The 70,227-nt window shown below is 41.5% G+C and overlaps 1 protein-coding gene across 1 annotated transcript; it reads left to right on the top strand.

Moving 5' to 3' along the window:
- The first annotated feature begins 13,880 nt into the window (after positions 1 to 13,880).
- On the top strand, positions 13,881 to 46,839 carry FHDC1 (FH2 domain containing 1). The gene is made up of 11 exons (XM_056855811.1): positions 13,881 to 14,425; positions 23,279 to 23,340; positions 24,196 to 24,298; positions 31,827 to 31,912; positions 31,999 to 32,099; positions 34,596 to 34,666; positions 34,786 to 34,893; positions 35,701 to 35,771; positions 36,751 to 36,868; positions 41,382 to 41,546; positions 44,565 to 46,839. Exons 1-11 carry the CDS (start codon positions 13,967 to 13,969, stop codon positions 46,536 to 46,538), a joined length of 3,318 nt encoding a protein of 1,105 aa, XP_056711789.1. The 5' UTR covers positions 13,881 to 13,966; the 3' UTR covers positions 46,539 to 46,839.
- Positions 46,840 to 70,227: the final 23,388 nt, after the last annotated feature.

A 70,227-nucleotide genomic window follows, 5' to 3' on the forward strand; every position in this document is an offset into this window, starting at 1 on the left:
CCAAATCTCTTTTCCAGGGAACCAAAATCGGGAACGCGCAGAGCTAGACTTACCTTTTGAATGAGCAACTTGTAGCAGCAGTGTTAATACTACCCTCTCTTGGGTGGTCTGCGAGAGACAAGACAGGGCTATTCCTGTGTGTATTCACATGGTTCCCCCCCCCCTTCCACGCCTTGCTTATTTAAACGTGAAGGACAAATCTTTTGGCTTTGGGAAGAGGGTACTGGCGGTAAACGAAGAACGTTTAAAGTCATTTCCTTGATATTTAGGGAAAGTGATTTCTGGGGCTAAGCAGGTCTGCTCAGGGGTAAGTCTTTTTTATCCAATGGAACCTACTCGTGAGAATGTATTGTTAGAAGTACAGCCTTAATTCTGCTTTAAAAAAGAACTTTTCAGAACTCAGATAACTCCGAATTGCTTGATAGCTATCGCTCACGGGACACTTATACTAATAGTCCGAGCTAGTAAATTAAGGTTTGTCTGTTTGGTCTGGTATTTTGTTAAAAAAAAAGTTTCTTCCCATGAGAATTTGTTTTTCCAGCTGCTTAAGGCCAATTCCAGATGATAGAATCCAGTTTTTCTCAGTGCCTTGCTGGGTCCAGGCTCTTCCATCACCCAGGGCACTGTAGCCCTGTTCTTCCATAAAGGAAGGGGGCAGAGTAACCTTGTAGCTGGGAGAATGAATGGCTTCTGTTAACAATACTGCAGGTGGCATGTACTCGAACACTGCAAATTTGGTTTTGGTGACATGGCAGGGCAGCAGAACTTCCTGAACGGTACAATTAGGGAGGAGGGTGTGTGTGGACAGGGTTGCGTCGTTTTTGCTATGAGGTCATGGATACCTGAAATGCTATTGCAAATAACATCCACATTTCACCTTGCTTGTAATAGTTGCGCTAGTAGGAGGAGATATTTCATTTGGCCAACAGCTCAGCACTGTGATTTCAGTGCTGTGAAAATGCAATTTTCCCAGTGGATTCATTATTACAGGTGGGGGTGGGGGAACATGATATAGATTGTGCACAAACAAAGCAATTAGCCACTTCTGTGCTTCCAAGGAAACAAAACACTGCCTTTTCTGTCAAAAATCATTTGGATTTGAGCCCAACCTAGATCGGGGAGGGACAGAATATAAAGAAAAATAAATAAATAAATGTCATTTCTACACATGCAAGATTGAGCTGATGTGTTCTAAACCTCCATTTAGGAGGGCAACCCCTCATTTTGTCACTTGTGTTCTTGTTGTACATATGGCTGCAGTTGCATCTGGGCTTAGCAAGTTGTACTGCATTTTGTAAGGGTACTATTGAGGTCCAGATGCTGAGTGTCAGTGTGGTGTTGTAGTTACCATGCTGGACCAGAATCTAGGAGACCCATGTCAATCTCTATTCTGCCATCAAGCTCCCTGGCTGTACAGACCTCAGCAGAGAGTCAGTGCATTTAGAAGGCAAACCATCCTGTAAACACAGTCTGCCTAGGAAACGTCGTGATGTGACATCACCCCATGGGTCAGGAATGACCCGGTGCTTGCACAGGGGACCTTTACCCTTTTTAACTCAGTTTAGGATTGCATTGTGAGTTACCTTGGGTCAGCCACTCTATATTTAGATATGTATACAATTTTTTTTCTCCCCAGTGAGGACCCAAAGCAGCTTAAAGTATTGGTCACCCACCTCCTATTTTCCTCTTAAGAGCCCTGGGAGATAGGTTGAGAGAGAGATTGGCCCACGGTCACCCAGTGATCTTCAGTGACAGAGCGAGGATTCAAGCCTGAGTCTCCCACATCCTAGTCAGACATTCTAACACTACAGCATGCTGTCTGTCAGCCTGGCCAACCTCACAAGGTTGTTCTGAGGCTGAAAGGAGAACCGTGGACACCAAGCGACTTGGAGGAAAGGCAGAATAAAATGTACTAGCTGGATGGAGACTAAACCTAAAGTGTATGAAACATCCTTAGGCAATTCTAGTACAGGCAATTCTAGTACAGACACATCTATTGCAACATGAACTCCACCTTGCTGTGTGCTTTGCATTTGCCAGTGTTAGGGTCTCTGTGTCTTGTGCTCTTACGTTTGTTTTATAATCTTGGATAAACTTGCTTATTACTCTCCTATGACTGTTACATAAAGTTTAAATGAGTAAAATATTAATGTGCTGTACAGTGTTTTCTTCAGGTACAAAACAGAGGCAAAGATTGAACCGTATTGTTGCAGACTGATATGCTTTTTCTTTTGTTCCATCTCTGAAATGCAGCTTCACGTGTAAACATGAAGCAGTAGCCTGTTCTTCTTGCATGTTGCCTTTCCTGTGCTCTGTGTTGAGGGGTGACTTGGGCATCTTCCCAAGCCAGCGTGGTGTAGTGGTTAAGAGCGGTGGGCTGTGATTTGGAGAACCGGGTTTTATTCCCCACTCCTCCACAGGAGCGGAGGCTAATCTGGTGAACTGGATTAGTTTTCCCACTCCTCCACATGAAGCCAGCTGGGTGACCTTGGGCTAGTCACAGGTCTATTAGAGCTCTCTCAGCCCCACCTACCTCACAGGGTGTCTGTTGTGGGGAGGAGAAGGGAAGGTGATTATAAGCTGGTTTGATTCTGCCTTAAGTGGTAGAGAAAGTCAGCATATAAAAACCAACTCTTCTTCTGTAAGGTGCTAGAATGTCCCACTAGTGACTAGTGTGTTATACTGGAAGCAGTGGTGCATCTACCTTTGCATGAAAAGTGGCTTTAAACACCAGTTTGTAATTAGGGGCATGGCCTGGTTGTGTAGGTTTTATGCATACTGGGGCTGTGGGAGCAAGACTTAGGCATGCGGATTCTTCCACACACATGTACACCCTTGATTGTGGATTGGGGCCTCTATGAGCCTTGCTTCCATGTATAACTTGCACACCTGGGTTGTGTGGGAATCAGCCGTAACACCTCTTAAAACTGAAACTCCTTTTCAGACTGGTTGTTCAGGGTGTTTATTCCACTTCCAGCACAGTGTGTGGCAACCGCCTGCAGTTTTATTGTTGCACTTTGTTATAGGAGACAGTTGTTGAAGAAAATTGAGCAATAATTTTTCAGGATCCTGTGTATTTTGATACGTCTCATCCACTTTAATGACTGGGACTGTATGGTGAACTTGCCCCAAGCTGGTAGGAGAAGAGCATCAAAATGAAGCTATGTAATTCCTTTCCTACTAGTATAGTTTCCTAGTAGTGTAATTCCTTTCCTAGTAGGCTTGCTGCGCCAAGATAAGCTATAGTTTTGTCTAACGCAAATAGTCACACAGTGATGGGCTGCCCCCGCCCTGAAATAAGTCATTGCTTTTTGTAAAAATGGGGCTTCTCTTAGAATGAATGTCAGGAAGGCCAAGAAATTTGCACGTAACCAATATAAATGGTTAGATTTTAATTCTGAATATCAGTTTGTCTGGTTTTAATGTAACTCTGCTGAATGCTTGTTTAAATGCAATGCTTAAATCAGAATCAGCTACACAAATAGAAATTTTGGTTTCAGAAACTGGCAGCAAATAACTGGAATTAAAATGCAAACATTTTAAGTGTCTAGATTCCAGTGTTATAAGAAGTCAAGGGCTGAGCTTTGTAAATGTCAGCTTCTAAAAATTAATCTTTTTTTCTTTTAACAGTCACCTTTGAGATTATACTACCCCCTGAGATAGCCTCCTGTAGGGAAACATGCCTATCACAAATGTGCCTGATTATCATTGTCCATCTGTGACTGGGGTTTTTATTTCAGCATGTCAAGTAGAGTTAAATCTCTTATCTTACTGGGTTGTGGGAGTTGGGGAGAAAATATTCAGACAACTTCCAAAGGAAAAGAAAGCCACCTGAGTAATATTGTCACATTTCTGAGCACTTCCGGATAAAGGTCAGCATGACAAATTAGTGTCTTGTGACATTTGACACTGACAAACTTGTGAACTGGGGAAGTGCTGTTTGCCATACTTGTCTGACCTTTGTGGGAGGGATAGGATCGGCTAACTGTGGGCATCTGCATGTGTGATTTTTTCTGCTTGGCTCATTTACCATTTTGGAAGTCTTGTAGCTCTACAGTGAAAGTGATGTGATGACGCAAGGATCTTGTCCCCAATTGTGTACTATCCCCCAACAACCAGCACAATCTCATGAGACACCGGTGGAGTCTTCTTTCTTCACCACCTTCTTGTCTCTTTGAAGAGGAAAAAATATCCTGGTTTTTGGATCCTTCTACTTTGTTTTGATTTTTTCTGATGTGACTTACTTAAGGCAACGAACAATGCAGTTCCATTTATATAGTATCCTTTCGCTGTCCTCTTGTACATTTATAAGGAGGATATTTTTCATGGAAGTCAGTGAAATTGCTTTGAAGTGAAGTTTAGGATGGAAGTATTAAACATCCTAGTGCTGCCAGTCCTGCTTTGCCCCACCACACCCCACTCCTTGATAATGATACATCTCCAAAGGATTGTTCCTGATTTGTGAAAAAGAGCCCTTTATTACAGAGGAATCTCCTTTGTCATTTAATTAGATCAATCCATTCCATGATGTCGTGTGACTTAAGTATATATTAATCACTTCCTTTTAGGTCACTTGTCACCTGCTCTCAGAATTGATGGCTACGACAGACAATAACTGTAGCATTCATGCTTAAACTTGGATATAGAATGTAATTTGGGATTACTTGGTTTTTGTGAATGCTATGGATGAGTGTGATAAGGCTGGATTTATCACTGGTTGGTGCACGTTTTCAACATTTTAAAAACTGGTTGATCCAGTAGATTCTTTTATTTATACTTTATTATATTTATTCTTCCCAATGGGGGATTGAAAGTGCTTTACAACATGGTTCTCCCCTTCTTCTGTGAGGAAGGTATGTAGCTGGCCCAAGGTCACCCATCAAGCTTTGATGGCAGAGTGGAAATTTGAACCTGAATCCCCTAATCTGACACTCAGACTACTAAACCTATTAATTAAACCTATTCAGCTATTCATTGTTTCCCCTTGTAACAAATATTCTTCTGTTAAATGTCTTATTCTTAATTATTAAGTCTGTGGTCTTCTTCCTACACAACATTTCACTAAGCATGCCTTTCTTCAGCCTGCTGCTTTCATTAAAATATTTCTGAGTCCTCCACTAATTGTAGATCCGAGAAGCTAATCCTGTATAATGGCAATAATCTTTAGCCTTAAAATCCCAGCTAGATTCTTAAAATCCCATTTGGCTGCTGGCAGTTTTCCAGTTAAATGCCAACATCCTTTCCCCATTGTTCCTCATCCAGCAGAATAGGTCTCACTGCAGTGCCTGGGACCTCCAAATGAGGCTGGTGGGACTTGCGCTGGGAAATGTTCTGATGGATTGTGCCCTTGTGGAGAGTAACTGCAACAAGAGTGTTTTGTTCACATATTATCTGTTGACCTTGGATGTTTGAACAGTTCCTAGAGCTGTCATCTTGTTTCTCAAACTAGCAACATCTTGATTTCTCATTTTATTACCATATAAGCCAAATAATTGAACTCTTGCTTAATATCCTGCCAGCTCTCACTAAACTTTACTCTGAAGTAGTATGTATTTAAACTTCAATCCAATGTCTCCCCCACTCAGAAAGCTTAGCAGTTATTCAGGAAGGACTACATTGTGGTAATGCAAATTGGTAACTGTGTTCTTACCAATACATGCTTTTTCTTCGGAAAGCCTTGCTCATTATCTTAATTACTTTCTCCATTCTGAACAGTTTAGTAAAGTTTCTGCTTATATGCGCTACTACTCTTCGCCGAGCACAAACCGATGAATATATGCCTGAAACTGATACTTAGTCATATTTTATATTTCATCATGTTGTGGGATCACATTTTTAACTGTAGAAAATATAAGATCAAAATTCTAAATATTCTCTTGAGTAGATACGTTTGTTAATGTCATTTTCAGTTTGGGGTCTTGGCTCTGTGCATCTCTGTCAATTGAAAACAAGCTTGCTTTTTGCATCCTTATCAGCATTTCAGCCTGTTACTTGTATCAGTACAGCAAAATAAATATTAACAGTGATTGTGTTTTGAAACTATCAAAGAGAAGATAAACATGCTGACTGGCTTGTTATCTCTTTTCCCAAGAACAAATTTGAATTTACTTGATTAACTGTGCCCTCCTAATTAGAGTTACATCATTTTAAGCCCATTGACTTCAGTGAACTCTGCAATGTGTAAGGTTATGATCCTGTGCAGACTTACCTGAGATTGAGCCCCATTGAACACAGTGGCATTTTCTTGTGAGTAGATATGCTCAGAACTGTGCTGTAAGAGACCACTGCACAGAATATAATTTGCAGTGCTCTTTCAACACTAGGTGCAAACTAGCATGCAGTGAAAAAGTATTTTGATTTCCTTCTGAAGGCAAATGTAAATTACCTTTCCTTTGCCTGAATAGCTGCCAATGATACATTTAGAGGGCAGTAAACAGCTTTCCTTAAGAAAAAGGAACATTTGAAACCTGACCACATATACATCAGAGTTTGCGGTGGTAAATGCAATAAAGTGTGAAAAAGAGCAGCTTGTTTAGAAAACCCCCAGGAGACATGCGTGTGGAAGATCTGGTGGCCACAACACACCCTGATATGTGTCTTTGTATGTTGTTACTGTATTTACCACGGTAGCACAAAAACCTGCTTGATTAAGCTTGAATATACACTTATTCATTTCACTTAATGTCTCAACAGCAAATGAGATAGCTGATCAGGTTCTCTACTTTATGGAATAGAGAAATGAGGCTCTTACATGACTTGCTGTAAGGCTACATTTAAAACCTGTGGTTTAGTTCAAATGATCTAGACTGGAGGATCAGGAATAAGGCAAGGGCTTGGTTGTTCTCACTCTGAGGTGGTGGGCATCTTGGAGACAGATGGGTGATTCCTTTCTGGTTCTAAGGTAGGCAGGAACTAGTAAAACTTTCCCCACTTCCTGTTTCCTGTCTGGAATTGTCTTCTGCCTTCAGCCCTCCTCTTTCTCCCCTTAGGTGACTTTCATTTACTGTATTTACTACTTCTATGTCACACTTTTCAAGGAACTTAAAGTGGCATGTGTTGGGTTCCCAGCAGGTCTCCGTGCTAGAGAAATAAATTTTCTTCAGGGAAAATAAAAACAAATTTTGACACAAGATTGAAATATATTCAGTATTTATTTCAGCTGTAAACTTTACTGTTTCCACAGCATAAAATGCATAATTTGTAACTTGGCATATAAATTGTTTATTTAGTTTATTTATACCCAGCATTTCTTCCCAAAATGCCTTACATTGTTCTCTTCATCTCCGTTTGTTCTCTTAATCTCCGTTTTATCTTCACAACAACCCTGTGAGGTAGGTTAGGCTAAGTTTGTAACTGGTTGAAAGTCACCCAGCAAACTTCTGTAGCAGCGTGGGGATGTGAACCTGGGTCTCCCAGGTCCTAGCTTGACACTCTAACCACCGTACCAAACTGGCTTTCTCTTATGCCTGTTGGTACATATATAAGTATGAATGCCTTCATGTTCTATAAACAAAATTATAAATACACCCAATACTAAAGAGAGCTTCAAACTGCTAAGTGCTACTAAACTGCACCTTAGTTTCTGCCATTGGAGGAAAAAACATCAGTTGAAAAAAGAAAACACAAATTTTGTAATAAAGAAAAAGCGTGTTATTTAGGCAGAAACTGTTTCCTACTGTCCCAGTAGGACTGACAGCATATTTTGATATCATGTTGAACATAACCTTACACTGAAGACAATAACCTCTTCAGTAGTGTATAATTGTCATACACATTATTGCAGGGGTGTCAAACATATGTCCCAAGGGCCGGATTCGGCCCCTTCACAACTCTTATCCGGCTCGCCGAGCCAGCTAAGGCAGCCCCCCCACACACACACTCGATCTGGGCTGGTGAGGCATGGCCCAACCAAGTGACATTTATGTCATATCCGGCCCTTGTAACAGATGAGTTACCCCTGCATTATAGTATATGAATTGTAGACAAAATTCATACCGTGCAAACATATCCCTGAAAATATTGTGCATACTATTTGTTTTTTGCTGTCAGGTCACATCTGATTTATGGTGGGGTTTTCAAGGCAAGAGCTGTTCAAAGGTAGTTTGCCATTGCCTGCCTCTGCATCACGACCCTGGCATTCCTTGGAAATCTCCCATCCAAATACTTGTAAGGCTCAACCCTGTTTAGCTTCTGAGATCTGATGAGATTAGGCTAGCCTGGGCTATCCAGGTCAGGGATCTACTGTATACACAAGAATAATTATTTCATGCAAGAGACCCTTACATGCAAATCTGAATGAGCGAAACAGTGTCTTAAACTCATTTTACTCATCTCAAAAGAGAAATCCCTTCCCCCAGGATTTCTTTCCCCCTAAAATTTCTTATGTTTCTGTTGGAAAAAAATGAAAAGTCTTTGGCTGATAACCCCCGCCCCCCAGCTTTCACATTTTCAGGCTATACCGGTATTGAACATACCAGTAGCAGTTTAGCTCCAGCCAACCATGTGCCTTCCAGTCAGTCCCAAAGACCCTCGTTTACAGTTGAGTGGTGCTGTAATTGGTAGCAGCATCCAAGTTGGAAGACTCTGGTTAGAGCTTTCCCTCCAAGCCAAAATTGGATGTTGTCGAAAACTGCGGTTATCATTCAAGTGAACACAAAGCCACATGTGAGGGGAGATAAGGACATGTGTGAGCCTGTGGATCAGTTTAAATTCGAATCTATTCGTACAGTCTTAAGCAGAGTTACAACCTTTTAAATCCATTGAAAGTGTGCTTAGAAGGGCGTACCTCTGCTTAGGATGGCACTGTTAATCTCCTTGGTTCAAACCCACTCCTGTAGCCATTTCCATGTTAGTTTATTTTTCTATAAGTACACTGGGGGAGTGGCAGAAAGTTGTCAGTCATGTATGTTTTAACGTGAACAGATAAATGAAATCAACCTGGCAAGGCTCCCTTTGGCTGCCCCACCTTAATGTGTCTGACTTCTCTAACGTAAAGACACAAATCTAAGCTGGTTATCCACATGTACTTTGAAAAGAGATTCAGACTCTTCAGGTACATTATTAATACTAGCAGTTGTGCCTTGACTATTGTGTTAATCTTGATTTTATTCTTGATATGTCAATGTCAAGTTTACTAATACAGTCGACTGACCAATCACGTGCCAACACATCAAAATTTCCAGACACAATAGTTTTGCACCGCTGAATCATAGACTGCCCATACATATAAAGGTGTAAGGTCAATAAAAGCAACCCCTGGTTAAAATTATCACATTAAAATTGATAAAATTGTAAAATATTCTAGCAATCATTCTCTAATAAAGCTCTGCGTATTTTAATAGCAGCAGCTCAGAACTTGGCAGTTTCGAGCGTAAGCTGAGGGTCTTCTCCTGATAGAAGCTTCTTTGCCAAAAACTCAACTGACTCATCAGGGAATTTACCAAGTAGGGGGGAAATAAGCTTTGATCTAACTTCATGGTAGAATGGGCAACATATCAGTGCATGTTTGATGGTTTCAACGTCCCCTGTTCCACACGGACATAACCTCTCTGATCTAGGGGTCTTCTTATATTTCCCTTCTAAAACAGCCGATGGTAGGGCCTGGCATAAAGGCCTTCCTATAATTAATAGACTCAAGATGATAAAAATAAGCTGCAGGTGAGACCAAGTATCTAGATTTATCAGGTACTAGGAAAAATTGTGATTTTCCAAGGTCTGTCCGGCGTTCAATGCCTTCCACCCTTTGCTTCAAGAAACGTGATGCTTGATCTACGCCAATAGCTAACAGGGTGGGTGGAGAAAGGCCCAGGCAGGCCATTTTATTAAGGACCATCTTTAGCCATGTTGACTTGTTCTTGATGTGTGTTTCTATAGCTTCTCTTGCATTTGGCTTCCTGTTTGCATGCCTGTTCCCTCTCTTTCTGCACAACATTTTCCAATGCCATGGTGCTACATATTGTGGTTATATTGAGACCCAAATTAAGCTCTGTTTTCTTATAGGATCATATTTGCTTAGTGATTTGAATTAGATGAGGTTTCACCACAAACACCTGTAAAGGTAGTCTAATCAATGTGAATGAATTCCCAGATGTACCTTGTGGTTTGAAAGCTGAATTTCAAAACAACCGAACTTTAAATTCATGCTGCTAATGCTTTACTTGCTGGAGGACAACAGTACAATTATAAAGTGGTTATTCTTGCTTTTAAAATACTTATTAAACTAGTATGAGATAATCTGGACGTACAGGTTTCCCTATGCACTACTTAACTTTGCACATATATAGCATTTTAAGTTGTGCCATTTTCTTTCTGTGCTTGGTCATTTATCAAGGTTACAGTAGCAGTCCAGTGATTTAAATGCTTCACAGAATAGGTTTGATTGTTTTTTCTTCATCCCACCCTGAATTAGCTACCAGCAGTGTCAGTATAGATAGATATTGTGAGAGTTCATTGAATTATATCAGGAATGGAGGGTGTCCTCAGTTAATGCTGATTGTGGAATTTGACATTTTACACTAGCAAGACCAGTCAGAAATCAACGTTTGACACTCACAAGATCAGTTTACAAAAGAAACTTTTATTTATTTTTCTTCATTTGTACCACACTTTTCTTTCCAATAGAGTCTTAAAATGACTTTAAAAATTCCTTCCTTTTCCATTTTATCCTCACAATAACCCCATGAGGTGTAGGTTTGATTGACAGTGTGTGATTGGCCCAAGGTCACCCAACAAGTTTCCATGGCAGAGTGTGACAAAGGTCCTGCCCCTTTCTGAAATACACCAATCCCTTTTAGTCTTGTTTGGTGTGTGAGCAGAGCACCTAGCCGCCAATGAAGATCCCTAGGATGGTTGGAGGAGCCACATGGGAGGAGGAGCGAGAGAGAAAACCCATTACACTGTCAGCTCAGGCAGATAGGGTCTTAACCTTCAGAGGAAGAGAAACTGGAGGGATCCTGTCTCAGAGTTGGTCTTGTGAATGTATGGAGATACGGTTTGTGTCTCCAGAGTGCTATTTGAGAGAGAACCTGTCTCAGGAGACTTCAGAAGTCTCAGAACATGTACTAACTCGAAGAAGAGACTGTAGCTGCCTCAAAGTCCCCATTTCTGTGAAACATTTGTGGTTTCTGAGAGGAGCTCACATTGACAGTGTGAGAATCCCAAGGATGAAGGAAGGCCACTATTCACCTCAAGAATACAAAATTGCTCTCTGTTCTCCCAAATGATCAGCTATGTTACATCTGTACATAGTTTCTATCCTGTTTTCTGAGTCTCTTTATTCCTCTATCCCTGGATGTAAATAAAAGTTAGTGTTTTTTTCTGTTTCCTTCATGGGTGCTAAACTTATTTTATTCTGAAGCCACTTAGGTTAAGTCTATCAGGTGGAGGGTTGGGGTAGAGACCATGTTGGTTGAGCTTTACATCATGCTACCTTTGTTGAAATGTTATTTTTAAGACCCCAACCTTCAGAATCACCTAGCAAGCTTCTGTAGCAGAGAGGGGATTTGAACCTGGCTCTTCCAGATTGTAGTCTGGCACGCTTAACAAGTATACCATATTGGCTCAGAAGAGCAGTTTTCAGAAGCAAGTTAATACTCTTCTGGTATTTGTAGGTTTTTACCCGTTTCATAATATAAATAAAAAAGTACTTTGTTAAATATAATTTTTAGTTTTGTAGTCTTGTTGGTATGAATGTGTGTAGTTCGGAAAACTTGTAGTTGGGTTACCTTTTCCTCATAAATATGACTGGATACAGTAAGATAATTTCTTTGGAACTTGAATCAAGAATTGGAGACCTTGTTTGGCTTCTTAAAATTAGTTTTCACTCTTGGGCAGTGATCTTGGACTTTACTGCATTCATGGAAACTTACTACTTCCAGGGATTTCCCCTTCATTTCACTGAGTAGGGAACCCAAGAAGTCCCTGGGCAAGGGGAAGAAGGAGAGAGCATGCAGTCCCAAGAATCAATCAGGTTTGTGCTCATCACAAACAGCCCCTTTTTTGTGCATAATATCTTAATGTGTTCGGTGTGCATGCAGTAACAATACTATCTCTACACAAAGAGCCAGCATAGTGTAGTGGTCAAGAGTGGTGGTTTGGAGTGGTGAACTCTGATCTGGAGTACCAGGTTTGATTCCCCACTCCCCCACATGAGCGGCGGAGGCTAATCTGGTGAACTGGATTTGTTTCCCCACTCCTACACACGAAGCCAGCTGGGTGACCTTGGGCAAGTCATTCTCTCTCAGCCTCACCTACCTCACAGGGTGTCTGTTGTGGGTAGGGGAAGGGAAGGTGATTGTAAGCCGGTTTGAGTCTCCCTTAAGTGGTAGAGAAAGTCGGCATATAAAAACCAACTCTTCTTCTTCTTCCTTTCTCCATAGCAGTGAATCAGAAGCCCCTGCATGATGAACGTCTTCTCAAAGTGAATCTCATCTAATTTTACGTTGTCCCTACAAATGGTATCCTAAACAAACCAACAATTGCAGCCTAAAGTTTAATAGGTTGTCTAAATTACAGTTCTGTTAGGCCATCTTGAATGTATGGTTGACAATAAATACCCCCATCCCAATGTAGCAGTTGGAACTTTGAAATAAAAGGAAAGCTGGCGAATTATTCTTTACAACTGCAGGGTTATGTTGAAAACTACAGTAGAAATTTATCTTAAGAATTAGGAGAAACTTAGTTCATAGTTTTTTTTTTTTCATGACTAAGTTCCCACAGCAGGGTTTTGTTAAGCAGCTGACTGAGGTTTCACCCACTTGAGGGGCACAGTGTCAGTATAACAACATTGTTGAATATGTGTTGCATCTCCTGTTACAGCTCGGCTTCCAGATTAGTAGTGGTGATGAAGATGAGGATATGCAAACTATGTTAATGATATTCAGCACTAATCAAGTCATGAGGCAAGATTTTCAGTGTGTGAATATAACATGTTTGGGCAGAAACAGACAACCTCACAGACCGTCATACACTCACTCACTTAATACAAAAAGAGAATATCTTTTTACCATAAATCTATGTTTTTGAGTTGACGATTAAACTTCGGGATTAATTTAAAATTGTGTTTTTGTAGCACCATAAATCCAGGTAGAGTTGTGTAGAATAAAAAGAGCTTTGTCTGTTGGATGAATACAAAATAGATAACAAATAAAATCCTCTACTACAGAATTTTGTCTTTTATATTTACTATGAGAGAGTATATCCGAAATGGGTATTGGACATAAATATTATACATTTAAAGTACATACCAAATAAGGTTTTATCTTAACATATGATATGAACAGTGTTGTTTTACAATCTGTATATATACTGAAAACCACACATTTTTGTATTTTGAACCTTATTCCCCTGGAAGAAGATTAAATTGCTTGAAATGTCTTGGGACTTAGCTGTGTCACATTAAAATGTCCTATGGGTTTTTGTCTGTACGTTAAGATGCCATCTTCTTTAGCTGTGTCGTGATCCTGTTGCAGCAGTTTTTATTGCCAATGAGATGCTCTGCGATTTCAGCAGTGGAAACAGCTGTGGCGCAGTAAGGAAGTAAATTGCCAGTTGTGTCTTGTGTGTATCTCCCTTCTTTGCATACCAGCCTCTTTCCTCAAATACTGGCTAGGCCTTGGGCATGAGTGTTGTATACAATAGTTTCAGGTTTTGTCTCTTACAAATATCATGTTGGTTAGTTCTGGAGCCCAACAGTGTAAGGTGGAGCTAGTAATTGGTATGTGTGGCCTGGTGATCTTATTTGTGTTTAAGAATGGTCTGTCACACACCACAAGATCAAGTCTTCCTAACTTTGTATTTTCTCTGCTATATTTCATTGCAGTTTTTAAAGATGGCTGACTTTCTCGATTTCCTTCACTGATAGTTGATTATAACTTGGAAGCACAAGATGCAAATAGCTACTGTGCTGTTTTGATGTTACGTGAGCATCCAAGGAACAAAGCCTCTCTCCCCAGAGAGAGACTATAAAATGCATGTTATGAATTGTGTCTCCTTGGTCAATGATAAAGAAAATGGAGCTATTTCAGTTGAAGCTGGATTAATGATTGGAGATACAACAGAGCCACAAGAACCACAGCCACCTCCACCGCCACCTCTACCTCCTCCACCATGTCCATCTACAGAAGCTGCTGGGGTACCACCACCACCTCCACCTCCTCCTCCAGTACTAAGCAGACCTCCATTGCCCCAGGTTGTAAATGGGCATGGCCACCAGAGCAAAAAGAAGCGGATACGTAATTTCTTCTGGAAAACTATCCCTGAAGAACAAGTTCGGGGTAAAACCAATATCTGGACAATTGGTGCAAAGCAGAGCTACCAAATTGACACAAAGACAATTGAGGAATTCTTTGGGCAGCAGGAAGAAGCAGCACGTCTGGATGCCAGACATAGAAGTTTAAGGAGATCATTTAAGGATGCCAAACAAGAGGTAAGTGTGAATTGGAATTGGAGCAATCTTCTCTTCTATTAATAAAATGTTTTAGAAGTCACTGTAATTGTATGCCTTCATTTACCTTATTTCCTGTTTTTGTGCTTTGATCTTGCTGTTTTGTCAAAACAACTGGAGCCTAAAGTAACCACTAGGAGTATCTTGGAGCATACAGTTTATCAAAGTATTTTAGACAGTATGTGGTACAATTGTTGTACTTGAAGTTGACAGTGTAGATATCTTTAAAATATAAAACTTGAGATCTTAAGGATATATTGAAGGCTTGCTCTTTTAGCTGTGTAGATAAAAAAGATCATCTGTGACTCTTTAGTATTATGCTAAAATGTTGTTACTTTTTCATATTATTCCTAAAATAATCCCTCGTAAACAGTGACATCCTGAATAGAATCATCATACCTTCTAATTTCACTGAAGTCAGTGGTCTTTGAATTTAGAAGGCTGTATCTCTGTCCAAGATTGCACTGTGAGAAACCTAATGCTTATTTGAATAAAATATTTTTCTGAGGGAAAATATTTTTCTGGACCAAGGAATCGATAGCAAGAAATAGAGCTCATTTTTTTACACCATTCCAAATGTCACAAAAATGGCTTAAAATAATTATCTGCTGATGAATAGTGAGTGAATTGATGGACAATTTTATAGCAGTATTCAGGGAATACTAAAAAGCCACATGCTAGATCTCTCATAAGGTTGTCTTCCCTATGACCCTCTTGTTGGAGCTATGTATATGTGTGCATTTACTGCCCAGTGTAGTAACAGCAGGCTTCCTGAATGTATTGGCTGTAGTTTAAAAAGGCAAATTCCTAATCCTCATTATTATAGCAATTTTCTAAATTCTCAGGTGCTGCCTCAGAAATTTCACTCAAATTAGTCTAATAGAATTATTGCCTTGTTTGGAGTTTTGTTGTACCTTATGGCTACTGTTTCCTGGCCAGTCATCATGCTAGCCCTTTGGCCCTAATCTCCATGCGTTCCTTTCATTTGACTCTCCATGGCTTCTATCATGGCATGTCTTGCTAAATCCTTTAGTGTGTGTGTGTGTGTGCCGTCAAGTCACAGCTGCCTTATGGCGACCCCATAGGGTTTTCAAGGCAAGAGGTGTTCAGTAGTGGTATGTCATTGCCTACCTCCGTGTCATGATCCTTGGTGTTACTTGGAGGTCTTCCATCCAAATACTCACCAGGGCCAACCCTGCTTAGCTTCTGAGATCTGATGAAATCAGGCTATCCTGGGACTAGCCAGGTCAGGGCTGCTAAATCCTAGCCATCTTAATTCATTAGACACTTCTAAATTATTAGGCCTGGAATGTACTTATGTAAACGCATGGGCCTTTATTCTTAGAATATTTTTGCCTTGATTTGAGAGAGGCAGTAGAAATTCCATTGATTCCTGGATTATGTAGCATTCCTGAAATAGTATGGGTGTACATGGATGGTGTCTGCATGCACTGGCTACTTGGTAGATCTACTTGCTTATATTTCCATTGTGCTCAGAACTTTCACGGTGTTACTAGTCTGCTTAGTGAATGCATGCTATGGCTGCAGTCCTAAAAGCAAGTCCCAGTGACAAAAATGGGACTTAATTCTGAGTGGATTTTCTTAGGATTGCTTCTTAAGGGATATGTTACTGTAGTAGCTGGTTTCATGTGAATAGGGAAGGCAGTTGGGTTAAGGAGCTTAAACCAAACAGTAAAACAAAGGCTAGCATCAAAAAGTAAGTTTCATCTGTATTAGCACATGTAGAAAAATTATGGAAGGAAACACTACAGCAGTTCCTGCTAGTAAAAGCCCAAGCATTTGTTTAAACTATAGATGTTGTCTTCAACGCCAAAGTGCCGCAGAAGAACCATTAATGCATAAATTGGTTATTCAGATTATAGCCAGAAGGTTTTTAGGTAGTATCTTCACCATAATGTGTTCAAAAATTTATTGAGAGGAAGTTATTAGTTCTTTTATAGCTAAAAACCCATTAGAATTCAAGCAAATACTTCTGCATTAATTTAGGGAGGAAAGTGAATCAATACAGCAACACTAATTTTTTGTAGGAATTACCTTGTGTAAATATCTATAAAATATGTATGTTTAACAAATCTTATCTGATATAGTAATGCATATCATATAAGCATGCATGTGTTGCTCATTTATCACCCATAGGGTTGTTGGTGCTTCAGTAATGGGTCCCCCTCCACACACCATTTTGTATGTGATAGTTTGCTTTTTAAGCCTTTATCTATTTTCGCATCATAGTAATGCTTAAATCTAGGCTTGGGCTTCTAATAACACTGATAATGTTAGGTGTGGGTAGGAATGGGTTTGGGGTGTGGGAGGGGGAAGCCATTAGTCTAAGAGAAGTTTGTGCAAAATGCTGCACAAGCAAAGTTAAAAAGAAATAATTATATGAGTTCAGGTAAAGGAGAATTCATGGAAAAGAGTTGTTCACACATACAGAACCAAGTAGGACTTGATAGTACTAGAGGTACTCTTTAAAAAAACTGCTGGAGAAAGTTTTGTCATATTGTTACAAGGTTAAAAGGAGTTGGCCTGTATAAAATACAATTCTTTTCAATAGGATTGAAGGGGGCAGAGTTGAGTACCCAATAAACCGTAGGATCATAGCTGTGTGTATTTCTGAAACATCACTTTAGGTCCTTAACCATTGGGGTTGCCAACCTCTAGGTACTAACTGGAGATCTCCTGCTATTACAACTGATCTCCAGGCGATAGAGATCAGTTCACCTGGAGAAAATGGCCACTTTGGCAATTGGACTCTATGGCATTGAAGTCCCTCCCTTCCTAAACCCCACCTTCCTCAAGCTCCGCCCCAAAAACCTCCCATGGGTTGTGAAGAGGGACCTGGCAACCCTGTTAACCACCACCTCTTCCCAGACCAGCACCAATAGTTTTGTTGAAGCAGCTGCTTCAACAATTTGAAATAGGGTTTGTTTTTTTGTGTGCTGTCAAGTCACAGCTGATTTATGGTGATCCCATAGGGTTTTCAAGGCAGGAGATCCTTGGAGGTGATTTGCCATTGCCTGCCTCCACATCATGACCCTGGTTTTCCTTGGAGGTCACTCATCCAAATACTAAGCAGGGCCAACCCTGCTTCTGAGATCAGGCTAGTCTGGGGCTATCCAGGTCAGGTTTACCACACAGAAAATGCTTTGATTGTGCCCTTGAAGTAGCTCTGTCATCATTTCTAAAAACCCAGTTATTTTAAGTGAAAGCATAATTTAAAATCTGCAGAAAATATGAAATTCTGTACATACCTATGGTAAAAGATAGTAAAACTGACTTTGGTACAATGTAGTTTGTGCATCTGAAATAGAACTAACATTCATGGATTTGACTAGTGAGAGCCACAACACATAGAGAGCAGTGGAACTTGTTGGAAAGTACAATTGCTGAGTTTAATACATACATACTCTCCTTTACCTACTCTACAGAAACCAGTGAAAGAAGCAAGCTGTGAACAGTTGGGTTGGGACAGCGCTGATAACCAATCTTCCTTCTTCCTTAGTCCCTAGAGCAGTTTTGCACAAGAGTCTTGTACTTAATATGGGAACCTTCAGCTCCCAAATATGTACAACAGAAACGCTAAAAAAAATCAACATTCTGGTATCTTTTCCCGCATATGCTCAAAACTAGTTGTAACACACACACACACACACACAAATAAAATAAAATAAAAAACCCTATAAAATCTATGAAACTAGAATAGGAACAGTAATGTATTAACTGGTTGATAACAGTTTCTAATCCAAAAAGTCACTTGAAGGAGAAATTGGTCTAATGAAAAGGAAAAGTTTTCATCCCTTCCAGAATGAAACCAAGAGGGAACTCCCCATCCCCCTTTTTCTGTCGGGTAGGAGAGGGTACCGGTAATTCCAGATGTGGCTGTATTCAGTTGGAAACTAGGTATTGCTGTAGCTGCTTTAAGTCTGTACCTTTACTGAACCAGCATCTGTTCTGTATGTCTCACATAATTGCAGCACTGTGCTTAGCTAACACTGGAAATATAAACCATAATGATTTCCACTTCAATGTCTTATCTTCATCCCAAATTGCAATGTCCTGCTATACTCTGAATAATTTCTGCCAGGGCTTTTACAGTGCTGTGGAAAATGTAATATATCCTATTCAGTCATTTATATTTATGTAGGCGCATTATATTCCACCTGTCTGCCCCAAGGATATCTAGGGAAGCTTACAGTAAATGCAATACATATGCAGCAGACCTAAAATCAAGTTTTAAAAAGTAAAATAAGTCAATCAGCAATATAATACAGAAAAACCCCAAAGTGTAATCAGACTGATGGTGCAATCCCAAACTGAGTTGCACCCTTGAAGTCAATGAACTTAGAATGGTGCAGTCTTCCTGCCCCATTTAAACTTTTCAGTCTCAGTTGTACAACGTCAAGCTGTGTTGTTGATACTTATACTTGTAATTCAAGGCATTCTTGTTTTGATTTCTGGACAATTTGTTAAGATGGATACTGACTAGGCAGACTTGAAGGGTAAAGTGTTGTATGTGAAGTATGCTTTTGGCAAATCATTAAAGATAAGGACTTTAAAAACAACTTCAGTGTTGAATAACCAAGTGTGAGCTTTAAAAAATATTTCTAATGATTATCTGGGGCCAGGTGTTGGAAACTGTAAGCCTTAATCAGTAAAGTACAAAATTAATCCTGTGTAGATGAGGGAAGCTCTTCAGAAGTAAGTGGAGGACAAGTATGTAGGTGTACACATACACACCCCTCACACTTCCTCTCCCCTTTTGCCAATAGGACTGGAAGCAGAAACCGATGAGGGGTGGTGGTAGGAGGAGTGGTGAAGGATGGAGGCTTAGCAGAGGAGAGAAGACATCTTGGAAGCTCGTTGCAAAATGTTTAGCTTATGCTGATGACATATGTTAAAGACAGAGAGATTAACGTAGTTGAGAGACTGGTTATTGGGAAGGACGAGAACCTTGTATGTTGGCAGAGTTTAATCTGTGGCTGAGGGCAGGCTCTAATGTCAGTTTTTTCCCTACCTGGAAAACTATGTATGAGAAATACTGTGCTGGGATGAAAAATATATATCAGTTATTGCAATAAAGAATTGTTTTTGTTTTTGTTTTGTATTCATAATGTGTAGAGGCAGAAGTGTGTGTGTGTTGAAGAGTTTTGATCAACAGGAAGAGACAGGAAGCAAAAGTATTACTGAACTAGTTGGAAAGGTTAAAACAAATTGGGTCAGACCATGTTTGAGGACTTGAGAGGTCATGGAGTAAAACAAAAATGAGTATAGGTGACCCCTAACACGTAAGTAATTATGGAAAATGTACTTCAAATGCCAGTCATTTTCTTTGAAAGGCTAACTTTAAAGACATTGTTCTGTTGATTTTAGTCATCTGAATGTGTGAATCATAAACATGATGCTCAAGTCAGGAGACAGATCCACATAAATTCTGTCTCAGTACTAGAGAACAATGAAACATGGAAAACACACTGACAATCTAGCTTTGGCAAGAATAGAGCCAAACCTCAGAACAAGATGATCGTTAACATGAATGGGATTTAGGAGTGATAAAATGTAGCATTGATATGTAAAAGCAGAGATTATAGTTAACTGTGTACAGAGCAACACTTAGAAAGGTTTTAAGGTGTATTTACCCCCCCCCTTTTTTTGTGTCCTCCATTTTGGGGGCTTCCAAACAAAATAGTTATTTAAATAAATGCAGTAATTGGAGAAGTTCAAGTCCATGGTACAAATAGACCTCCTTTCCCTTTTTCTGACAGTTGCTGGGGAGGAGTTCCACTGAGAGGGTGCGACAGGGGAGTGTATTTGCTTTTGTGGGTCCTTGCTTAGAGTATGTGTGCTTGCCTGCATGGTTGTGGATGATTGAATTCTTGTGTGCAGCACACAAGGAAACTTTAACACTGGTGGTATAGCCTCTGGACACAGGAGAATCCTGACCCTCCTGTTAATATAAGAATTTTATGTTTTAACATATCTTGAAAAAGATCCATGCCCTGGTGAAAGGATGTCTTTGCCTGCAATTAATCCTTCCTTGAGTCATTTTGAATTAGCGATTGCAGTTGTAGTTTTCAGGGGTCAATAAGAGTACATTCAGCAAAATGTTTGAAAACAGATTAGGTATAACAGTTGTAATGATAGGTTCACCTACTGTGGGTGCAGGGAGGGGGCTTTCCACTTAGTAAGGCACTCCTTCCTTCACTGATTAGAGGATAGAGGTTGCTGATCTTGACACAAGGCAGTGCAAATCTATAATTAAAAAAGTAAAATCTGCATGTGCTGCCGACATTAAAAAGCATATAACAACAAAAAGAGGTCATCACAACGTTATTGCTCTAATGTAGTTCTGAGATGTAGTATCCTGACAATCAGTAAGCAAATTTTACTAGCTGCCTTGAAAAGGCAACTCAGGTTCTCTTGACCAAGAGTCAGTTACAGGCTTCTTCTCCCTTCCCTTCTGATGTTTCTACCTTACACGTGACAGCCTGGGTCAGAGAATTATTCTGAAGTCACTCCTGTGATGAAAATTGTAGCATGAGAATGACTTACAACTGTGCTGTGCATGAGTCAGACTAATGTATCTTATTAATTTAGATTTCTTCCCCCACCCTATCCCAAAGGCTTCAGGTAAATTGTAATCAAGCATATATCAGTTCTGAACTGTCCTGTGTAGTAGGTTAGACTGAGGGAGAAATTCAGCTGATGATTTTAGACTACTCAGTATAAGCTCAGCATCTGTATATGCTGTTGTTTTATGGCTGCAGGAGTCAGTCAACATGAAACAGTTCTAATGAACAATGAACACATGAAGCTGCCTTCTACTTTATCATTCCCTTGGTCCATCAAAGTCAGTATTGTCTACTCAGACTGGCAGCGGCTCTCCAGTGTCTCAGGAAGAGGCCTTTCACACACCTACTTGCCTGGTCCCTTTAACTGGAGATGCTGGGGATTGAACCTGGGACCTTCTGCATTCCAAGCAGATGCTCTACCACTGAGCCATAGCCCCTCCCAATATGATAGTTGATAGCAGCAGAGAAAGCCAAGTTGTCATTGTGTCAGGTATTAATGTAAAATGTTAAAGGTGACAACCTTCAAGAATCCTGTTTTTGAGTTTTCAAATTCCTCTGTGCAATATGGGCTTGCACCCTGACATTGTCAGATATTGTACTATCGTTGCACTATAGCAATAATTAGCAGGCAGATTTTCCTGTGTGGACAAGACAATCCAGTTCAGAATGATTGTTACAGCACAATAGCAAATGATATGTGGATGTGGCCTTGGTGACATTTCAGCTGCACTCAAGTGTAATAGTAGATTATTTCCCCCCCACACCCCCAACACTGTCCCCATTTTTGTCTGTATTTCTCTAAATTTAAGACATGGGCTTGGATCCACTGGTAATTTCCATGGACGTAAGGGATTTCCATTGACAAATCATGTCTTCCTCATCTACCCCATCCTGCTATAGTCTCAAATGCCCCCCCAAGATGCTTTTCCTGGGAGGACAGAGACCCTAGGAACACTGAGAGGAGTAGGTTAGAGGTGTGCAGCAGGAGAGGGTAATCAGCAAAAATGCCCCTTCCACCCACAGAAATCTTCCAAGAATTCCAAGCCATAGAGATAATCCTAATATAATTTACAATATTTAAGATTCAATACATACAACCACTGTAGCAGTCTCCCCAAATGAAGCCTCACATCTCTGTTCATGCATTCTACCCTGTCTGCTAGGACTGATTTTTATTTATCATTGAGGTTTTTAATCTATCTAATCCCTAAAGGCTGTAAAATTAACACTATACACATGGGTAGGTAGAGAAAAAAGGAGTATAGCAAACTTGAAGGGGCCTTACTGAGGCAGCTTTCAAAAATTACTGTGAAATGTTCACACATTTCATCTATGTTTAATGTTTTGATGTAATTAAACTACTACTTCTAGGCATTTGTCTGTTCATGTGAAACTATGTGTAGTCTGGGACTTGTGTGTGCTAAGATTTTTTAAAAAAACCTGTTAATTGGCATCAATATAGAATATAGGCATCAATAATTGGTATCAATATATATCAATATCTACAGTTCTATATACATCATCCTTGCCAGACAGAAGATGTTAAGAAAGCACCATTCTGGAGTTGCTAATGATAGATGATGATTGTAAAGTAGGTTATAGATTCAGTGGTAGTTGTATTTTTTTTATTGTAAAGTCATATCGTACTCTAGTACTTAGTAACCTTAGATGTCTCCTCTTGTGCATGTTCTTATGTATTCTTTCCACCATACTGCATCTTTTAACAGTAATACTGTGACTACAATGTTGGAAATGCATGTTAAGTTCTGTGAAATGTTTTTGCAGTTAAAAATACTGTAATTAAAGGTATATCTTATGTTCCTGGCTACATAGCTATTAAATTCTAATTATATGTATTTATATAGCACATCAGGGTTTGCATACTGCTTGGGAATCAGTGTACCTTTTGCGGAGAGGAGGTGCTGTGGCTCAGTGGAAGAGCCTCTGCTTTGTATGCAGTTAAAAGGGCCAGGCAGTAGGTGATATGAAAGACCTCTGCCAGAAACCCTGGAGAGCTGCTGCTAGTCTGAGTAGATAATACTGACCTTGATAAACCAATGGACTGTTTCAGTACAAGGCAGCTTCATCTGTGGATAAGGCAGATGAAATTTAGTCTTGTTTTGGCTATGGGGTGGGATTTTCTGCTGCTTTTCTGTGTCAGAAAATATAAGCAAAGTTATCAACCAAAATTAAAATATTCTGCCCAAACAAGCCTTTTAATGCATTTTGTGATATCTCTTTTTTTTAGATTAATATTTTGGATGCCAAAAGAAGTATGAATATTGGGATTTTCCTCAAGCAATTCAAAAAGTAAGTTATTGTATAGCTTTTGCAACCATTAAATATAATATAAAAATGGCACATAGGGATACCCAGAGAGGAAACATGTCAATTTACCTTATTCTGTCAATTTACCTTATTCTTACAACATGTAGTAGTTTAAAGTTCCAGGACTAAGCAATTTTCAGAGTTAGGCCAGCCTCATTTGGTTACTGATTTCAGTCAAAATTTAATTTCCTTGTCCATCTTATTATCTTAAGGAAGTTAAGTTTAAAAAGCACACATAGAATCATAGAGTTGGAAGGGACCACCAGGGTCATCTAGTCCAACCCCCTGCCCAATGCAGGAAATTAACAACTACCTCCCCCCCACATCCCCAGTGACCCCAACCCTCCCCCTGCCGTGCAGGATCCCACAATCAAAGCACTCCTGACAGATGGCCATTCAGCCTCTGCTTAAAGACCTCCAAAGACGGGGACTCCACCACCCTCCAAGGCAGTGCATTCCACCATCGAACAGCCCTCACTGTCAGGGGAAACTTGTACAAGAATCGACACTATAGCTTGTTGGGTTAAAAAAATTATTTTAAGGGCACAGTAGAGTCACTGACATTAATGCATTATTTTTATTTGACTATAGAGAGAGAGACTCTACCAGGACAGGTTCTGTTCATTTTGGTATAGCCTACACAGAATATATCCTGACCGTTACTTAGTTGTCTTTTTAAATACTCTGTGTTGTCACTGAGTGCTGCAGAATGAAACTGGGTCATTATGCAAAAGAATTAAATTGTGTTTGGAAGTAGAAGAAGGATAATGTTGTAGTTTGCTGAAACATAAAGGTCTTAGCATCAAGGTGTATTCGGATTTTGTTTTTCTCCCCAAGATCATTTGGATCCATAATTGAAGATTTTCACTCAGGAAGAAGTGATCTCTATAGTTCTGAGACACTACGTGAACTTCTTAAGTTATTGCCAGAAACAGAAGAGGTAAGAGAGGGGTTGGACTGCAAAAATGCAGTGCTTAGCTTGGGATTTACTAACCCGTGTCACAAAATGTAATATTATGGCAGCCCTGCCAGCAGTGTTCCATTTGAACAAATGTTTGGAAAGATGTTGTATCCAAGTGTGCATCAGGGATGGTTAATTATGCCTTTTCTGTTGAGCTCTTGAACACTTTTGAAAGCACTTTTTCAAGTATTTGGTCTTTTCTCTGTGGATTTATGATGTGATTGGCTGGATGCTGGTGAAGGCTGAGGAGATAGGGGGCAAGGCACTCAATAGCCACAGAATGGATGAGATGAGCTAGGGAAGGTTTTCTGAAGAAAGCTTGAAGGGAATAAAGGGGGCATGTAGAGATGGAAAGGCAGTCCCAAGCATAAGAACAATGTGGCAAAAATGCTGTCTTTGAGAAGTGACATTAAGTTGGAGGGAGAGGAAACAATGGAAAGAAAATACAAGAAACACATGAGGTGATAAGATGCTTGGGGTGAAAATGTTAGGTGTTCAGGAGAGGAAAGGCGTTGAACTGTTTCAAGTATCCAGAGGATCAATGTGGCACATTCTTGTCATGGAACGGTACAACCTTAGAATGGAGTTGTTTGCACTTCCACATCGGAATAGTTCTTCATATGGAGCCTTTCCTGAGACGCTCTCCTGGATATCTGAATTGGCTTGTTGCAAAATGACTGATAGCTTTAGCCAAATATTTCTCAATTGAATAACATAAAGGAAAGGCCAAAGTGGAAGAAACTAAAGCAGTGCAATAGCAGAATGATTAAGGCAGGAATGAAAGTTTTATTATTTTTATTTTACAACATTTATACCTGCCTTTCTGCCATCATAAGGGCTATCAAGGCAACTAACAAATTAGAAGGAGTTGGTTTTTATACCCTGCTTTGCTCTACCTTTAAGGAGTCCCAGTGGGGTGGGCGGTACACAAACAGACTTCCAGTCCTGTTTCTCAGTCCCAGCATTAGGTATACACCCTCAAAACCAGAAGTGTCCTGGGGCACCATGCTAGGAATAGAGCCCTTACTGACTACAGCGACACCACCTCCCCACCTGCCAGATTTATGCTGATGTGTCACTGAGTACCTCGGGGGACACAGTTGGGAGAGGTTGATCCCCAGCCATGTCTCAGTAATATATGTCAGGTCAGCCCTCTCATCCAGGAGTAAATCCTGGATGGCTGCGGCTTTTCCTGTGACTGACCTGGCTTTTAGCAGCAGGACTTCATAGCCTGGTGGGTTGTTAATATGGTTACTAGCATCACTTCAGAGGGGAAAAGAGCCAGAAAGGGCAATAGTACATAGGTGTCTCTTGTCCTTTCCCCTTACCTGCCCTGCTCTTCTCCCACCAACACTTTTTCCCCTACCCCACACAGAACAATGCATCAGTGGAAGTCTTACAGTGACAGCTAAAGAGGGCCAAACCACCCAATGCAAGGTGGCTTCATGGGGCAGGAAGGAGGGATGCAGAAAGCAAGAGTGAAGTTACAGTGTTGCAGCTAGGGCTGTTCAAGAGTGTCTCCAGTCATGGTGGTATCCCATCTAATGCAGCATTAACTTCCTTCAAGTTGAACACTTTAATGGTTTAGTGTGAAAAAGTTCAAATATTTGATTGTTCTCTGTGGGAGCACTTTGCTTTAAAGGGCCATTTTTTTGTTTTAAAGACAATAAACTAAGACCAGTTGAGCAAGCTGGCAACTACTGTATTAACTGAAATAAAATTAAGGCTGTATATATGAGCTGGTGGATTCTGGAGGAAATTATTCTTACTACTACTATGACCAGTGCTCTGTGTGTGCAGCCATGGCATTTGGTACCGAGTACAGAACAGAGTGTCCTATAAATCTTGGCTTTAAAAGAATTCATACCTGGGAAAAAATTGCTAGCCAGAGAGAGAGAGAGAAGAGTGAGAAGGGTTCCCAGTGGACAGAAGGGACTCTTCAGTTACCTGTATAGTTTCTTGTCCTTTTCTATAAACAGTTGATAAACAGATATTCACAAACTTTTCATCTCTGCCTGAGTCCCTGGCATGCATGGAGGGCTTGGTGTACAGTCAAGTCTTAACTCAGACTTTGTACTGTGTTATGGAGGTACTCAGTAGGCCTACAAAGAAACCAGAGATTTTCCTCCTAGTTCAGGCTTGGGAAAGAGATGTGATCTCCCATTGACCGCACATTGCACTTCAGAGGTTCTCTGAGCACAGTGTGAAGTTGGAGATGAGAACAGAGATAATGGCTGGAGAGAGGAGGGATGGTTGGTGTAGCGACTGAATTTGTGGACTTCTGTTTATGCAAGTTTTCTTAGTTTACAGTACAGGTCGTAAAAAAACCAGCCTTTTCTCAACTCAGAGTTAGGTAAGGGATGGCCTTCGAAATGTTTCGAGTGACTGAGCAAGGTGGTGTGTGTTGAAGTGTTCGTATTTGTGCTAGCAGCAATTGGCTTCTGTGTGTTAGGAAGCAAGAAAGGCTGATGCCTCAAGCCAGTGTTTTCCAACCTTTTCAGTACAGTACCCACAAGTCCAAATTTACTTGGTACGGTGACCCATCCAAGGTTGTCCCAAGGCTGACCCATCCCGTTCAGCATTCCATTTTCTACAGTGGCTACCCAGATATTTTTGAGAAACCAACAACATCACACAAACGTGCTGCTGCCCCGCTATGAACCCCAAGCAGGTGCCATTCTGACATACGCAGTCTGTACATATGGAAAATCACATTCCAACTTTTGACCACCCTCTCATCCTCCGTTCTCTCATTCTCCCCTCTAACCCCCCCCCAAGGTTCTAAGAAACTCCCTCTAGTAACCATCACGATTTGTGTTACTTGATCAATATGTATATGCACTGAAGGAGAAGTATCAACTAATGCATGACATGGAAGATACTATTTCTAGGGTCAGATCTTGGTTTGCAAAATACAAAAGAGAACAATGGAAAGGGCAGAAGTGGCCATTAGGGAGGGCTGGCACATGACCCACTTTCAGAGGCTAAGCAACCCACTTTTGGGTCCCAAACCCACAGGTTGGGAAACACTGCCTCAAGCAACTATGCTGCATTGTGCCTGATCAATTGGCAACAACCACTTGCTATTAGTCAAAGGCCTGTGGGTTAGAGGCTAGGACTTTACAGCAGCACACCTGAGGGTGGTCTTAAAAACTGCTGAGATTGACCTGTGAATAGAATGCAAGTTAAACTGATAGATTGTTACCCTATTATTTGTGTTTTGTGGAAAAAGCATAATTTTTCTAAGAATAAATGCATAATTTTTCTAAGAGCCTAGTGTTTTTGTGCATTCTAGATCAAATCAAGCCTGAACTGTCCCTAAAAGCTAACATGACTAAACTGAGGCTATTGTTCTTTGGTCACATTATGAGAATACAAGAGTTACTGGAAAAGACAATAATGCTAGGAAAAGTTGAAGGCAGCAGGAAAAGAGGAAGACCCAACATGAGATGGATTGACTCTTAGCCTTCAATTTGCAAGACCTGAACAAGGCTGTTAATGATAGAATGTTTTGGAGGTCATTAATTCATAGGGTTGCTATAAGTTGGAAGCTACTTGATAGCACTTACTTTGTACATGTGTATGTATACGTTATCTTTTGCCAACTTTGGGAAAAGAATGGATTGGATCCCATAGAGGATTTCTTTCTGAGGAATGTGACTTTCTCTGTCCCCCTCCCCATTGCTGTTCCTGGGGGATAGTGGACCCCCCCAAACAACAAGAGGGGAAATTGGAGGACTGTGGGAGCAAAATTAGCAAAAAATGCCCCCCCCCCGAAATCTTCCATGAGATCAAAATTTATATACAGATGTAGTAGTTCTGTTGTTGCATACATAGAACTAGAAGTCCAAAATCAGGCCCCGTTAGTTCACTCCTCTTCTCCCCTCACTTGAATAGAATATTCACCATGTGCTATACACTAGGTGATACTACATCATGGGCCACTGCTGCCACACAACCCCTCCGACATGTACATGCGCAAGCATCTTGCACCTCTTTTCTTTGCAACGCATCTTTTCCAGCCAGGTAGTCTTGACGTTTGGCTTTAACTGTCTGGTGGGACTATGATCACTATTTCTTGGACAGCCTTACCCTTTGTTTCATAGGCATCATTGATCATTAGATTTACATGTGGCTTATCATTATGGACGTTCATGAAAGGGGCTTGGTGAGGGGGAAGGCATAAGTGAGTTCTGGGAGGGGCTGTGGCTCAGTGGTAGAGCATTTGCTTGGCATGCAGAAGGTCCCAGGTTCAATTCCTGGCATGTCCAGTTGAAGGGCCTAGGCAAGTAGGTGATGTGAAAGACCTCTGCCTGAGACCCTGGAGAACCGCTGCCGGTCTGAGTGGACAATACTGACTTTGATGGACCAAGGGTCTGATTCAGTATAAGGCAGCTTCATGTGTGACATACCACACATCTTCATTTGAGAAACGCTGAACAAATATGAAAACTTTCAGTACCTGCAGAAAACATGAGGTGTGGCCTGACTCTTACAATGGGGAGAAAGGAAGAAACTAGTTGTAATGCCTGAAATATTGCTTAGACCCCATTCATACATTGCAGCAGCAGCATGGGAGTTACTTCCCTGTGACATGATCCTGCATAATTCAGCTGCATATACATGGATGAGGCTTATGCAAGTTTTCTCTGCTCAACTGTTTTCTTCTTTTGTGGCCAACCAATGTGGGAATATTCCATGTAATGGACCCCACCCATGCAGTTCCTGTGTTAAGTAACATAAAGAGCAATTACTCTCACAGTGCTGTTAATAAACATGACTGGATAATCTGTTACTATTATCATAATGTGTAAAAGAAACCTGTTGGGAATTCATCAACAGTTTTTACATGGGAAATATTCTCATCCCTTACATATTAGGAGCTCAGTTCATGTATTGTTTGTAACATAGCTGTCACTACAAAAACTATCTCTATGGCTGGCTCCCACTCTTCGAAAAGTGGATATTTCCTATGCTACGGAATGTCCCTTGCCATCACAGTTAGACCCAATTAAAGTAGTCATGATGGTGCAGGAGACACTGACATGGGAAATACAGCTATGATCCCTGTGTCTACTCATGTTAGTGACATCCATATGGGAACCAGTCATTGGAGTGGTTTTGTGGTATTAAGCACACCACAAAGGGAACAAGAATTGAGCAAAAAAAAGGTTTTAAAACACTAGAGGCTGAAACCCCTGATCTTCCCTGCATTTCTCCTACCCACTGTAGTCCTTTCCAACCCGGGAAAGCTTATTTTCAGGGTTGTGTGACTCTTGTGGACTAATACCCAAGTGGGTCGGGAGGTTGCAGTGGGAAGGAAGGCAAAATCACCATTTCTGTCTCTCCCATTGGCACAGCTTCCTGTCCATGGATTGTGGAATTCAACCATAACATGATTGCTCTTATTAAGTATTTGAAGGGCTGTCACTTAGAGGAGGACAGGGAGCTTCCTGTTGGCAGCAGAGGATAGGACTTGCAATAATGGGTTTAAATTGCAGGCGGAGAGGTATCTGCTGGATAGTAGGAAAATTTTTTTTACAGTAAGAGCTGTTCGACAGTGGAATCAGCTACCTAGGGAGGTGACTAGCTCCCCCTCACTGGCAGTCTTTAACCAGAGGCTGGACAATCACTTGTCAGGGATGCTCTAGGCTGATCCTGCATTGAGCAGGGGGTTGGAGTAGATGGCCTGTATGGCCCCGTCCAATTCTATGATTCTGTGATTCTATAAGATACAGGGCATAACTTTGAAGAGGGATGTGTTGAAGATATATTTTTTAAAAAGTTGGGACCTAAAGTACTGAATGTTGAAATGTCAACATGGTCTGAATGATTAGGCTTCACCATTACATAACCCACACTCTCAGGATTAGGTTTAAGGGTTTGTACAGTGAAGAGTTTAACTTGTAGGCAGGCCTTACTTCTGAAATCAGCCACTGGGTGTGGGAAAGATTAGAGTGAGACAAAGTAGATAGGCATGTGTAGGGGAAAAAGGAGAAGAATATATTTGGCAATGTGTTTTAATTTCATGCATTTTTATCACACCTTGTGATATATTTCTGTCCCAATAATAGATACCTGGCTAAAATTGGAACTCACATTTTACAAAGATAACTGCATTTGTCTTCAGTGTTGTTATCATTTTACAGTACCACTTGTGCGCGAGAACTGGAAGTACCACAGTTGGTCTGTGAAGGATTAGAAGAAGATCGGTGAACCTGTGTGTGTGTGTGTGTGTGTGTGTGTGTGTGTGTACACGCTTGTTACTTTACATACTTTGTAGAAGTGGCCCCATTTATAATCTTTGTGATGAAGCAGTTGATAAATTAATATTCTTGATGTTGGAACTCATAGGGGGATGGGCAATTAATTTACTAGAGTTTCAATTCATACTATAAGCAAAAGCTCATTTTCAGCTCCTTGAATGTAGATTTCACCTTCCAGAAGAGGCCACAAAATTCTACAGTTTTGCTTTGGCTTTTTTAAAAGTAGTTTTCAAATAAACTATGTTTCTGTTAACCTGCCGAAAGATTTTTTTTAAAAGTGTCAATGAAAAAGGATGACATGTTCCCTTAATTATTTTTGGAACACATCCCTGTTTGAGCAGAAATCAAGAATGTGGTGAGATTGCACCCCTAAAGGGGAAGTGTAGATAAAGAATAAGACACAACTTGTTTGCATATGTAGTTTGTACCTCTTGCATGTTGGCAGGTTCTCTCATGATAACTTGTAGCACTGAGAGTACTATTAATTGTCAAGTATGTGTGCATTATGCCAGATTTGTGACAACACATAAATTGATTTTTGTGGTTCCCTTTGTGTCTGATTGTGTTTTTTTTAAATGTAAGTTCTGTTGACAGCAATCACTTGAAATTATTTAGCTTTTGTGAAAGCCAGGGCACTTTTTAATGTTAGCAATATGCTCTCACTGACACCTTTTCTTTTCCAAAGTTATGTCCAAATACATGTAGGCATAAGGCAGTGGGCAGTCATTCATTGGTCTAACAAGTTTTCTTCCTGTACATTTTTTAATATTTTGAGCATAGCGGAGCTTTACGTAATTTATTTCCATAAATAAATTTTGAATAATGCTTGTTAAATCTCTTGATGATGGATTAGGCATTAGGGTACACAAGGACTTATGCTAAAAATAGTAGGCCAACAACTCATCCTACCCCGTCTCCCTGATATATTTTCGTAATGCAAAATAACTGTTGTGTTGTAGTGATTTCTCGCACCTCTTAGTAGGCAGAGAAGTGTACTGCTGCCAGGAGATTTGCTGGGCACTATTGCATGACATTTGATACTAGCAGGTGTTGCTGGAGGTGGGGAGAAGCAAGACACAGGGTCTGCGTCTACCATCATGTGTAGTTGTAGCTTCAGTAACTCTAAATGCAACTTTTGACGTTAGTGATGGTGAGCTTTTACAAAGGTCACCTTTTTAAACATTAGCTTGATCATTGACACCCTTGATATGTGAACTTTTTTTTCTTTTGGTTCCCCTTAGGTAAAAAAGTTAAAAGACTTCAGTGGAGATGTATCAAAACTGTGTCAAGCAGATTCTTTTATGTACTTGCTAATCCAGGTGCCAAAGTAAGGAAACTCCAAATTCATTCTATTCACCATAAGTGCTTTAATGTTTGTTCCAATTCTAAAGCTTGTTTTGTTTGTCTTTTCAGCTACTCACTACGAATTGAAGCCATGATGTTGAAAAAAGAATTCTCCCCATCTTGTACTTCTCTGCAGAAAGACATGACGATTATAAGGAAGGCTACTAAAGGTAATTAAGCATGCTGAAGCATGCATTTGGCTCTTGTTTTTTTTCCCTCTTAGCAGGTTAATCAACCTAACTACAGTGATGAGAGCTGGAATTTCAGGTACCTATTAGCTATTAAAAGGAAGCCAGCTAGCTCTGACACATTCCATAAGGGTGCGTGTGTTACCAGTCTATAGAGTGTGTGTCTCGCAGTTCTTGCTTTGCTCCCAAGGCCAAAGTGTTGGAGTCATATCTTTCCTTCTACCATTGTTTTATTTTCTACCATTTTTCTTTTGGGTAATAACCAAACTGTACTTTCTTCTGTCCTTGAGTTGAAGTAGCATGAAATCTTTGTTTCTGGAGTACTAGTATTCGTTGTGCCAAATCTACACGTTGTTCACAGTGACTTCTGTGGTTCTCTTTTCTGTCTCCTTATTGCTTCCCGTGTACGAGTCCTCTTGCCCCCTTACACATCTTGTCTTTCCTCACCCCCTTCTTAGTGTAGCCACAATTCTCGTGCTGGCTTGAATCAGCTGCATTGCTGAGCTGTGTGGTCATTAATGTCATCTGTGGAAGAGAAGCTGTTTGTATGTCAAAAAGTAAAGAAGCGTTTTGGGAGTGCTGGATTTGGGGGCAGAGACCTTAAGTGATGAATGGGGAGGAAGGGAGAAGCAGAACGGACTTCTGTACACAGAAAACGGTTGCCTCTCCACATATTAGAAATAAATTATTTAAAATGTTTGTACCAACATAGCTTCATACATTTACAGCACTTTTAAACACTTCATACATCCGGATTAGCCTTTGGCAGTTCCTTATGAATGCCATTAGTCTAAGAGACTATAGAATGTGGCATTGTGCTGTTTTTCACTCAGAGCAGCCCCTTCCAAATTCCTTTTCATCTCTTGGCTTTTTAACTGCAGTGGGCTTCTGTGGCTTTGTATAGCAAACCTAAGCCTTGCATTTGTCTGCTTAGTCTTTAAGGTAACATATTTTACTCAAGGTGTTAAGAGTACGTATAAAAATAAAACACGCATTACCTTAAAATGAACTGAATCAAGCTATTTTTTCCTCTGCTGTGAAAACCTTGAAGCTTGTAAAAATCTGATTTTCTGCACATTTGTACTGATTACTCAGATGCTAATTCAGTTTGTTTTGCAAATGCGTTGGGGGAAATCATGAAATTATCTTCAAGATGTCATAATGCTGGTGAAAAGACTGTTTCAAAATGGGAAAATGTCTATAAATGGGAGAACGTCTAAAATGGGAAAACGTCTGTTTCAGAATGGGAAAACGTCCCATTTGAATGTTTCAAAATGGGAGAACGGGTGTATTCTTTATGGTTCAGATGACTAAACTTTGTGATTATAGCAAGTATTGAGGAACCTCCAGGTCCACTTATACAACCCTTCCTTCCCTTTCATTCTTCCCCCTAAAGCACTATGAAAGTACAGATAAATCACAGCTTGCTGGGGAATTTGTAAATTGTAGCATACCATGGTTTGCCATTACAAATGAACAAGCAACTTACCATTGAAGTGTGCAAGAACAAACCAGAATTTTCCAGTTCATTCTTTACAGGAGACTGGAGTTTGTTGAAAAAGCAGAAGTAAGTAATTAACTTCCATTGTGTAAGAAGAGGGAGAAGGGAGGAGAGATCATGCACAGCTTTAGAATCTCTGGAATGTGTCCAGAGGAGAGCAACAAAGATGGTGAAGGGTCTCGAGACCAAGTCCTATGAGGAAAGGTTGAAGGAGCTGTGTATGTTTAGCCTGAAGAGGAGAAGACTGAGAGGGGACATGATAACCATCTTCAAGTACTTGAAGGGGTTTCATATAGAGGACAGTGCCAAGTTGTTTTCTGTTGCCCCAGAAGGTCGGACCAGAAACAATGGGTTGAAATTGAATCAAAAGAGTTTCCATCTAGACATTAAGAAGAAATTTCTAACAGTTAGAGTGGTTCCACAATTGAACAGGCTTCCTTGGGAGGTGGTAAGGGAAGGTAAAACCTTCCCTTGAGGTTTTTAAGCAGAGACTAGATGGCCATTTGTCAGCATTGCTGATTCTATGACCTTAGGCAGTTCATGAAAGGCAGTTCATGAGAGTGAGGGCATCTTGGCCATCTTCTGGGCATGGAGTAGGGGTCACTGGGTGTGTATGGGGGAGGTTATGAAAATTCCTGCATTGTGCAGGGGGTTGGACTAGATAACCCTGGTGGTCCCTTCCAACTCTATGATTCTATGAATCTTTGTAAATTTGGTTATGAATATACTGCATACCATTTATGGTTGTCTTGGGAAAGCCAACGTTATGCTTATGGGTTGCCAAATGGTCTGTGGTGCTATTTATTTATTTATTTTTGTTTGACACAGTCCTTAATTTTGTTTCCTCGGTAATTCTTCAGTTAACTGTAACTTTTCCAGAAGAATACAGTTTCTCTTGTGTGGGATTTGGAAATGATGGTGTAAAACAAATTTTACCTGAACAGCTAGATGTATTTGGATTTTTATGTCTCTTGTAGAGCTAATGTGCTGTGAAGAGTTACATTCCATATTGCATTTGGTCCTTCAGGCTGGGAACATTATGAATGCTGTAAGTGAACAAATCTTGTTTCGGTGGGGGGGAGAGGGTGGGTTTCTAGTGTTCTTGTGGAATGACTTTGTATCCTGTCCTTTTCTTCTGGTATTCTACCCCCCCCCCCAATTCTTTAGGGCGGCTGTGCTGGCAATGCAGTTGGTTTTAAACTGTCCTCATTACTCAAATTGGCAGATACAAAAGCAAACCGGCCTGGGATGAACCTGCTTCATTTTGTTGTTTTGGTATGTAAATAACAGCTATTTTACAAGATATCAGGAAAGGACACTTTAGGTGACTGACAGCATCTTGGGAGAGAGTTACATGCCACAGGTTGGAAGAATATTATAAAATCACTTCTTTCATTTGTCTTCACAGTTATCATTCATTGATGCTTTCTGTAATTTAAACCTGCAGTCCTGAACAAGCATACAATCTGAAGTTCTAGAATCCAGAGCTTTCTAGACTACTATCTAAAATCTCCAGTTCTAGACTATCTAACCACAAGATACTGGTTAATGCTGGTGTGGAAACTGCTAGATTTGTGTATTATATAAATACATACCTAATTTAAATTTAATGGTTATTATTGTTAATCTCTGCAAGATTTTGCTCTGTTCCTGAAGATGTGCAGATTGGCAGTCTTTTGTGTGATTTCATGGTTTATCTCTGTGCAAATAGGTTTAACAACTAATCTGAAGATTTCAGAGGGGAGTGAAGAAGAGTTATTAGGTGGAGATTAGACAGGAAATGTTGTCTTAGCTTACACAATGGGCATTAGTGCATTGCCTTTACCTAATGCTCCTCCTTAGTACATTATGATTGTATTTGGGAAGAGCACAAGCTCTCTGAAATAGAAATTGCCATTTTAGCTTGTTGAAGTGAATCCTTCTAAGCAAGGGTTTTCCCAAAACAATTTATTTGTTTTAGTGTGATTCAAACACAGCAGACTTAAAGCAGAAACATCTTAACTGGCTTCCCTAAAATACATTCATCAATGTTATCTGTAAGCATGGGAACGGACTGTTATGGAGGCATTTTGTTTATTTCAGGAAGCCCAAAAGAAAGATAAAGTTCTTCTCACCTTTTCGGAAAAATTGCAGCATGTTCAAGAGGCAGCCAGGTAAGCAAGGAAACTGAGAACTTTGACTGGGAACTTTTCTTTGAGAAGCACTTAAACACATGCACAAAGTCTTGGTGTGAAAACTGAGATCTTAACAAGTGTTTACTGTAGATTCCGCGGTTTCATTTTCACAGCAAATGAAACAGTGCAATACTAGAACAACGCTTGCAGCATGCTTTCAGGTTCAGAGGTTTCATGGAGAGGTTTTTTTAAAGCATTTTTTTAAAAGCATGGTTAATGTCTAGTAAGTTCTTAGTTTATGCTTCATTTTTGTTGAATGATCAACTGATACCAGTTGTTCCCCCCCCCCTTTTGGTTAACTAAAGTAGATACCAGTATTATGGGGAAACTATTTTATATTTGTTGATTTCACAGCTTTTGCTGAGTAACTTATAGTCATAACTTTCATGTTGTTGAAAATTCTTTAAACAAAGCAAAAACTCTACAAACAGAAAACCAAAGTTGCGCAAACTGAATTGTTGTAAGTTGACATGTTTCTGTGAATGGGATTTTAAAATCGAGCTTTTTGCTGATCTTATCACCAAGGGTTTTTTTTATTATTATTATTTTGTCTTTCTGGTGAAAGGGAGTTGTTGGACTGAACTTTGTTGGGAAGATGACAGTGCAAAGAAATAGGGTCTCCTTAAAAGTTCTGTCTTGGTGGTATTTCCATGGCCATGCAAGCAACTGGGGTTGTGGGTACTCTGGTGGGGAGTTATATTGCTGCTTTCCACTCACAGCTGTAGCTTCTATTAGTGCTCATGAGCCCCCTCACTTAACCTTCTTTCAGGAAAACACTTCACCCTTTGACTTGAGTCAATTACTGTAACTTCCTAGTTAAATCTCTTAAGGCACAGAACAGGTCTAATTTGCCTGCCTGGTGTATGTTACTAAGCAATTTCTTTTTTAAAAAAGACAGCTAACACTTCTCTGATGGATGGCTTCTTCCTCAAAAATGTCTAACTTTTTTTTCTTTCAGAATACCTCTTGATAATCTAGAAGCAGAGCTTAATTCCCTCTCCTCAAAAACAAAATCTCTTAAGGAAAATATCCGAAAAGATCCGGAGCTGTTTCGCCAGATGGAAGGCTTCTTCCAGGTTTGTTAATTTGTTCCTGTTGTTTCTGCTTCATTTTCTGTTGACTGTATTCATATTCTGCATTTTTATTGGTATGCCTAACAAACTACCCAGCTTTTGCTTAAACCGCCTCTTCCCTGGTGCTCCTTCTGCTATTCTGCTTGTCTCTTGTAAGCATTTTAAGTCAGTGCTCTTTACATAGAAGGGTGCTGAGTATGTTGACCCTGAGGCTTAGGCAGGTGCCTTTTTTGTTTGGAAAGGGTTGACTCATAGCTCTAGGTGAAGTAGAGCAAACTGATTTGTATTTCTCTGCTACTCTGAATAGCATGTACGTGTTGCATTTTGAACTAAATGGTGCCAAACTGTACATCTGAAGTATTACTAGGTTTTGCTAGTGAACAGTTTTATTTGAAAAATCATTTTCTCCTCACCAGACATAAATATATTACTTTAAAGTGCTACAAGACATCACTGTTTTCCTTGCTCCGTGCAGGCTCTCTCTTGCTCTTTTTTTAATTGGTAGTTTTGCTTTGCCTTTAATACTCATTGTAAGCACTTTTGGGGAATAAAGTTTCCATTTAAAACCAGGCACTGCGCAGCATAGCTTAAGGGATAGCTGACCTCACATTGTAAAATCACATAATTTAGCTTCCACTTTGGTGCCAGGGCATCCGACAACTTCCTGAGAAACACAGCTTTTATTTGTGAACAGGAGCAAGGTTGTAGTTCTCTTGGCTGCACAGAGAAGCTTAAAATGTTTGGGTGCTTCCCAACCCCTGCTGATAGACCCCTGCCCACAGGCATGCTTTGTTTCTTGTGAAGTGGATAACCAAATTGTTTGAGAACAGGAAATTGAGCCCTGCTTCTCTCTGTTTCTTAACATTAGTGCAGTAGAGTAACACTGTGCCTAGCATGTGTAGCACTGTGTCAAATAAGCTGTTGTCTCTTCTCTAGCTTAAATGGATTTTGTGTTTCATAAGTAAGGTTTGATTGCCTTATTAAATAAATATTTTGATTTAGTGAGAGATCTGCAGAGAAGAACGGTGGCTTTGTGCTTTCAGTAAATTGAAGTCCCAGTTAATAATCCATGTAGTTCTTCTGCGGGTACTTGATGAGAACATCAAGAGTCACTCTGCTCACTGTGTACAGTTTACTTGTGGTAACTGTTAAACCCAAAGTAAGGACTGGTTTATAATGATATACATACTGCTTTGTTGAATGACATAATTTTTTCTCCCATTGGGATAACTGACAAATCTAAGATTTATCTATCTCTGTGAAGATAGTGCTTATGCACTCCATTGTAACCCTAATTAAGCTCCCCCTTTGAACTCCAGCTTTATTAGAAAACCTATCCCCAAAAAAACAAAGCTTAATGTTTCTGGCAGAGATTTTTTTTTTCATTTTTTAATTAGTCATGAAAGTGCTGAATGCATCTCATTTTCTTTTATAAATGCCAGCGTGCACAATGTTTGTTAGCAAAGAAGGAATAAGAAGAAAGCCATCTTGTTAAACTCCAGGGGGTTGCAGCATGTTATCTTGATTAAACATTTGTCACTTGAACTCTGTTTGCCAAATCTCTCATTTGATTTGAGTTTCAAAAGAAATGTTCCTAAGAAGCCATATTTACCAAATGGCAGCTTCTCGTGTTGCTGTTTGAAAGGCAGGGTGAGTTCTTCTGAGTCTCATTTTGGTCTGCGGTGTTGCAACTGCTCAGCACGTGACTGTCTTGAAGACGACGGCTGTAGGGAGAAGTGCCAAAGAAGCTGAGCATCTTCTAAGCTAGCATTTTGAAAGGTGACTCTTAAGGGCATTCTAGTCTAGAAAAATGGTGCAAGGCCCTTTCTCCACTCCTGTGTTGTGTTTGCCATTGATAAGAACTGTAAGTAGCTTCCTACATTACAATGGCCCAAATATTTACCTCTGCAATATTTTTCATTTATTTGTTTAGATATTTATACACTGGTTTCCTCCCCAGTGGGGATCCAAAGCAGCTTATAACTCATTTTATTTCATCCTAACCACAACCCTGTAAAGTAGGTTAGGCTGAGAGGGAGTGACTGGCCAAAGGTCACCCATCAAGTTTCCATGGTAGAGTGAGGCTTCAATTAAGTACCCAAAAGGTCAAGAAAATATAAATAAAAGTAAAAATCCAAGGCCCAAGCTTATACACTCTAAAAATTATGTAAGTACCAAATATGTATACATTTGTTGAAGGCTTTCACGGTCAGAGTTCATTGGTTCTTGTAGGTTATCCGGGCTATGTAACCGTGATCTTGGTATTTTCTTTCCTGACGTTTCACCAGCAGCTGTGGCAGGCATCTTCAGCGGAGTAACACTGAGAGACACTGTCCTTCAGTGTTACTCCTCTGAAGATGCCTGCCACAGCTGCTGGCGATACGTCAGGAAAGAAAATACCAAGACCACGGTTACGCAGCCCGGATAACCTACAAGAACCAATGTATACATTTATTTCAAGATAAAATCTAATATCACATATAGGGCATTGCAATAGCCTACCAAATTGACATACTCATAGAACACAGTAAGACATAAAATAACACAATTATACTCTGACCATATGCGTTTCGGCCATACAGCCTTCTTCAGTGGTCTAAGCAATCAACATTCCAGACTCAAAAATATACATAAATATATTAAAAAACCCTTTATGACTGTGTGCATTGTTATCTGAAAAAATAAAAACGTGAAGAAATATAAAACAATTCTACTGTATGTATCAATTATATTTAAAAGTATATCAAAAACATGTGTCTCCCAGATCCTAGTGACCATCTCACCTCTACATCATACTGTACCAAAATATACCTTGTGCACCAAGGACAAGCTGCAATGTTTGATGTCATTAAGCTTTTATATATATGACACCTCAGATGTAACCAACAATCCCGTGACATTAGCTGTAGTTGCCCTGATAATCCATACCAAAGGTAATAGAAGTGCCAGCTGCTGCTTTGCATTATTGTGACTTGTGCAGACTGCTCTTCCTTAATCCACTGCCTTCCGGAATCCAGTGTTCATAGTCCAAAATCTCAATTATCCTTTCTCATTCGATGTATTTGCTTAAAACCAAAATGTCACTGTGCCTTTGAATTCATTGAGAGGATAAACAAGCCAGTGAAGTATAGTTGTTGAACTAGAAACAGAGACAGTTAGCGTCAATACCCCATTCGGTCCCAGCCGAACTTTCAGCCTCACCCAACTCACACGGTTGTCAGAAGTATAAAATAGGGACAGGAGAACCATGCTCATTGGTAGAAGGGTAGAATAAAAATGTACTAGGCAGAACTAATTTGCAGTGGAATAAGCTTGTTAATGCCTGTGTCTGTGCTTGAGTTGGATAGGCTTCAGTAACATAAGACAATAAGTAGCAATCGGTTTCCAGAGAGTTCCCATGTGATTAATTTTCTCCAGACAGTTGGATGCAGTGTGGCTCAGTAAAAGAATCTTAGCATACTAGGGGTCCCTCAGGAAGGGAGGAGTGGCAACAGTTTGGAAACTGAGTTTCCCCCCTGCCCAAAATTTGTCCCTCCCCAGGATTCTGCAAGTTCTCAGGAGCTTCTGCAAATTCATTTCTCTCCCTCCTCCCGCCCTTTTAACTGTCACTCATCTCCCTTTGAAATTCTCTTTTCTGAAGTGTTTTGAGCTCTCCTAAGGCCATTTTAGAGTGTCCCCCCCCTTTTGGTTAACTATCAAAATCATTCCTCCATGCCCAGGGATTCTCCTGAGTTTGAAAAGACCCTTCCTTTGCCTGTGGGTGGGCCTGGCTTTGCTGCTTTTGTTAGAGTAGAAGCCAGCCACTTCACTACTGAAAGGAGTATAATGCATCAAAATAAAACAAGAATCAAAATGCTACATCCGCCAGGATGCTTTTACTTCTAGAGCTGTTATTTATTGAAAATGCATTTCAGTTTGGAGTGAAATTGGTCTCAATTTACTGAAATGGCTGTTGAGCACACTGAGCTTTGCCTTTGGAGGGAAACAGTAGCTTTTAAAACATGATTTTTATAGAGCCATCAACTTGCATGGTGCTTTACGTATAAAAAGACAGGTCTTTGTCCTGAATAGCCTACTGTCTTAAAATTTGATATAAGAGGGATAACATAAAAGGGGGAGCATTTTTTCAGCATGTTGCATATGGCAGGCAATACAGTGGCCTGTGTACATTCATCCCACTATCATCTGTAATAAAAATCAGTCTTTCAGTTTTGTGCATCCTTTAAAAGATATGTTCAGCTAGAGGCAACAGAGTTGTCTCTGGTTTAACATAGTTGTGTGTATACATCAAGGGCCATTGCTTTCAGCATGATAATCTTTATCCAGGAACAACTGCATTAATCCTGGATTTCATGGCTGTTTAAAACTCACACATCCATGCACAGTTTAGTTTAGTTTATTATTACACTCCTTTAACCAAAGGTCTTGAGTGAAGACCATGCATAGTATATAGGCAATTGGCTATTCATCCATATCTGGTTGGACTTAACGAGTGTTTTTTTTTTTTAATTTAAAGTTTGCTGTAAAAGAAATAAAAGAACTTGAACAGTGGAAACGGGACCTGCTAAAGGAAGCAAATGCCCTTATGGACTTCTTGTGTGAAGATAAAGAAACAGTGAAGCTGGAGGAATGCTTTCAGATATTCAGGGATTTTTGCCTAAGGTTCAACAAAGCAGTTAAGGTAAGGAAAAATCTACTTTTTCTTATCATGGAACATCTATTGATTCTTTGTGACCAGGGATCTCTTAGTTTTAAAGCTTTGTTTTATTATAATGGAACAGGACTGCCAATCTGTAGGGCTTCTGTTGTCCTTAAAAAAAAAAAAAAATCCCAGCACTTTGCTATTCCCAAGATTCCTGAGCTATAGGGATTTAAATTTACTCGTCGGCCATATATCTTTTAAACCTGTCCTTTTCTTTCCAGCAGATTCCCAGTATTCTTTTTGCTTAGTTTGTACTGTGTTCAACTGGATAAGGGTGTGATTGGATACATCTTGTGCTCTGTTGAGATTCTTCTGTAGCCCAAATCTTAGGGTAGGGAAAGAGACAACACCAGCTATTGTCTAGAAATAAAAATGCAGGTGGCCACATGAGAAGTTGCTGTGCCTGTGGCATGCAAACACTGTAATCTTTGACGTGCTTGTATAATGACAATAGGCAAAGTGCCTGGAGACAGCAGTTTGTACATAGGAATGTTTGGCTCCTTTAATCCAAGAGGTCATGCATGTGTGGCCTTGAAATGTTGTCTAGTAATCTGATGCAGGTGTACTCAGTGTATGCTTTTGGCAGGAAAAAAGGGTCCCTCGGAAATAAAAAACACTGCTAACTGGAAAAGAGGTTCATATTTCATATTTCGCCTATGTAGAAAGGGATTTGGAAGAGAAAGAAAGGGGAGAAGCTTTGGGACACTTGGTCATAGAAGGCCTCTGTTCTAATTCCTACTGAACTTAACTTGCTTAGAAAGCCTTGGCAAGTTGCCATGTCATTTTATAAACAATACCAGCCCTGGGGCTTGCACATTCTCCTTTCCCCTGCCCTATTCCCCTCAGGTGGTCCAATTCAATTAATTGCTTTCTGATTAGTGTAAATCATAGTTTGCCATTGTATCTGAACTGGCAAGTGTTGGTCTGTCCTTGCCCTCTAGACCTTTGTCTTGGGTTCATGAGCCCAAGGCTTGGTCATGTAATGCCAAACTATAGTTGACACTAGAAGTTTTGGTGAACGAATCCACTGCTGGAAATATTAACCTACAGCCAGGGGTTGTTGAGACGAAAGCAAAACACATGATTGTGCCGTATAATTAGTAATTTCAGTGTGTTAGGGAACAAATTCCTTTGATCCAAACTTGCTCAAAAGTCTAAATCCTCAAACCTCCAATTATTCCTTTGTTAAGTTACATAGAACTACTATGACGACAAGGTCAGTGCTGCCGCAATTGTTCTTTGTGTAAATTAAGTAAATTTACATGTACTTCTTTTTGCGGCTCTACTCCCACTAATCATGGGAATGGGCCGTGGGTACTCTGGGTGTGAAATGCCATAAAGTCACAGCCAACTTTTGACAACCCAGTAGGGTTTTCAAGGCAACAGAGTACCAGAGATTGTTTGCCATTGTCTTCCTCTGCATAGCAACTCTCGTATTTCTTGGTGATCTCTCATCCAAGTACTAGCCAGGACCATGCTTAGCTTCTGAGATCTGATAAGATCAGGCTAGCCTGGGCCATCCAGGTCATGGCAATGGATACTCTAGTCAATGACAGTTCTACTAAGGTACTCTTTATCATCAGAAGTTCACCAAATGTTGCTCACATAGTTTTAGCTGAGGTTCAGAAGATGTTGAATCCTGCCCTTAAACATCAAATTGTAAACATGCACAAAGTCACACATTAAATATAACCTTGGTGATGGTGTGCCATTTCACCAGTCTTGTCAAAGACAGCTGTGACAAGAAGATCACGAGAGAGAGATGTCAGCCATTTTGGTGATCAAAGCATAATTAGGGCCCAACTAGACATGATGGCATCCCTGGGTCCAACCCGGTGATGCCGCCACCATTTTGAAGCCTCATGAGGCAATTTTAAAATATTGCGATGGCTTGGTCCTGATTGGACTTGAAGCACAGTGGGATGATGGGCTTTTGTTCTCCCACACACACACCTTTGCAAGTGCCACAACAGCTGGGAGGGGGTAGCCATTTCAGCACTTGAAAAAGCATAGGGGAAGGAAACAAGAATGTCTTATTCCATTGCACTTGTGGCATTTTTAAATTCCCTCACTAGATTTTAAAATGGCAGCCATGTTCATGGGTCAGACCCGGGGGCACTGTCACATATAGTTGGGCCTTAAAGTAATAACATTTCAAGAGTTTTGCTTTTTCAATGTTTTTAGGCTGCATACAGTCAAATTTCAAAAATTATCTTGGAAAAACAAGGGGTTAGAGTGTTTCCCTCTCTAAGAAAGGAGGAAAAATGATTGCTCCTTTTAAATAAAAATACTTTTGGAGTTAATTCTATGCTTGGCCCAGTTTGCAAACCTTGTATTTATGCATATATATTTTTGAATATTTATATGTTCTGAGTATATGTAAGAAAAGTCTAACTTGCCCAAGAATATAGCTATGTGTAGTAGTTGGGTTATTTGGGGTACATATTTTGAATTGGAAGCTTATTGAGCTTTACAACCTAATTGAATTTTAAATAGAGGCTTCAACATAATGAAATAAAATATGATAGAAGCTTCAACACAATGAAATAAAATATGATAGAGGGTTACATAACACTTTCACCAGCCATGCCTAAATGTGTGCTATGCAAAACAAAAGCAACTCTGTTCTCTGCTTCATCTGGTAGTGGTGAAAATACCATCAAGTTACAGCTGACATACAGAAATATTGTAGATTTTTCAAGTAAAGAGATGCACAGAGGTGGTTTACCATTGCCTTCCTCCACATAGCAATCCTGGACTTCTTGGTGGTCTCCCATCCAAGGAAGATGGCTGAGCCAGGGTCAACCCTGCATTGCTGCCAAGATATAATGAGGATAGCCTGGGCCCATCTACCTGGTACCATATTAGAAATTGGTTGCCATGGTAATGTGAACTCCATAATTAAAGTCAAAGTCAGAGGACAGCTTGGAGGATAGGTACAAAGATATGTTTAAAAGATTTTCATTTTGAAATTTTTCATCCTTCATTTCTAAACAGGAAAACAAGGAAAGAGAGACCCATGAACTTCAGCAGCGGCAGCGGTTAAAGGAGCGGGAGGGAAAACGTCTGTCATGGGTTGCTGGAGAGTTCGGGGCTTTTGGCAGGAGCAGCAGCGAAAGTGATGTCGGTACATTGACTAGGAGGGGACTTGAAGATTTTATGCCCTTCTTGCAGCAGAGACCCCAAAGTCCTGCCCACCGAAATGCCAGCATTAGGCGCTCCCGGCATTCCTTGGGAATCACTGCAGACCGAGAGCTGTTGGCTTTCCTAGAGATCTCAAAGGACGAGGAGCCAAAGAAGTCAAACAGCCTCCCCCATGCACAAGCGAGACCCAGTGTGGCTTGGAATGAATCCGAAGAGTCTGGAGAGCATTGTTTAACTAACTCACCTCAAGCATCTGAAGAAGGCACGGACTATGGTTACTTTCAGTCATCTCCACCTCAGCCTGGTCTCATAGAAGATGTAGAAGAATTCGACACTGCTAGTGAACAGGAGAGTGTGGACAGTGACAAGTACAGGTTCAATGTGCCTTCTATGGAAGCCACAGGTACAGCCCCCTGGGACCTGTCTGTTGAGGAACATGAACTTGTTACTGGGCTGATTAAGTTTGACCTCCATGGAGCAAATGCTACAGAGGACCCATCTACAGTTCATTTTGAGATTGGTGGGACAGATTTGAAGACTTTGGGTGATTCGAGCTTCCACTCTCTTGGCATCACAGGTGATCCTGTACCATCCTGCAGAACATCTAGAGAGACTGTTTATAAAGTTGAACACGACGCTCTAGAACTTAGTGATAGCCCCACTTCTACAGATAGTAGTGTTTTAGGAAATAAGGTGCATAGGCCAGCCTTCTGTGTATCAGATACTACTGACTGTTCCTTAACACTCGATCTGTCGGAAGGAAATGATGCAAAGCTTGGAGGCAACAAAATGAAAAAGGATGATGGTGCTATGGCCCTTTTTATGAATGATCTGGAAACTGGTGGTAGATCCCTTTTAGGTGTCAGTTCTTCATTTCCAGTTGATAAAGAAGACTCTAGCAGCAAGCTTGGTCTTCCTAAGGAAAAACCCATAAAGAGCAAAGATTCATCAGGACCAAAGAGAAACTCCCTAAAAGAAAAATCTCCAAGTTCCACAAAATCCAGCAGCGGACCTCCCAATCATCCCAGACCAGTCAGAACTTTGAATGTCTCCGAGAATGCAAATATGAGAAAAGTTGTGCCTATTTCCAGGTCAACTAAAGCACCACCCCCTACTTGTACAAAAAAGCCAGAGGCTAAGCCAGCATCTCGCGACACCACCATAACTGAAACACGGTTGTCACGTCGCAATTCTGTACGGGGTATTGCTGAAACAGTGCCAAAACCTCTGTACAGGCAAAGTATATCTGTAGAGGAGCCAAAATTTCAGCGAGGGACTACATGTACAAGCAGTGGCCATTTTGAGAGGGAGCAACTTCAGCACAAAGGCTCCTTCAAAAAGCCAGGCTGTAAACCTGTCAGGTATGTCCCCAAATCGAAAAACGATGAAACGAAGATATGCCGCTCTTCGACCAAACCCCAGTCCCCTACCGATACTAACAAAAGCACATCTGTCATTGTTCCCAAGACACCAACTCCTGTTCCAAGCTTTGCCAGGAATACAGTGGCCTCTTCCTCGAGATGTGCAAAGGTGGAGTTGCCAGCCTCTTCTAGACCTGCAACCCTCACAAGGTCTCTGTCTCAGAGGCTGCCTAGGATGAGAATAGCAACATCATCTGATGAGTTTAATCCAAGGGAAAACAGTGGAAGCCCTCTGAAAAGAGCAAACAGTGCTAGAATGATTAAACGGGGCACTGACTCTGTTGACCATCTAAGTGTTAAGATGGACTCTATGCTAAGGGAAGAAATAGACATGGAGAAGTCAGCATCCCTTAAATTTAAAGATGGGAATCAGACTACATTAGGGAAATTACTGAATCGCTTCTGAAAATAAGGGGTTTATCATTTGACAATATAGAATGTGAAAACCAGCTTTTTCAACACTGAAAGTTGTCTGTTGCAAAATACCCAAGAAGTTGTTATATTTTAATAGTATCAGCTGGTAATTAAGGTATGTTGGTACATCAGAAATGAGAAGCTCCTTAGCTCTCTGGTCTTGATCCTGCTGTATGTCTGAATTGAATGTATTCAAAATGACTGTGATGGAATAGCTGTAAACAAAGTTTCCTTGCTTTTGAGACATAGTACCTCCACGCTGATTTTACATGCTAAAGAAATGGTTGTGTCTACTTGGGGGGAAAAAAACAGAAGTAGAGATTATGTTCAGTTCTTGCATAATCACTGTGTTTCTAAATATGCAGTTCTGAACTCCTTTCGGGGACAAGTGTGAAAAACAGACTTGGATCACTTTAAAAACGTGGCTCCGAGAATATATTGTGCCTCTTGCAGAGTCCATTGCTGGCAATTGGACACACAGAACCGCTGGCCTACAGTAATGGTAAACTAGGACGCTGCTGTTTGGGGGAGGCGCTGTTGTAATACCATCATGAATTTGCAGCATGTCTAAAAATTGTGTGTGTGTCTGTAAGAGCGGGAGGGGAAAACTCTGCTGGGCAGAATTTTGATTCTCCATGAGTGTGGCAGAACTGCCTTGCATGTACAAGTAGAGTAGTCCATGGGATGACTGGTGCTGGAATGAGTAGGGTTAGCGGTTAGAAAAGATGACTATAGATGACCTGATATGTGTCAGTCACGTGCAAACTTGCCAGCTTTTGGTGTACAAAAGTGCCATATTTATAGTACATATCTCAGATGCTGCAGCTTTGGAAACCTGTGAGAACTGCGACCTCATGCAGAGCACTTTTCCTACCAACTCTTGTTTCCACTGGTATTTGCTACTACCAGGTGACTTGAAATGCTGCTGTGGCTCTGGTAAGTCAGAGCCATTGGTTTTCCTGCTGCCTCCCTTTTGTCAATATTGACCAGTTGGCATGAAACATGCAAATTCCTTTTATGCATGACAAAAAGTGCTTTTTTGTTGTTGTAAAATAAGCTTAATTTGCTTCAGATATGGATTTTAACACTACCTTTTTAAACTTCACTTTTTGATGAGCTTTTTTTTTTTAAGAAACAACTCACTGAGGAAAACATGACACTAGTTCAGACTAGGATGTCAAGAATGAGGGAAAACTTGTGATGTGTGCTGCCTTCTCATTGTTCCTTTTCCGGCTACATATATATAGGTGCAGAAAACGGCTATTACGTCAGCCTCTTTATTTAAATATGTGCTATCTATTTCATATATGAAAACCTAATTTTAAAAAATGCAATGGAATTATTTGGATAAATAACACCTCCCTTTATCACTACCACTTTCTTTCCCACCCCATGAAGATTCATCTGTCACAATGAATTACATGACCAGAAATTTCTATAAACCAGTACTTGACACAAACATTGAATTAGCCAGTCTAGTAATTTTGCCATTGCATCTCATCACCTTATATTTTTCATATATGAATGGTTTTCAAATCTCCTTTCTGGAAAATATGCAAAAATGCCATCAAATGCACCATTGGGCCTTCCATACAAACCACCACACCTGTTGCCATGGTTGGCTTAACCCTTTCTGAATTCTCAGTGTTACTGGAGGGAACAATTGCTTTCAACCCTGTGAACTTCTAAGGTTATTCTCCTGCAAGGTTTAAATATAAAAGTATGTTCCTTTGACCCCTACCTGTATCTTTTTGCGTGCTCATCTGTGAGAGCAGGTGATGGATTTTTATTACCTTTTGATGGTAGTAAGCTTGAAAAGAAAATAATTTAATTGTTATGTGTTTGGAAACTGTAAGTAAATGCTAAGTATGTGTAAAAATGAGCTGGATGTATTTAATGGACCATTTATACATTTCTGAATTTATCTTGCTAGTTTAATAAAGTTCCCATGTATGGGGTTTGTGCTATATGTTTCAGTTCTCATGATGTACGCTTGTATCACTTTTGCTTAGTATTCTAGTTCTTAAACTACTGAGCCCCAAATTGGAATACATATTTTAAATTTGGGGGTATATCTTGAAGGATCTTTAAAATGCTGTTTTGTTGACACTTGGGCTGTTACCGCACTAGGTATTCCCAGCAATGTATTAAGAGTTTGAAACTGTTATAAAAAATACTGTTCACACTTTGTTTGGCCCCTTTAGCTGTGACAACGTCTTCCAACCATTTTTTAGCCGTGGCATCCAAAAACCCTTTTAAAGCGATGTTTTTTATAACATTTCCAAACTCTTGATACATCCCTGGGAATACCTAGTGCGGTAACAGCTTGCTTTCAATGATTAAGGCTTTTTGAACAAAATTTGACATTTTTCAAATAGGGTGGATCCCTTTCCCCATAAAATTATAATTTATTACTTCTATGAACTGAGGATATCCAGCAAGGCTATTGAGTGGGCCATTGGTGTGTTTGAGAGTGTGGGGAAGCAAAAGTGGAAAGAAGTTATGTTGACTGCTGTGGGAATAGGAACCAAGTCCATGGCCTCGTTAACAGAGCAATTTTCCTAATCCTCGCTGGTATTAGTGCCCTAGAAGTAAAAGGAGAGAGAAGAGATTTAAAACGTTCTAGATATGGAAACAGTATTATGCGTTAATGTTGATTAATGTATCCATATGCGAGGCCAGGGGATGACTGCCTTCCCATCCCAATGGGATAAATGGATTGGGACAGTCAGGTTGTCTGCAAAGGGATAGCATTTGCTGTTTATCAAATGTATTTGCTTTCTACCATGAATTCTGCTATTAGGATGCAGATTTTCATAAAATTTGAGGTTTTGTTTTGCTGTCAGGAATTGGCCTAAAAAGATAAAAGAGTGGATCCAAGATTGTGCTTTGGTGGGTCATTTAGATTATGGGCCAGGAGTACTAGCTGTACAGAGAGCTAGAACCACTCTCTCAAATTCTGGAAGTTTCTCACTTGTTTTCTTTATAACTGTAAGGTTAAGGCACTCCTTCTAATTTTTGGATAAGATTGTCTTTTGAATATTTTAAAAGGCAGCGTGTCTGGATCTGCTGTTGCCTTAGTTCTTATTAGTTTAGAACATCTTGATTGGGAAATCTCACCACACAGCTTCCAGGAGCTTCTCAGGGAGTTACACAGTTGTTTCGAGAGGGTGGGAGGCAGCATATAGTAGTAGTACTGTCATTCTGTAAAATGGAATAAAACTATTTTGTCTTGTATCACTTTAATTGCCATTTAAGTCCTTGAACTGTACAAAACAGCAATTGTACAAGGAACAATTCGACTCTAAGAGACGTTCATGAATGTAGTTAGGGAGGAGAAGAGAAAACACTGAGTACCCATCAAGTCTCACTATTCCCTCCTTGTAATAATCTGGAAATGGCACACTTACTATACCTCATAGGTTATTTTCTTGCATATTTTATAATTCAAAAGAATGATTGAAATGTATTTTGGATTACTTTTTGAAGTCCTAAAAATTATCTTTACCTCAGCTGCAAAACTGAATGCTGGGTGAAGGCCCAGTTCCTTTCTGTATGGAAATAAATAAAACAAACCTTGAGCAAAGGAGTTACGGTAAAATATTGTCGAAGGCTTTCACGGTCAGAGTTCATTGGTTCTTGTAGGTTATCCGGGCTGTGTAACAGTGGTCTTGGAAGACCACAGTTACACAGCCCGGATAACCTACAAGAACCAATGAACTCTGACCGTGAAAGCCTTCGACAATATTTTGAACGCCTCTACGGGGAGGAAATATTTCAACAGACCCGGAGATTGGAAACACTTCGGAACAAGAAAGCACATCTACTGAGTTACGGTAAGTTAAAAAGTCTGCATGTGAGTCAGCAGCCAACAATATCCTGCTACAGTATAGCAATGACTACAATGAAAAATCATGAACCGGGGACATGCACGCAAGGTTAAACCTACAAAGAACAGTTTCTACCACTCCCAATGCAGCTTTTGATTTCTGTCTCCTGTTCTGCTTTTTATATTTGAAAATGTGGATTCACCTCTCTTCTTCCAGATACCCTTTAACAGAACGTTTTTCCTTGTCAGATTTCCACTAGTTAGAAATTCATAAATTTAGACAAAAATTTTTATTGGCAAGGTGTAATGCTTTAGATTCAGCCAAGACACAAGGGAGATACAATAATTTTATTGTAGAAGAACTCAAAATGTTCATTTTGTCCAGATCAAGTTGACTCCCTAGCCCACATTGTTTTTGCTTGTTCACAAAATAATATTGCACGAAATATTACTACATTATAAATTACTACATTAAAGGACTGAGTGGACTTTTAGAGGACCTCTATCTAATATCATGAAGTGTCTGAGCAGTCTGGAAGACCAGTCCAGTTTTTTTTGTGTCCTTACATTTTCTACTACATGTGCAAAATCTATTCCTTTTGGTTTATATCTTACACTTTGGCAGCATTGCCTGGCAACAGTTCTCTTTTGAGACGTTATGAGCCAAATAAGGTGAAACAAAGGTGACCCAGATCCCTGTCGTGGGAAGAATGGACTACCTACATGCTTGTACCTCCCGCTCAGCATGTCTGTTTGATCTCCAAATATTTGTGTGGTGCCTTAACATTGAAATTCGTTGCAGGCATGTATGCCTGATTCACATGCAAAGTCCTCACACAAATGCTTGGAGGGTTACTAGGCATGTATTTCCCACCATAAATTGGGGTCCAAGGCACCATATTATTGCCCAATGTCACCCCTATTTAAATTGTACAATCTGTGAATCTCTGGTAGCAGCAGGTGTTGAATTGCATGAAATTCTTTAAAATAGTTGCCCTTTATATGACTGCACATAGAAAGCTTTCTGCGGGTAAAATTAAAATATGCTTAAAATCAACATATGTTCATGGAAGCAATTGTACCAGAACAATTCTGAAATGCCAGTCAAATTCTTGCATTCCTGGAAAGTTTGCTGACATGACAGTGGAGGAAATTCTGAGTGCCTGACTGACCCTGGGAAGCAGATTTCAATGAAGAGACCGTAAAAATTTCTCCTTCCAGTGTGCCAACTTCCTTTCCTTTGTTGTTCCTTCCTTGTGACTCTAGTGGATTTCAATATAAAGATAACCCGTTAGCATAGTGACTTCATGTTGGGAGGGCTGTTACAGATGCAGAGTCAATTCTTAGCAAGGGTGGCCTTGTTGAGGAGGGTAGAGATTGCATAAGCTGTCAGCTGACTCCTACTCCATGGTAAAGAGTGTGGGAAAATTCCATCCAGCTTGATGCTTTTGTTTAGCAAAGTGGCATTGCATATTTGCCCTTGGTCTTCTCACAAAAAAAAAAAAAATTCCTCCCCAGTCATAAAATTATTTGTTAAAATATTTTAAAGGTAAGGGAGGTGCTATGAACAATTAACTGTTTTTGATTCAAGTGGTTCCCTGAATTGACACACATGTGGCAACAACAATGAATGGGAAACCCGAAACAAAATTGTACATCTGCCTTGAACACTGTACCTTTCTAAAATTATTATAGAAAAGTAGCGACTGTCCCAAAAGAAAAAAGGCGAGCACAATAAATTCATTTAAGACCAGGATGGGTTCATGGCTATTTACTCCAGACTTCTTTCCACTAGGTAGAAAGCTGAAGCAAAGAAAGCAGCAGGCATAAATTCTAGTAGTTGGTTTTCAGCGGTGGCTGAAATTGTTAAAAGAGCAACCATCCACAGATCCACCTTTCCACACCAATAATGAGCCCATACCAGTTCTCACACAAAGGCAATCATGTATGAGACTCACACTGGTGGATTTTTATTTATTCACTTCATTTATACCCTGCCTTTCTCCCCAGTGGGAACCCAAATTGGTTTACACACAAGAAGCTGCCTTGTATTGAATCCATCAAGGTCAATATTGTCCAGTCAGACTGGAGCAGCTCTCCAGGGTTTCAGGTAGAGGTCTTTCACGCCACCTACTACCTGATCTTTAACTGCAGATGCTGAGGGTTGAACCTGAGACCTTCTTCATAGCAAGCAGAGGCTTTACCGCTGAGCCATGGCCCCTCCCCTACATTTTCTTGCTCTCCATTTTATCCTCACAACAACCCTGTAATGTGTGTTAGGGGGAGAGTGGGTGATAGCCCAAAGTCACCCAGTGAGCTTCCACAGCAGAGTGGGGATTCAAACCTGTGTTTCCCTGATTCTAATCAGACTCTAACCACAACCCAAACTGGCTCTCACACCGTAATGAATAGGCTGGACGGGGCAGAGGAACCTTGGACCTCTCCATATAATTTTCAATACCAACTGTGGTATCTTCCTGTACTAGAATATACTTTACCGGCACAGCAGGCAATATTTTGTGATGGTGCCATTCTTTTCTGACAGGTGGTACGAAACCAGTGTGTGGAGTTGTTTGGGTTATGGCATACTCAGTATAGTTAACCCACCCCACTCCCTTTTCTCTTTTCCATACAAGCCAGCAGTTAAGAGGCCTGAGAATCAGTGATGGACAGGATGACAACAAACTAAAGCTTAATCAGACAAAGTATTAGTGGTTTGATATTTCCTTGAATGGAAGGCACTCCCTTTTAAAAGCCAGGCACTCAGTTTGAAGTGTTTGTGACCGAAGTACATGTTATATGGGGAGAAGTGGAGAAGTCTGCCCCACCCCCAGCCATTTTCCCAACCCAAACTGGGCCCAGGGAGTTGATCTGTTTGGCCTGTTTGCAGCTGCATGTTTAGCCCAGCAGTACACATGCCCGTGGGGCAAATAACACTCCACCTGGGCTATTTTGGGTTGGGCGGAAATGGTCCTCGAAGAAAAGCAGGAGCCTCTTCTCCATACAGGCTATGTTCCCAATAGGAACTGGGGCTTTGCACACTCAATAATTTAGTTCCTGTGGGAGAACTCGCAGCTGAAGCCTGACTGTAAGTTGAGCACATGAAGCTGCCTTATACTGAATCAGACTCTGGCTCCATCAAAGTCAGCATTGACTGCTCAGACCAGCAGCGGCTCTCCAGGGTCTCAGGCAGGGGACTTTCACATCACCTACTTGCCTAGTCTCTTTAACTGGAGATGCCAGGGATTGAACCTGGGACCTTCTGCATGCCAAACAGATGCTCTACAAACTGAGTCTCAGCCCCTCCTGAGGTAGTAGGGACTGTAAGTTCCTGAGGGAATGGGGCCAACTCCATTCCCAGTTGGCAGTAGCGGCCAGAACGGCAGCCCCTGATGTGAGGGGCCAGTCCCAGGGTAATCCCAGGGGCGGAGCTGACTTTATTCAGCGTCCTAACCCCTTCCAGCCCAGGGACGCCCCTTGCTGCTGGAGCAGGGCTACAACACCTTTTTTGGTGTCGCAGCCCCACTGTTTTCAGTGGGTCCTTCCCCCCATTTGCACCTTTTTTGTTTTTTTAAAAAAGCCTTTTTTGTTCTCTGCAGCGTTAGGGAAGCCTTTTAGGAGGAGGCGTGGCTGCGCCGGTCCCAACTGCTGCGGATCCTCCCCCCCTCAGGAGTGGTCTGTCCATCTCACATTTAGCAAAACAGAGTTTGTTTCTCCAGCTCACCACCTTCTGATTTTTACTAAGATGTCACAAAAGAGATTCAATGTTAGGAACCACTTGTTCAGGCAATAACAAGTGAAAAGTTGACACACTAGTATTAGGAATGTTAAGGAAGCACCTTCAGTAGGGGTGGCCCCTTGTGAGAGGTTTAGATGAGCATCTCTCAGTGGCATAAAGTTTTCCACAGGGCAGAGATGACCTTCGTAATGTCTGGATTCCGTTTCTAGCCTGCGTTTTCTGCTTCTTTTAATGTTCTCCCAGGAACTGAAAGCGAGATAAAAATTAGTAACACAAATGCATTCCAGACTCTACATTATCAAACATATTTAACTAGTGTTTCGAGGCTTATGTCTGCTGAGTTTTGTATGTACAGCAGTTATTAGTCCGCAGAGTTTTCTGCAGTTCTTACCGGGTTTAGCTTTGGAAGCTTTGTATGGCTCCATAGGCTCATTAAGGTCTTGAACTGCAGGGTGAGAAAATGCTCCACCTATTCAGATGTTGATTAGGTTTCTGCTACAGTTTCACTTGGTTGCAGAAGTAACAAAGTGTGAAGTCTTTTAATATTCTGCTTAAGGATTTCTCCATTATAAAACTGCATTTGTGTTTTAGACTAAATGCATAAATGCATGTGGAGAGTCTCCCCCCTCCCATCAAATATTTGGGTTTACTTTTCTCCTATTCCCAACCCCTCCCTTAATAATGTCTGGGTCAGCTTCCTCCCACTCCCATTCCTTTTATTGTCTTTCCCATCCTTCCCTAACCAGCCCTCTGGTAACCTATCTTTTCTTTGTTCACACTGGAATGTTGCTTCCACCCACCCATGATGGAATTGGTTGCACTTCAGTTTTTAGCAAAGTGTGCGTGCACACATACAATCTCCAATTTCGGATATGCAAACTGGTTTTCCTCTGCTAATGAGGACAGAGAAAGGACGGGGAGGGTGTGCAGCCAGAGATGATAGGGAAAGCATGACAGAACGTCATTCTTACAAGAATACCTAAGATTGGTAGTTGCAGTCTCCTTCTCCCAGGTTTCTATTATTTTGCTACTGTCGCACAGAGAAACATGGCTAGCAGCTGTTTAACTAAACTACTGCTTATACAGATGTCAACAAATACAGTGGAGCAGGAGTTACCAGTGTGAGGCGGCTTTCTGGCCTAGGGATAGGATTGCCATCCTCCAGGTGGTGGCTGGAGACCTCTCGCTAGTACAACTGATCTCCAGGAGACAGAGATCAGTTCCCCTGGAGAAAATGGCTGCTTTGGCAATTGGACTCTATAGCATTGAAGTCCCTCCCCAAACCCAGCCCTCCTCTGGCTCCACCCCCAAAATCTCCAGGTATTTCCTAACCCAGAGCTGGCAACCCTACCTAGGGAAAAATTCCAATGTCACAAGGGCCTTGTGGAAATGCAGTGATAGGAAAAACTGTACTGATTTTATTTCTTCTTATGGGGGAACTATTGAAGTCAAAGGTAAAAATAAAACGTCAGTAATAAGTACCACATTTTAAATCAGAAGGTATCAGTCAAGTTTCCTCAAATGCCTTCAAGAACAAGAGTATCTTCAGATAATGCAAGAAGGCCTACCAAAATGGCACCAATCTATCTCCTGGGTGACTGAATCCCTAGGATTGCCATCTCTAGGTTGGGAAATATCTGGAGATTTTTGGGACAAAGCCTGAGGAGGGTGGTATTTGGCGAGGGGAGGGACTTCAATGCCATAGAGTCCAATTGCCAAAGCAGCCATTTTCTCCAGGTGAACTGATCTCTCTTGGCTGGAGATCAGTTGTAATAGCAGGAGATCACCAGCTAGTACCTGGAGGTTGGCAACCCTATGAATCCCATAGTTGGGTGATGGTGGCCAAGAAAGACAGAAATAGCTCAATTCATAGTTCTGCCTGAGTCTAGCTGCCCCTCAACAGAGCCGCTGTTCCTCCTCGCTCTCACCCCCAAGCCTCCTTAAAAACAACACACCAAGCTATGCATGTCCTAAAGATTCCCAAACTCTCTTGAGATCCCTTACTTTTATAAGAGATTAACCACCGCTATTTGATGCCTGACAAAGGGCAGGTAGGTCATTTCTATTCCCCAGCCTGGAAATCTGCTGCCTGAGGCAATCACATCCTTCGGCCTCATTAAAGAGCTGGCCCCGGAAAAGACTTTCCAGAAAGTCTTTTCCCACCAAATTCTAAGAGTGGGTTCCTGCAGCAGTGCCCACCCACCACACACAGATCATCTCAGAACCTGGGCAGGTTCATACAGGTGAAAGCCATCCTTCAAGTACATAGAGCCCAAGCCATTCCAAAGGCTTTAAAAGTCATATTTTCAGACAGGGTTTTACTTTTTTCTTCATGTATTCGAACCTGTGTGCTTAACTAGTTTTCCCAGCTTGGTAGACACAGTCCAGGGCTGTCTGGAAACCTATTGTATGTGTATTCACATATCCGAGTCATCCTGCTAATGAAAAACAATATGGGAAGTGGTCACTCCTAATAATATTGGTATGAATGACTATGTCCTGTTATGGCTTTGTTACTAAGGTGGAGACAACACAGAAGAGGGAAGTGGTTTTAAGGTCTATATGTTTCTTTATCTAATGTTGTGATCTGTGTAGCTATTAATGGTTTCCCTGACCTACTTCTTTAGAGTCTCTGTCTTTTTATCGAAAATCTCTACACATGTCCCATCAGTATATCTTTAAAATCCCTACAGATGACAGCAGCATTCAGTTCTCTATTTCCATTTATTTACTAGCTCCTTCGACCAAAGGTCTTGAGCTTAACTATAACAAAGCACTCAGTTCCGTAGAATGTGGAAAGAAGGAAAATATTTGAAATATAGTTTGCTGAAGGGCCTCTGCATTCTTGCAGGTAATAGCCACCTTCAAACTTTATCCACGTTTATAAAAAAACCTGCAACTACATCTCAAAACAACTATCCAGGTGTTTGATTTGATAGGTAAAGAGCTAGCCCAGGAGTTCCCAACATGTTGCCTGTGGGTGCCATGGCACCCGCCAACACCTTTTCGGGTGCCCACCTAGTGTTCTTAGGAAGAAGGCGGGGCCAGGTAGGCTTCTGATTGACTATTGGAGATTTGTTTGGCTGTGCAGATTTTTTTTCTAACCTTGCTTTGGCAGCAGCTGCCACTACAGCACAAGAATCTGCACTGTGTTACTGAAGTTAAGCTGCGGCAATCATTCTGTGGCTGGCCCCACCTCCTGTGGCAGCCATTTTGCGGCAGCCATTTTGTTGCTGTGCCCACCGGGCCGTTTTGGAATTCCCAGTGTGCTTGCAGGCAACAACAAAAAAAGGTTGGGGACCCCTCAGTTAGGCATGATCTTAATTGGCCTTAACTGAAACAATATAAAGGTATGTTTTCTAACACTTTTTGTGACATGCAAAAAAGCATAAATTAAATAAGAAAAGGAGTGGGACTGAGCCAAACAGTAGGAAGAAGGGCCTAAAATTTAGGCAGAAATACAGCAAAATTCTGGAAACAGACATCAAACGGAGGAAGGCTTTAGGTCTTCTACAACCCTTCTTCAATCCAAAGGCATCAGTTAGGGGAAGGGTCGCTTTCCTCTCCCCATCTCGGTTTAGGACCAAATGTAGTCTAGATTATTATTATGGGATTTTAAAACATACTCTCAAGGTACAGTTTTTCATCCTGCAGGCTTTTGAAGTTTGCTATGAACTGCACTCACAAATTCCTTCCTCCCCCCTTCCTGAAATTGTGCCTCTGCCTCCTGCAGTTTTAGAGCATGATTTATTGGACCAGGTGGTGTGGCTAGGGTTGCCAGGTCCCTCTTTGCTACCGGCAGGAGGTTTTAGGGCCGGAGCCTGAGGAGGATGGGGTTTGGGGAGGGGAGAGACTTCAATGCCATAGAGTCTAATTGCTAAAGCGGCCATTGGGGAACTGATCTCTGTCTCCTGGAGATCAGTTGTACTAGCGGGAGATCTCCAGCCACCACCTGGAGGTTTTAATCTTAAAACCTACCCTATCAGTTTGCCTGCCCTTAAAGAAATCTTTCAATCTGATCAATCTTACAAGTTTATATAGATCAACACGCGTCTGCGTCCCTGAGTACTTGGGGCAGGGTACATATCCCAAACCTAAATTTAAGACCTTTTTCTCAGTGTCAGAAAGAACATAATCAGATAAATTAATAACTAGGTCTTCATGTTTCTCCTCCGACGGGGAAAATAACCCCCCCAATGTAATAGTTTTGGTAGTTTCTGGGTCTTAAAGAGTATTCTCTACTCGATGCCCTACTCGATATGCTGGAGGACTCAGTATTATTATCAGAGTATTAGCCATTATCACCTCCCCTCATTTGTCTCTCTTCTTGGCGATTCCTTGGATTTAACCATACATAAACTGTTTTATTTACAAACAGTAAATAACTGTTTACTACCTCTCCTCCATTTTATCCTCACAACAATCCTGTGAAGTATATTAGGCTGAATGTGTGTGACTGGCCCAAAGTCACTCAGCAAACTTCCATGATAGAAGGAGGATTAGAACCTGGATCTCCCAGATTCTAGTCCAACACTAACCACTACTTCCCATTAGTGTAATATTATTGTCAATCCTAGATTCCAGTTTCTTTGGACATGTGCTATGCCACTCACTCTGCAAAAGCAACCTTCCAGTAAACACAATAAATTTAACACACTGTGTCACACATAGACACACACCTGACAAACGAGAGAACTGTCAGTTGATGCAATGTCAGTGTAGTCAAATGGTCTCCTACACCCCACCCACCACTCCTGGTCTACCACACCCACCCAATGGGTAGGGCAGGGAGTTCAAGGGATATGGTTGAGATAAAGCTGGCTAGTCTTGATTTTGCAGGATGCTTAGAAGTCACATCTGGCTGCATTCAGCTGTTATAGCATAGATTTGTTGAAGAATCAGAAGGCTTGCCAGCACCCTTAAAGCCACATGAGAAATGACTGATGTGTTAAGATGTTTAACTAAATTATTTTCTGTGAATTGCATATAGGACCCAGTTTACAGTACACTGACTCTCATAATATACAGTGCAATCTAATGCAAAATAATGCCAGACTAGAGTAATCCCATATAACTTCACATTGACAATCAGTATAGACACCAGTCCAATGCACACAAAAGAGAACTTCTGTTCTCTCTTCAGAAGATTTGTGTTGTTCTTCTCCCTGGGTTTAGCATAGGGTTCCAGCTAGTACCTGGAGGTTGGCAACCCTAAGGAGAGAAGAATGATGTAAGCTGCTTTGGGTATAATGAAATAATAGATATAGCTGAAGGTGGGGTGGGGGCAGGTAAAAAGTAGGTTGGTTGGTGGATGGGAATGAGAAAAGGAAGCAGGGAAAGTTGAGGATATGGGGGTTGCCAAGAGAAGAAAAAGTGGAAATAGTGTGGGGAGGTCGATACAAGGGAAAGTAAGATGCCTGTTGCAAGTCCTTGCAGGTTTCCCCACCAGGTAACTGGGCCTGGCCTGGTGGCCAGCACTGCACAACTAGGCCAGACTGGGAGAAGCTGCCTAGGGGAGAGGGAAGGTGGGAAAACTGAAGACGAATAAAGGTAAGTTGGCTGGTGGCTTGGAAGGAGAGTAAGAGGCAGGAAAAGGGGACAAACTATGGGGGCTTTCAGGGAAGGGAAAGAAGAAATAGTGAGGGAAGGGAAACTGAGATGCCTTCCTCAAGTCCTTGTGGGTCCCCTGCTTAGAAAACACTAATTTGGATAGCTTAGTGGACTCTATTACTAAGAAATCTTCGGTTGCACTTTCTTTGATTTGGGTGCTGGGGCACAACAACTCAGGGCTTCCTGTTGCAAATTTATTTCTTAAAGACACTGTTTGCAGGTGCAACAAAGCTGAATTTAAAAAAAACTAGACTTGTGTGTCAATGTGTCCACTTTGATCCAAGGTGCTTGTCTTGTAGCTTCTCAGATAGTCAACAAAGCCTTGGTCCTTTGCATGGCAAATTGTCACTTACGTTTTGCTTGAATCCAGTGCAAGAAGTTATCTGTAGCAACAGTGTACAGGATAAGCCTAGTGGGCTTTACGCATTTTGGAAATTGCACTGTTGAGCAATCAATGGCATTTATTCTAACAAATACAGCAGACTTACAAAATGGAACAGCTGTTGGATTGGAATCCTCACCTGAAGCTGTTTATACAGGTAGCAAAATCTGTATTTGTTTGACTTTTTTCCTTTCTCTGCACAGAGCAAACATGAAGAGATCTTGTTATGTACACACCTCAATAACTTGATTGTCTTGTCTCTGGCATCATGGGGAATGCTTCCCCCCTTCAGGATTCATAGACAGGGTTCTATAATTAGAAGGTATTGATCAAAGTATTCTTGTATTATTATCTTTTTAATGAGCACATTTTGATCCCCCCCCCCATATAACATATGTAACTGTAAGCTATTCTGATTAGTCTTGGATAAAATGACTTGAAAGGGAATCCCGTCCGTTTTAAATTGTAAATTCTTTTTACCAGTTCCCCTACTTTGAGTGCCAATTTATGTCTCTGTGACAAACTAGTTTAATGGTTTTATTTTTTCTGCAAGGAATCCTGGGAATTGTAGTTCATCTGCGTGGCTTCTATGCAGTCCCACATTGGGACTGCGCAGGCCAGCCACGGATAAGATTTGTCAGCTTCTAGCAAAATCTAAAAAGAGAGTGCTCCCCCTCCCCTTGGGGCATGCAATCTCCCCGCCCACTGGTCACATGACCCAAGGGGGAGGGAGCACTCTTCCCTCCAGTTCTCTTTCTGCCGCCATGGAGAGAGAACGTGTTAGCTTCGTCTCTAGCCATGGAGCCCAAGAAAGCTCCACTTTTCAAGAAATATACCTCCTGTGGTACCAAGATGGGGAAGACTGATCCTCACCTTGAATGTCTTCTTTGTTTGGAAGAAGGCCACATTCCTGCAACTTGCAAAAGTTGCTCCAAACTCACCAACAAGGCCCTGAGGGTTAGGTCGACTCGCCTGTTTTCTCACCTCTACAAAGAGTTCTGCGACCGCGGGGTCAATCTGCTGAGCCTGGTACTTCGACCGGTAAGCCACAGTCCGAAGCGGGACCCTCAACAAAGAAACCCAAGAAGGGTGGCCCTTCTAAGAAGCCCTCATTGGTCATTGTTTGTCCGGCAAAGTTTACTGCCCTGGATTCCCAAGATGGCCACAGCTCTTCACGCCATGCTTCCCGCTCCAGATCACCTCAGCGCCGATCGCCTTCATGTTCGCCGAAGTCTCTTCGACGCCGATCACCCTCGTCATCTCCTCAACGCCGATCTCAGGCCAAGTCATCTCATCCTTCGGCGTCGATCGCCTCCGAAGTAGCTGTGCAGCAGCCCATTACTATTGAGGATTTGCCTCCTCATTCCCTGGCTACCCCCTTGGTTCCATGTCCGAGCAGGGCCCAGGAAGACTCGGCTGAGTTCAAACAGCACCTCCTTCATCTCTACAAAGATGTGCCTCCGGTGCTGACAAAGTCCCCACAGCCTGGCGATAAGGGGCCTCAGCCAGAATCTGCAGAGCTCCAGGAAGGTGCCGTTCAACCACCCCCTCCTGTGAGCACCCAACGAGACTCTCAACGGTCAGTCGAGAAGACCCAGGTAGAGTCGCCAAAAGGTTCGTCCCATCTCGAACCTGGTCAACCTGAACTTCATGCCATCCGTCTTGCTCTATCTTCATTCACAGGGCACCTGGACGGACATCACATTCAGATTGCTACGGACAGCTCCACCGCCCAGTATTATATAAACAAGCAGGGCAGCACAGGGTCCGTTTCACTCTCCAAAGAGGCCAGCGACATTTGGGAATGGGCCATTACTCACCACGCTACTCTCGTAGCAATTCACATCGCCAGCAAGAGCAACACGTTAGCAGACTCTCTGAGTCGCCTTCCCAATCAGACGCACGAGCTCACCTTGAGCAACGACTGTCTCCACCAAATATTCCAACAGTGGGGTTACCTGCAAGTAGACCTCTTTGCCACACACCTCAACTCCGTGCGTCACAGGTTTTATTTGAGGGCGAGAGCCAGCCCGGGCTCACTAGGGGATGCCTTTCAAGGTCCTGGCCAAATTGAACCACGACAAGACAGATGCCATCATTGTCACTCCGTTTTGGCCCAGGAGGTCATGGTTTGCAGTGCTCATGTCACTTGCGCAAGGGAACTACATCCTTCTTCCAAAGGATCCCTCCCACTTCCTCCCAGACCTACAACTCACTGCCTGGAGGGGGCGGCCCCAGGGCAGTGGTCTGACAGGGTAGCTAAGGTTCTACTACACTCCTTGAAGTCCTCCACACGGCGGTCCTATGACGCTAAATGGGGACATTTGTCTAATTGGGCTAAGGTCAAAGATGTTTCGCCAATTACTTGCCCATTATCTACTGTGTTTGATTATCTGCTAACCCTCAAAGATGAAGGTTTATCTAATTCATCCATTAAAGTTTATTTAGCCGCTATTTCGGCTTTTCACCCAGATATCGACTCCTTTTCAGTTTTTTCTCATCCCCTTTCCAAAACGTTTTTGAGAGGTCTCACTAATTTATATCCTCCCGTCTCTCCTCCCGTTCCTCAGTGGAGTTTCTCCTTAGTCCTCTCACAGCTCATGAGACCTCTGTTTGAGCCGTTAGCCACCTGCAGTTCGCAGGTGGCTCTACTTTCATTTAAGGTGGCCTTTTTGGTCACAATCACCTCGGCATGGAGGGTAAGCGACTTATCGGCGCTCTCACATTCCCCTCCTTATGCTAAGTTCCACTCGGATAGGGTGGTACTGAAGCCAAAGATATTCTTTTTACCTAAGGTCGTATCGGCCTTCCACCTTACACAGGACATTGTCCTCCCTGTTTTTTCCCCTCACCCATCATCAGATGCTGATAGGGCACTACACTCCCTCAATGTCCGAAGAGCCCTCCTTTTTTACATTAAGAGGTCTCAGAACTTTCGTAAGGACGATAACCTTTTTGTTTGTTTCGGGGGACACCGTAAAGGTCATTGTGCTTCTCCTCAAACCCTCTTGAGGTGGATCACGTCAACCATTAAACTGGCATATGATCTTGCTCACCAAGAATGCCCTCCTATGATTAAAGCACACTCTACCAGAGCGTATGCGGCTTCCATCGCCTTTTCTTCCAAGATAGATCTCCGGGACATCTGTAAGGCTGCCACCTGGTCCACGCCCTCCACGTTTATGAAACACTATGCTATGGATGTGGACTCAGCAAGAGATGCAGCCGTGGGACATGCAGTACTGCAGTCTTTGTTTCGGTGACTGTCCAACACTCACCATCCTGGTAAGCGAGCTCGCTACTCTCCCAATGTGGGACTGCATAGAAGTCACGCAGATGAAAAACAGAGTTTCACTTACCTGTAACTGTTGTTCATCTGGTGGATCTTCTATGCAGGCACACATCCCTCCCTCCTTCCCCGCTGTGGGACCTTTCCACTAGACCAGTGGTTGGTTCCGTGGCGGCAGGTTGGAGAACTGGAGGGAAGAGTGCTCCCTCCCCCTTGGGTCATGTGACCGGTGGGCGGGGAGATTGCATGCCCCAAGGGGAGGGGGAGCACTCTCTTTTTAGATTTTGCTAGAAGCTGACAAATCTTATCCATAGCTGGCCTGCGCCTGCGCAGTCCCAATGTGTGCCTGCATAGAAAATCCACCAGATGAACAACAGTTACAGGTAAGTGAAACTCTGTTTTTCTGTGAACAGGACCAAGAATCGCCAACAGAATTCTCAGGACCCACAGAATGGTGCAAGTCCCAAAGTCCCATGTAGTGTAGTGTCAAATGGCTTGCCAGTTTGTAGTGTGAATGAGTACTGTTTTTAAGAATGTGCACCTATTAATAGCTGTATTATTTGTTGGATGGCCTCATTTTGTGTATGCACGCAGCTAGCGCCATCATTCTTGTGCAATACTTCTACAGCAGCCACAAATGTGGCCACAGTTAGGACTTCTTCTCCAATCATGCAGTAGACCGGGTTCTATTATGTGGCTTTCTACTATGGCTATCTAGTACTGCCATCAAGAACTGTGGGATCTTCTGTGCTGGGAAGTTAGCAGTGGGGTGGTGAAGAGGAGGGAATGGGGCACTTGGCTAATTGCTGTTTGGGAATGCCTTTGCTCTTGTAAACAGCGCTCTGTCCTAGCTCATTGCATTGCCAATCTGACCTTAAATACATGTGTTTACTCAACAGAGTGGTGAGTAACAGGGTGGTTTGCTTCACCATAGCCACACCAGGCAGACTCAGAGTGACTCATTGTGGCTTGAGAAGACTTGTTGTATTTCCTGGGCTACCAGAAAGATGATCTAATTACCACTGAGTGATGGAACATGTGCACGGGCACATGTTCAGCTGGGTGAGCAGCCTGGTAAGTAGAAAATGAAATTTGCAGGTAAACTAGCAAGAATGCATTATTAATCCTGAGGGAAAAGTCAGATTAGGTCATTCAATGTGACCCTCTGGTCTGAGAACAGAGAAGTATCCTACACTGTAGTGAGCTTGCATAGGGGAAAGTGGGCAGGAACAGATCAGTATGGGTCCTGGTGAGACAGTTCACCCTCGTTCCTCATTGGACTGAACACTGCAGTAGTTCAAAGCATGCAATTCCCTTTCATCATACAATATAAATGCATAGCTTTCATAATAAATGCTGACAGACTTGGAAGTGTGACTGACAATTGTCCAGAGTTTTAGAACAAGCAAGTTAACCCTCTGTTTATTAGATAATCCCAGTGTCTTTAACTCAGCAAAGAGTGTTTCAAGCATCCTGGCGAAAACTGGAAGTAGAAAGTACAGTCAGGAAAGCCTGACTCTGGAAAACACAAATGTTCCTGCACAAATTCATGTACATAAATTCAAATAATATGAATGAGTGTATGCACAAATGTGCATGGCATTAAAGAGATGACAATGGGCTAGGACTTTGGTCACGTTATAAGAAGACAAAAGTCACTGGAAAAGGCAGTAATGCTAGGAAAAGAGGAAGACCCAACATGAGATGGATTGACTCAATAAGGGAAGCCACAGTTTGCAAAACCTGAGCAAGGCTGTTAACAACAGGACATTTTGGAGGTCATTAATTCATAGGGTCACTATAAATTGGAAGTGACTTGATGGTACTTAACTCACACACATGGGCTGGAGGTTATTTACATACTAACATTTGGATTTGGCAGTTTTAGAGATGTGGTTTCCTAGCCATGAGAGTGTTAATTTGTATAAGACTAGTTGAAGCTGCAGCCAGTTGAATCAGTCACCTCCTGACCTTCCTGTGAATTAGCCAAACAATAAGGATGTGAGTGATTATCCTTATTGGGAAGACCTGCTGGTTTGGTGCTCCAGTGCTTCTGCTACAGGTTTGGATTAGCTCTTTACAACTGAAAGTGAAATCTTAGGTTGTGTTTATAATTTGCATGCAATGCTTTTGAGATTTACCAGACTTCTCTAGGCCTTAAGACCACTGTAGTTGGGAGTATCCCACCTGCAGGACCTTGCTTTGCCTCTCATTCCATTGTCACTGCTGTGGTCTGGAACACTTAAGACTATCTTTTCCTTTCTCAAACCAGGCTTCTCTTCTTTTTAATCGCTGTATAGGAGGAAGAGGTCCCAAAACTGTGACTTTCAACTACAGTGTTGCAAAGAATTCTACTCTGGGCACTAAATACGTGATAAACAGTATCGGGTAGAAGTGTTTACTTGTCCATCCACCCCCAATACATCGTTGCATTAAAGGATTAAGGGCCCCACTTGTGGTCAGAGTGGGAAACTATGCCTGGGTCTACATTTCAGGGTTGTTGTATCCCCGCTGACTGAAACAAAGAAATTCAATCAATTGTCCCTTAAACACTAACGCTGTGCCACACAGCAACCCTGCTTCAATTCCAGTCCCAGCTGGTAGCAGAGAATGCTGCGTAGCTAGCAAGCAACTTTGACAGGTCTTATCCTGAAGGAGATAAAAAGGAGAGCTGTTGCAGGGACTTTACCTTACCAGGGTCTTCCATCAAATTCCTGCCAAATCCACAAGGCTGAATGTGGTGATCCAGTGATAAAAGTAGGGTGACCAGAGGTCAATGCAGAGTTGAAGGTGAAAGAATGTAGGTCTGCAGCAGGAACCAGGAACAGGCACATCAAAGAGGTTTTTTGTTGCTCAGGCTAGAGAAGAAGCCCTGCTCTGCTAAGGCCTTATCTATGATCTGGCTAAATCATTCTCCAAAAAGGGCTGTGGCTAAGTGGTAGAGCATCTGATTGGCATGCAGAAGGTCCTAGGTTCAATCCCCAACATCTCCAGTTAAAGGGACTAGGCAAGTAGGTGATGTGAAAGACCTCTGCCTGAGACCCTGGAGAGCTGCTGCCAGTCTGAGTAGACAATACTGACTGTGATGGACCAAGGGTCTGATTCAATATAAGGCAACTTCATGTGTTCATGTGTTCCTTTTCTGGTCTGGCCTATTACTCCAGTCTCTTGCTTTGGCCACAGCTTCATGATGGCACATGAGCTCTGATTCCAGGTTTACAATATGCTGGGCTTGGGTCCTGACAACAGGCATTAGAGCGGGATGTCGATAGGGTTGCCAACCTCCAGGTAATAGCTAAACATCTCCTGTTATTACAACTGATCTCCAGCCAATAGAGATCAGTTCATCTGGAGAAAATGGCCGTGTTGTCAATTTGACTCTATGGCATTGAAGTCCCTCCCCTCTCCAGACCCCGCCCTCCTCAGGGTCCACCCCCAAAAAATCTCCAGGTATTTTTCAACCTGGAGCTGGCAACCCTAGGTGTCAAACATAAGACGCGATTGCTGGATCTGGCCCCTTGAGAGCTCTTATCCTGCCTGCAAGCCAGCCAAGGCATAGCCATCACCTCCACTCTCAATCTGGGCTGGCGAGGCATGGCCTGGCCTGGCCCAACCAAGTGACATTTATGCCATATCCAGCCCTCATAACAATTGAGTTCGACACCCTTGCATTAGATTAATATTTAGGAAAAATATAATAACCTTACAATAATTTATAAGGCATTTCTATTTGGATAGCTGTTCCCCCCCCCCTTGAAGGGGAATAATTTAAATCAGGAATAATTTAAATCAGGAAAGTGACTCAAGAGTAAAGGACTGAACATGAGGGAAACAGTTATTTATTTAGAAAATGTCTATGCTGCCTCTCCAGAGACGTTATTTGATGCAGCTCACAATTAACCAAACAAGACAGGCACAAAAACAGTATAAAATAAACAGGCTTTAGGCTAATAGCTTAAAAGATGGAACCCCTCAGTTAAAAGCCTGGATAATAAGAAAGATTACCCCACCACCACCACTCTAGAGCTGCACAGCCTCTCTCCTGGCCCAGCTGCTATTAACAGTGTTTTTAGAAACTGCAGGGTATTTAGATTGCAAATCTCCCCCCAACCTGTCTGGTTTGGCCTTGAGTCAAAGTAGATGGTGCTCAAACTTTAATTTTGACTGTTGCTTTGAATATTGCATTGTTAAAGCTTCATTTCATGCTACTGAATTATGTCCCTGAACCCGAGGCCAATTTGGGACTTTATGCTGAAGCCTAGCCTCCTTGCAAATGTTCAGTGTGAGTCACATACGCTGTCTGAAGATGAATTCTTGGCAACCGAAAGCTTTCTGCCAGAGAAGTTGCCATTGGTACTTAGCCTGTGATATGCAATGTCTAAGCCATTTGGACACCCACTGACTCTTTCTTAGTGCTTGGCTAGAACTTGACCCTGCCTTTCTTCAAGCTATGTTTGTTCAAACTACACATCATGATTCACTGCACCGCACTAACCTGAGCCGGGCTCCCTGCTCTCCTCCTCTAATTAGCACTTAGTTAGCATTATGCAGCGGGTGAATTAAGGTAATGCAGGCTCCAACCTGGAGGCTAGGGGCAGGTTCGCACACTTAGGTGTAGGCACCACCTACATTTAAGCTTGGGCAATTATTGTATGAATTCAGGGGTAGTTAATGCAACATACATAATCTTCGGCCTCTCTTGAAGTACAGGCAATACACCAACTAGCAATTGACTTACTGTACTATCTCAATTTGAAGGAGGGATCGTTAGAATTATTTAATGCATCAGTGTGATCTTTTGTTACTTCTTTGTGCCTGCCTTCAAGTCGGTAGAGGGTTCAAGAGTATAAATGGGACATTCTCTGTTCTCAACTTGTGAAGCAGGGACAATCACCCCAGTATCTTCCATTGCAAGACAATGAAAGGCAAGGCATGAGGGAGCAAAGGAGATTTCTTGGAGAAGAGTGCTCCAAATACTGGGCACACTGAAAGGGCTCTGTTCTGTATTCCTACCCATCTTGCTTCCAGTGACATGGGAGAAGCATTGTGTGTGCTAAGTGCCATCAAGTCACTTCCGACACATGGCTACCCTATGAATCAAAGTCTTCCAAAACGTCCTATCTTTGACAGCCTTGCTCAGATCTTGCAAATTGAGGACTGTGGCTTCCTTTATTGAGTCAATCCATCTTTTGTTGGGTCTTCCTCTTTTCCTGCTGCCCTCAACTTTTCCTAGCATGACTGTCTTTTCCAGTGACTCTTGTCTTCTCATAATGTGACCAAAATACAATAGCCTCAGTTTAGTCGTTTTAGCTTCTAGGGTCAGTTCAGGCTTGATTTGATCTATAACCCACTGATTTGTTTTTTGACAGTCCATGGTATTTGTAAGGAGAAGCACAAGGCTCCAATTTAAGAAAATGTGTATGTTCATCTGTGAGATGCTGGATCTTAAAATATTCTGATCCCTGACCATTTAGGACTGCAGAGGGTTACTATCAACACTTTGAGCTAAACCTAGACATTTGGAGCCTGAGAAAATGCGGAAAGATTAGTGGCAGGTTCAATATGATGGATTCCCATTGGGGCTGTTGCTGTTATATTTTGTACCACCTGAAGTTTCCAACACTCTACAAAGGCAGCTCCATCCAAGTAGAGTATGTTATACAAAACAAACTTTATGAGCAAAGCTTTGAGTTCTTAGGAAAAGCTCTGAATAAATTTGGATAAATTTCTACGTATTCTTACACTAAATGAGTGAGTTCTGCCTTATAGATCTGCTTGTCTTCTTGTGGTGGATTATGTGTGAGGCTTGTTCTCTCTCTCCCTACCCCCATTTAACTTCTCACCATTTCTTAATTTTACACATAAGAAGAAATTACTCAATATCTGTCAATATAAAGTCATCTGAAAGGAATGTTAACGGCTTGTCAAAGTGGGGAAAGACAAACTGTTTCTCCTGGCAGGGTAGCAGAGTACATGTGTTAGGGAAAAGGAGAAACTATAGGTCTGTAGCATAGGTGACAGTAAGAGTTTGGGGAGAAAGATTTCTAATTTCTGTGACAGCTTGCTTTTAGGAAACAGTGAACACCAGCATGTCCTTGTGGAGTCAAGAAAATTATTTCTAAATAAATGAGAACATGGGATATGAGGGGGGGAAATTAATCTGCCAATTTCCCAGATTGCCAAACTGTCATCAAATTTAACTGAAATCAACAAGACCACTTCCAAATAAATATTAAGGAAAGAAGAAAGTTGACCAAGGTTCCATCTATTCCAGTAGAGTCTACTCTAATGGTTCAGTTTGTGTGGCGATAATTCCCTCGAATTCTCTTTAGGGTCTTTTGGCAGAAGCGTTTCCAGCTCTGTTATCTATGAACTGTAGTTCCTTTCTAAATAACTGTGATGAGGTACCAACATTTTGTGTGGACCATTGTAATATGAATGCTAACTTCTGCTGTCTCCTAATTGTACATCTAATAGGTACAATGGCCTATTAATGATTACATGATAGGAACCATATTTGTACCAAATATTAGGACTTTGCACCCATTCTGGCTGGAAGAAGACTGCCTTAGGAATGACCCTCTCCTTTCCTTTCATAGCAAGTAATGCATTCTTTAAACTCTGAAAACATAATAGTCAGGAGGGAGTGATTGCATAACGTATATATAGATTCATGGCTTCTGAATTGCAGGCAAACGTTCTACTTTGAAGTGTAATCTGTTTGCCTCTGAAAGATATGGCCTCATTCATTAGGCTTGGCCATTACTGCAGTAGCAACTCCTTGTTTACATAACACCCAACAAGGGCACCAGCGAAGGGTATCCGCTTTCTT

The sequence above is a fragment of the Euleptes europaea genome, chromosome 9, assembly GCF_029931775.1.
Source record: "Euleptes europaea isolate rEulEur1 chromosome 9, rEulEur1.hap1, whole genome shotgun sequence".
NCBI classification, from domain to species: domain Eukaryota; kingdom Metazoa; phylum Chordata; class Lepidosauria; order Squamata; family Sphaerodactylidae; genus Euleptes; species Euleptes europaea.

What these genes read in the sequence shown, in the direction of transcription:
- FHDC1 (XM_056855811.1), top strand. Translation starts at nt 13,967, where the DNA reads ATGCATGTTATGAATTGTGTCTCCTTGGTCAATGATAAAGAAAATGGA. An exon ending in TTAAGGATGCCAAACAAGAG is followed by an intron (nt 14,426 to 23,278) that starts GTAAGTGTGAAT and finishes TCTTTTTTTTAG; the next exon opens with ATTAATATTTTGGATGCCAA. An exon ending in TATAAGGAAGGCTACTAAAG is followed by an intron (nt 32,100 to 34,595) that starts GTAATTAAGCAT and finishes TGTCTCTTGTAG; the next exon opens with AGCTAATGTGCTGTGAAGAG.